The 60,948-nt window shown below is 45.9% G+C and overlaps 1 protein-coding gene across 3 annotated transcripts; it reads right to left on the bottom strand.

Annotated features, from left to right (window-relative positions):
* Window positions 1–23,703: 23,703 nt before the first annotated feature.
* XPNPEP1 (X-prolyl aminopeptidase 1) lies at window positions 23,704–57,438 on the bottom strand. 3 transcript variants are annotated; one of them, XM_034062097.1, is made up of 21 exons: window positions 57,286–57,438; window positions 55,831–55,922; window positions 52,910–53,040; window positions 44,743–44,806; window positions 42,993–43,097; window positions 42,601–42,693; window positions 41,548–41,691; window positions 41,133–41,228; window positions 38,851–38,932; window positions 37,681–37,891; window positions 35,004–35,093; window positions 33,654–33,704; window positions 32,502–32,560; window positions 31,745–31,822; window positions 31,148–31,219; window positions 29,446–29,506; window positions 28,546–28,615; window positions 27,211–27,384; window positions 26,235–26,311; window positions 25,292–25,390; window positions 23,704–24,253 (listed from the first exon to the last, which is right to left on the bottom strand). In XM_034062097.1, the coding sequence occupies exons 2-21, from the start codon at window positions 55,883–55,885 to the stop codon at window positions 24,125–24,127; spliced, it is 1,941 nt and encodes a 646-aa protein (XP_033917988.1). In that variant the 5' UTR covers window positions 55,886–55,922; window positions 57,286–57,438; the 3' UTR covers window positions 23,704–24,124. The 3 variants fall into 3 exon arrangements, with proteins under 3 accessions (XP_033917988.1, XP_033917989.1, XP_033917990.1); XM_034062098.1 differs by having other exon boundaries at window positions 55,827–55,922; window positions 57,286–57,425; XM_034062099.1 differs by lacking the exon at window positions 55,831–55,922 and having other exon boundaries at window positions 57,286–57,432.
* Window positions 57,439–60,948: the final 3,510 nt, after the last annotated feature.

Here is a 60,948-nt window from a genome sequence, read left to right on the forward strand (position 1 = left end):
AACCCAAAAATCCTCTAAGTCAATGAAGAGGCTGCCATTGACTTTATCTGACAACAAATCCAGTCCCAAAGAAGATAAGTGCTGTGTGTGTACTTTCTGTCGTTGATAAATGATGAACTGAGAAGAGCTATTTTCCAGCCTTAACCAGTTCCTTTGAATTCAGCCAAGTGCAACTCATGGCTGAATGCAACATCCTCTGAAATACAGTCTCTGCCAGGGCAGCACACAGCTCTTTTAAACAGCACAATACAGCAGCATATCCTGCTGTAGAGATGAGAGCAGCTCAAGCACTTTAATAGTTGGATTTGATGATCTTAATGGTCTTTTCCAACCTAGTTGATTCTACAATTAATGAAGAGCATGTACTGTGCTCTAGGGGATCTGGTTGATCCCCCTGGCTCGTGTTCGCCCAAAGATGTATGGATATGTTTTAACATCTGGAAATCTCAGAACAAACTAAGTGCTTTCATAGCCTCCCTCAGGCTGCCCAAGACCTGGAATTCAGTCTCAGCAGAGATTATATGGTTCCTTCAATCACCAGACCCACTCCCTTGGAAGACGCTAAAATGAAGTCAGCTTAATGCTGTTTCATTGATGAGATTTGGCATGACGATAGGCCAAGACCTCAGAACCTGAGGGAATTACATTCATATACAAAGTAAAAATCTGAACCCATTACTCGCTGCAGTAGACAGCATCTGTATGGTGTGGTCTTGATGATCTTAAGGGTATTTTTCAGCTTAAACAATTCTATGATTCTATGTCATGGTGCAATCTGTCAAAATAAGTGACTTGGAAAGATCAACACTGGTAAAAGGTACCAAGGAGAGACAGGCACTTGGCTTAGATGGGAAAAGCCAAACTTTTCATCAAGGCTCTGATTTGTGCCCATAGTACCTTGGTTATTCCTTAGACCTGACTTTTCAAAGACTTGCAGACCTGCTTACCATTGACACACTTGTCTGCAGGTGAGCTTAGAAAGCACAAAGAGATAGCCCAGACCCTGCCTGTGAGAGCTGCAATATCACTGCTCTTGTTTCCCTTGTAGAAACTAAGCTCTGCCTTTAGCTCCAGCACCAGGCTTTGACTGTGCTTGCTAAGAGTGAGCCTAGTGGCACATCACAGCAGTAAGTTTGGTCCCTCGCTTTGAACCAGACATGGCAACACCCCTAGCCTGATCTACCTGCTCTTGAACACCCATCCATGTATCCTGGGTGCTAGATCAAAACCCAGTGACTCCAGTCACTTTTCAATGGAACTGCAGAAGACTTAGTTTGGAACAGAGATGAATTACTCTCTGATTGCTAAATACTCCCTCTCTTACCTTTGAAATCTATATGCCTCTGATAGCCCAGCTATTGCATCATATTGGAAAAGAGTGGGGACTTTTTGCTCTGCCAGCTCTTGCTTTGAGCCTACCAGCTAGTGCAATGCTGCTGTGAACTTTTGCCTTCCTGCATGCAGTATTTTGCTATCCAAAGCATGAAAAGTATGAGAAAAATACCCAGCATCCTAGAAGGAAATTAGCATCCGGCAGCCTAATAACCCATTCTCTGCATCACATGCAGGGTGGTGTAATTAAAGCCATAAAATATTCAGAATTGATTTCTGCATTTGGAAGATACATGCACAACATAACTAATGATGGCTGCTGCTGTGTGCCTGGGAGAGGAAATCTTCCCCCAGAAGGCTGTTCTCCCTAGGAAGCCTGCTGGTCCCATCCTGCCTTTCCCAAAGGAGATGAAGGTCAAATGACCCAGGCAGCAAATACATTCAGCTCCTGCCCAGCCCCAGCTCAAGCAGTCACAACTCAGTGCTTCAAAACTTGAGATGGGCTGTTCTGCTGCAGAAAATCCCTTGGACATGTTTATGCTGTCACCCAGATGCACTCTCAAGCCCAGCAGCTTGTCCTGCAGCAGCACTGTGCTAATGCACAGCAGTAACCAGCCTCTGCTTCCCCACTTGGTAGTGACTGAACTCATCTGCAAAGCAAGGGGCACCAGACACCAGGACATTAGCAGGATGTACCCACACATTCACACCACTTGTGGAATTGGTCCAGCTCCCAAAAAGCTAATATACCCATGGCACAGTGAAGTCTCCTCCTAGTCTGATAATACCAGCACTGCTCACTGTCATAATATGGCATAATATGACCTCACAATTAATTTTTTATTTAAAAATAGCTTTTTTGTGATTTCCCATAGACAGAAAGACTTCCCCGACCAAGGATGTGTTTTGATGGTCCTAGTTTTGTTTGATAAGTGTGAAGGTTTCCCCAAGTCTGTCGTGATCCCTTTAAAAGCAGAACAAATTCCTCGATTTAGAAAGTTTTAAAAGAAGCATGAGAATTCAAGATGAAAAATCTTTTAAGCAGAGTCAATGGGCAAGAGTGGTTTAAGCTGTACAGTAAATAGAAAGCCTCCAACCTGCTTTAAAAGATCTTTAAAAGCTGTATTAACAATTTTCCTCCTCTGATTTCTACCCTTACTCCAGCCACTGCAGCGACAGCTTTGCTGGCTCTCACTCATCACACTGCAGGGCAGGGTTATGAAACTCCTTGCAAAGCCAAAGCAGGTACTTTCTTATGTGTACTGGTCTGCTTGAGAAAACAGGGGAGGAGAGGTAGCTGCTGCAGCCAGAAATGATACAGACATGAAAAAAATAGGATCTATCTTGGAACCTTTTGGTAGGAGACCCCGAGACTGATGCCTCCTGCCCAGTCCCCATTCACCTCAACACAAGATAGAAGATGATGGTCCCTATAGCCAAGGTCATCTTTGCTGCGCTAGACCTGCTGCAGAGCAGCAGTTATCCCAACCTATTACATGGAACAAAAACCCTGGATGCCAGAGCCAGCAACTACAAGAGTTCATTTTAAAATCCAGTAGTTTCTCACACTGTTTGATTATGAGAACCAGAAATCCTTCTACCATATGCAGCCAATAGAGCAAATGCAGCCTGAGGTCCAGCCTGCAGCCAGATCTGAGCTAGGACAAAACTGTTCCAACAATTCAGCTAAAATTTGCTGCTTGTTCGTTCAAATTGGAAAATCAGGAAAAGAATAGCTGTCTTGTAGAGCACATCAGATGATTCCCCTTGATTTACAGCTACAGTCTTTAGGAGGTGTAAGAAATAATAATGACCTGCTTCTGTAATGTCTTGCTTCTGAAAGCCAAAACCAATCTGAATGAAACATTCATTGATCAATATTCTCCTCCCATTTTCCACCAATTAAGCCTATAAGTTAACTGTACCTTAAGAAACATGCCAGAGCAAAGGCTTCATGGGCTCAGCCTTGGCTGTTCACCAGTGGAAAATAAAACCTGCTTAATTTTCTGCAATAATAATTGTGCAACTTATTTCTGGAAGTAAATAGTTGAGGAAGGATGCGATGCTCGTGCTTTGCCTACTGATAAGGGACAGTTTTGCTGTCCCTTTGCGTGCCTTCAGCACCAGCATTAACCTCTGCAAGCATCTGGAGAGAGAAGCGAAAAAGAGCCCTCCCAGCAAAGCTAAATCCCACTGCCAGCTGACATTTGTTTCTTTTTATCTGTACATTTGTCTAATTAAGAAGACAAAGTACCGCTTTAATTTTCATATAAACTCTTAACTTCAATGGGGATGCATTCTGCAAACCAAACAAGGATTTATTAAGATAATAAAGCAAGCACTTCATAAAAATTTAAATTCCTGCTACGAGCATCTTTTCCATGGAACAAAGAGGCCAAGGAAATCTTTTAAACTAGGGGAGGGATCTGCAGTAGTTAACAGCTTCAGCAGGCCCGTGCCCAACACATGGGGGATGTCCATATGCACAGTGGTGGCTTCCCATATCTGAGGCCACTCTCCCCCCATGACATTGATGCTTCAGTAGGAGTGTAGCTGTGTGCCAGCTTTGCACCTTTTCAAGCACAGGGGTGCACTAGTTCAAATTAATTGTTTCATTTACAAGGACCTCAGCTAGGGGGAAAGTATATTAGTTTCTCTGGCTTGTGCTGCATCATCTGTTTACAGCACCATAGTTAATCAAAGGAAGGGGACAAGAAGATCTTTTTTTTGCCAGTGTGAAGCTTTAATTGACCCCTTGAGAGACGAAGTGAAAAGCTTATGGAATGAGTTTAGTTTTTAACACAAGGGCACATTTTCCTTTCAGTTCTGCTCTGGAGGTGAAGGAAAGGGTCATGTCCCCAGCTCCTGGCTGTCCTGGGTGCAGAAGCTGTACCACCTCCTTACCTGAATCCTTACAGTAGCAATGCAGATATTAATACCTGTGGGAATGACTCACAATAATCCCTGAAGCCCCATAACTGAAAAATGCTGACTAATGATTTTGGAGGCTGGGGCATAATTAATTGATTTCTGCATAGCATGCCTGAGGATGTTAGAGTGATCTGCCTCACTTATCTGGGCTAAGCAAGGTGCTCCCAAAGGCAGCATGTCCTGGGTTAGACAGGCAAAATGTTATCCAGGTCCTCCCATTGGTAACCAGGACTTTGAGGGACCAAGGATGTTGTCCCATGTGCCGCATCGTCCATTCCATCCCAAAATATGGAGGCACCAAGACGTATTTAGCAGTCACAGCACTGCAGCAGGCTCCCAGCAGGGTGGGTGAGGAGGGAAGATGGCCCTTGTTACTGAAGGAAAACATTGCATTTACCTGACAGACTGTTCCAGTTATCTCTATCAAACCAGGTTTTCCATCCTCCCCTTTCATTCTGGAACAGAGACAGACCAAGAGGTTAAACATACATGGAAAGAAACAGATGAGTTTCCTACTCATTCCTCTCTACAGGAAGATTGCACAAAAGTGAGGACAGGCAGAGATCAGCTGGCTGGTCAGATGAGGAAAGCTGTGCTACAGGGTAGTTTGTGATAGCAAGACTTGATAATGTTTGCCCTACATAAAATGTGCTGTCACATCTGGAAAGATGCACAGCAGGTTCCAGTGGCAAATGGTATTGAGGACTGCTACAGTTTGATCCCAGTGATGCAGGAGAGCTCTGAATCTCTTTTCTTTCCTCTCTCTGTGTTAACCTAAAGCACAGAGGCAGCAGTTTCCTTAGCGGACCTGGTAGTCAATAAGTTGTCACAAAGTCAGGTGATAATCGATGGTTTAACATGTGGAATTTCCTGGAGAAGATGAGCCTATGGCTATATTCATGCTACAGTGAACAATTCCTCTAGGCAAAAAAGCAGAAGACCCATTTGCAATTTGCACAATCACTCCCCAGATGCAGACACCTATGTGGCAACCATGAAAAAAGTGCTTTTAGGTAGAGGCAATAACTTCTGTTACAACGAAAAGCTATTACTTCTCCTTATAAAAATCATTTTGCCCTTATACCACTGCACCTCCAACAATGCTATCATAAATAATGGACATAGCCAACTGTGTGGCAAGAATGTCTAAACAACACCGAGGCTGTTACTCACTTAGATTATTCTAGTCATGTTTCCTCTCTGCTGTAACGAACATTAAGTTTCCCCTCTTCTTCTCAAACCATTGTGACACTCATGACCACATCTGAAGAAAGTTCCCTGCAAGCCCCCAGCATTATGCAGCCTCATTAGTAGCCTTGGTTATTTATTCAGCTCATCTCCAGCTTGCCTGCATGATGTTAGATTGTCAGGCCTGTGCACTGATTCATATTGCTGGTGGTTAATACACTTCAAGCACTAAAGGCAAGCCAAAGGGCAAAGCCAAAAATAGGTGGTAGCATCAGCTGGGAAAAGTAACCGATTGACTTAATGTCAGTGACCTCATGATGATCCTGTTGAGCTGGTGTTTTAATAGAAGGCATTGAAAATGAAGACTTCATGCCTAAAGATATATTAATAACTTCATGGAAATGACCATTACCCAGCACTGCTATTCTGTGAGTTGTGTTTTTAATGATTGCTAATCTTGTTTAAGACAAGAAAACTGTAGTTTACTCCAATGTTCTGGGCCTACAGGGAAGTTTAATTTCTTTCTTCCTTTCCTTTCTCTAAAGCACCAGATGCTAGATGGAATTAGACAGCAGTTTGAACCAGAATGCAAAAATATTGCCATAAGAAACATTTGTATTGCCTTAAAAATGCTGTTGGAACCAGACATCCAGATGCTGCTCCTCATTTGAACCAGCTTTTCTTTTTTCTTCACTGCAGCAGCATTAAGGAAGTTGACTAAAGATGCTACCAAAGTTGTCTTACATATAATGCCTCTGGGACACCTGACCAGCGGCCCATTGACCATCTCCTGGTTTTAGTGAGCAGGGCAGGCACATTACCTTCAGCTTTGTGTGGAAATGACCAGTTTTGACCTCTTTATCTAAGGAAAATGCCAGCCCACTCTTCATTTTGTGGGAGTGAGTTTTCTTCGAAGTGTTTACTTTGACTTTCCAAATCAAATTGTCACCTAGAAATTCTCCATCGCTATAGCAAATTGTAAGTGATAAGCGTTGTCGCCAAAGGAAGCAATAGATGCATAAAAAACAGCTTTATTTTTAACTCATCCCCTAAAAAGCATAATGACCCCAGAGCTGTCCCACAGGAGTTATCCTTTATCACCACTGGATGAATGTAAATTTTTCTGGTTCGCAAAGCCCAGATCATCCATATTCATGGCAAACACACAAAGTTCCTGTCAAAAGGCTTTAATCAGACACAAGGCAGAACGCAGGTTACTCTTGCACCAATAGCTCCTGATATGGTGATCTACAAAGTGTCATAGCAACCAGTCCTGCAATGGGCTGAATTTTCCCTGAGTTATGCCAACAACTCAAATCACGTCTTGGGATGCAGGCCAGAGCCAGGAACCAGCCCCAGGGACTGTCAGCACCCTCCTCTTCAAGCTGCTAAGTTCCTAAGTTAACTTATATGAGGGGAAAAAAAGAAGTGAAAAAGCAAGAGGAGTTTGGGCTGAAAATGCTCTTTCCCCTGGAGATAAGCAGCACACAAAAGCTGAAGCATTATATTCAGGAGGAGACATTGAGAAGGCAGGTACTCCACTGGTTGCTGGGATGGGATCTGCCTTTAGACATAACATTCTTCCTAGCTGTCAGTCTTGACAGCACCCTTACCGATTAGCTAGCTGTGCTGTGACTTTTGAAACGTACCAGCTTCTAACAGGAGAGACAAATCTATCCTCAACTACACTGCTCCAGCCCAACAAAGCTCATGAGGGACCAGCACTAGAGAGCTCTGCACGCTGGAGGATCATGAAGGGGGGCTATAAGGATGCTGGGGAGGGACTATTCTTTAGGGACTGTGGTGATAGGACAAGAGGTAATGGGTTCAAACTTAAACGGGGAAGTTTAGATTGGATATAAGGAGGAAGTTCTTTACTGTGAGGGTGGTGAGGCACTGGAATGGGTTGCCCAAGGAAGTTGTGAATGCTCCATCCCTGGCAGTGTTCTAGGCCAGATTGGACAAAGCCTTGGGTGACATGGTTTAGTGTGAGGTGTCCCTGCCCATGCCCAGGGGGGTTGGAACTGGATGATCTTAAGGTCCTTTCCAACACTAACTGTTCTATGATTCTATGACCTGGACATTCAGGTGTAGCAGAAACAGCAGAATAGCAGTGTGGCCATGATGTGGCCTCAGATGTGGAAGCCCAGATATTCTCTAGCCACAAAGCATCTCACTGCAAGGCACAGTGTTATGGTTCCCACTATGTTTGCACAAAGCATCATGGACCTCCACTGCCTTACAGCAGGCAGCTCCAACAGTCAGGCAAGACAGCTTTTCCCACATTGTTTTTCCTGTGTTTCCTCCCAAGCCTACCCATCACACTGCAATCAGCCTTCAGACACCCCCATCTCCTTGAGACTCACATTCTCATCTCTTCACACACACACACACACCATGTGCTTCCTGTGCTCTGCTGGAGACAAGGAGAAAAGGGGTCATATCCCCCTTCAGGAAATGCTGATTGGATTATTTCAACCTGCTCCCTTCAAAATGGACCATTATAGACCAACAAATAGCACACCCAGAGGTGACATTCCCCAAATAAACGATTACTTAAGGATTAGTCACGCAGCTGTACCAAAGGCATATGGCTGCCTTTGCAAGGAGGATTATTGCAGCAAAGATGAATACAGATGACTAAAGCAGCCAGGGCAGGGATCCATCCTTCTGCTTCAGCTGGGTATAAAGCTTCTGCCTTGAGTTCTCTTTACCAGTATTTAGCATCTCGTAGGTGTTTTCGCAGCACTGCACTTGGTCATTATGAGAGGAAAGGAATCTTTCACAAAAGGAAAGGAATGATGCATGCAGAACAGTGATTTCTCAAATAATCCTTGATCAATACCCTAAAATCTTTCCCATTCAGCTGGTAGTTTCTGAAGGGCAGCAGAAAGACAAGAGCTTTCGGTGGCAGAATTCACAGGGATACCAAGGGGGCTCTCGTCCCAGCCTGAGCACACATCCTTCAATACAGACACTGCTCCAAAAGGCAGCTCCTTCCAGTGAGCTGAGGACAGGATGTTCATGTCCTCCTTCAAACCCAGGAGCTGCACTTGCTTTGAAGGAAACTGTTCTCCGCAAGGCCCTAATCCACATTTCAGCCCTGATAACAGGGTGGAAAAAGCACTACAAGCAACTTCACTATTGTTTTGGATCAACCCTTTGTCTGTTGCTTTAATAACTGCAGTGTTTGGTATAGTGGAGACCAGCAGTTCCTTAGGATGTAGCAAATACCCTTTGGTTGCTCTGCTTTTTCCTGTTGCTAATTTATTGACCTTATGACTCCGTCAAGAATAACCCATGAGCATGTCTTTCTTTTGGAGGGGGAGGATGAAGAGGGATAGGCTGAGAAAGTTGGGGCTGTTCAGCCTGGAGAAGAGAAGGCTGCATGGAGACCTCATAGCAGCCTTCCAGTATCTGAAGGGGGCCTACAGGGATGCTGGGGAGGGACTATTCATTAGGGACTGTAGTGATAGGACAAGGGGTAACGGGTTGAAACTTAAACAGCAGAGGTTTAGATTGGATATAATGAAGAAATTCTTTACTGTTAGGGTGGTGAGGCACTGGAATGGGTTGCCCAGGGAGGTTGTGAATGCTCCATCCCTGGCAGTGTTCAAGGCCAGGTTGAACAGAGCCTTTGGTGATATGGTTTAGTGTGAGGTGTCCCTGCCCATGGCAGGGGGGTTGCAACTGGATGATCTTAAGGTCCTTTCCAGCCCTAGCAGTTCTATGATTCTATGAGGCTCACCTTTAAGGCTGAGCCACCAGCAGATGTAAAGGCATATGGTGTTCCCCAAGAAGAGACCAGACTCCTGCTCTCACCTAAACCCATGCATAATCACCCACTACCTTTGTCTTAGTGCCCATAAAATCATGAGTACGACTGTTACAGAACAGGTTTGGTAGCAATGGGCCTTCATTTTATCAGAGCCCCTCCACCTTTAACAATTTCAAACGCTTGCCAGCAGCAAAAGAATCGTCAGGCAAGATGCAGGTGACCAGAAAGACTTGATTATTATTTCCCTTCTTACTTTTCCCCCATAGCTCTTTTCGACACTGACTTCCCGTGGTAGGAAGCAGGTGCAGAGCTCTCGGATCACATTGCATCGCTGTGCAATTATGATCAGGTTTTCCTAATGGACACACACCCGGAGGAGGGGAGGCGGATGCAGCACGTGCTCGACATCCCCATGCCCAGCCCGTAGTTCCTGCTTGCTCTGCCGTCCTGTGGTTATCGACACTGAGCCCGATCCTGGGGGGTTCCAGCCGGGCTCCGGGCAGGGCTGTGCTCACCGAGCCGAGCTGGGGGGATCCCATGGCTGGTCCGAGGGGTCCCTCTGGTGATAGGAAGCGGCGGCGGCCGGGAGCAGAGCAGGGGCTGCTCCGGCTCTTTCCTTGCTGAATGCTGCCCGTGGGCAGGTTTGTGTCCCGGGGAGCCGGCCCCAGCACCCTGCCCTCTGGATGCCCACCCGAGGGAGCAGCGTCCTCTGGGTGCCCCCGGAGCATCCCAGCGAGGCGGCAGAATCACAGAACCACAGAATGGTTTGGGTTGGAAGGGACCTTAAAGCTCATCCAGTTCCAACACCTGCCATGGGCAGGGACACCTTCCACTAGAGCAGGTTGCTCCAATCCCCGTTCAACCTGGCCTTGAGCACTGCCAGGGATGGGGCAGCCACAGCTTCTCTGGGCAGCCTGTGCCAGTGCCTCACTGCCCTCACAGGAAAGAACTTCTTCCTAAGATCTCATCCCAATCTCCCCTCTTTCAGTTTAAGGTCATTCCCCCTTGTTCTATCACTACATGCCCTCAGAAAAGGTCTCTCCCCAGCTGTGTGACGCCTTTAGGCACTGAATCTGCTCTAAGGTCTCTCCGGAGCAGGAGAGGCTCCTTTTGATGCAGCCCAGGATACAATTGTTTTCTGGGCTGCAAGCACACACTGCAGCTGGCTCATGTTCATTTTCTCATCAGCCAACACCCCCAAGTCCTTCTCCTCAGGGCTGCTCTGAATCTCTTCTGTGCCCAACCTGTAGCTGTGCCTGGGATTGCTCCAACCCAGGTGTAGGACCTTGCACTTGGCATGGTTGACCTTCATGAGATTGGCATTGGTCACCCCTCAAGCGTGTCAATGTTTGACATCCCTTCCCTCCAGCATGTCAATCACGCACAATCTGATCCCATGGTGGTGTGGGGCCCATGGGGTCGGGCAGCATTCATCAGGCTGATGCTAGTAAACCCCATGCCAAGGGATGTAGGATTACTTGTCCCTGTACCAGTGCAGTTCATGGTGTGGCCCCACAGCATCCTTCCCTCTCATCCACCTCAGATCATGGATGAGGCAGCAGGTCACATCCCAAAGGCAAAATGAGGCACAGTCTACACTCAAGTTTCTCAGGCTGCAGATAATCTTTTAACAGAATTTTCAAGAACAAGAAATACTATTTCTCCCTGGGCTTAAGGAAATGAATCAACAATCCCTCCACACAACATGGAAAGCAGGGACATGGTCACATATCACATATGCAGCATTTTGGGAAGAAAATATAGAATGGGGAAAGAATGGATGATCTCAGTGCAGTGGGCAAAGGGTGGACCAAAAGTGATACTGTGGTCACTGCAGCTCAGCAGCCAGTACCAAATGAACTGGCTTCAAATACCTTTCCTGCACATCACCTACAGCACACTCCCACTGATGCAGCCCAAAATAGCAAGATCTTCTTTAGAGATTGAAATAGAGCCACTATTTACATTTCCAAATCACTAGATCGGAGGTATGGCTGATTCACCATCTCTAATGACCTGTCAAACCTGTGTGAAGGAGGTCAGATCCAAGGAGGATTTTCTAGGCCCTCTCCAGGCTCAGGGGAGACTGCAGAATGCTGCTAAGTGGAAAATAATGTGATGCTGGTCCCAGTCCTCTTTTCACATTCATTTAGGCAGGTGTGATGCTCTCAACAGCGGTAGCAATGCATTACTTTAACACAGGTGTCATTTAGCAGAGGGTCATGTCTGCTTTTTTCCCTAAAGAGCCTTTAAAAAAAAAGCAATCTGTCAGACCTTCCTATTTGGATCATTCCCAAATCATGTTCTGCCATACAGTCATAGAGACAGATGTAGAGCGTTTTCACCTTAAAGTGCGGTGATAAAAGAATACCTGTGGGAAATTTCAAGGGGTGAGAGCAGTCCTTCCATCTCCCCCGGGGGTCTGACATTACACACTCCCTCAGGCAAAGGAGTTATTAACTTGTTTCATTCATGCCCTTTAGCAGGAAGCAGAACTAAGCGCAAATCCGAGTCCCGACTATTGCAGATTTCATGCCTAATTTGGCATCTTAGTTTTTCAGCCCTCATAAGTCAGTGCTTATCATCTGAGAAGCTCAGCTGTAATGGAAGAAGTGAAGTCTGCCTCTCAGGCCTCCCGTTTGCAGAGTACAGACGTTTGCAGTTGCACCTATTCAGAGGGCAGGGTGCTATCTCTCAAGGCAGCAGGAAGGTGTTTTATAAACCAGTGAGGACTGTGGCTGAGCAAACCCTGCTGAATTGTCTCTTAAACAGACCACACGGATGGAGCTGCTCATGTTCCAGCACCAATACACTGCAGAAAGGTCCCACCTGAATATACCCCAGATGGCGGCAATGCTCCCTCTGACATCTCAACTCTCAGAGCTCAGCCTGGACATCCCGTGGGTACTTTCGGTCCATGATAACTATTGTCCTTATATCCATAGCCAATGCACAGAGCTCACACCATGACCAAGCATCTCACTCTGCTGCAGAACACAGCTTTGTGCACAAGCAGTTTTCTTTGCAAAGGTGCTCACACTCTCCATATGCCATTTACAGCCTAACAGTGAAGAGCTGCAGGGGACACACAGCAAATGCTTTCCTCTTCTTATTACTTATCAGCAGCACCAGGTATGACTGCAGCCTTAGAGCTCTGCTGCCCATGGTGCACTCGTGCTTTAGTGCTTCCTCTGTCTGGAAGAAGAGCACTAGGGAGAAACTTTATGCTGCATTTTATTCTTATTTTGCTTCCTTCATATTAGAACTGCATCAGGTTCTGCTTAAAATGCTGGTCTTATTCCCCAGCGAGGCAATCCTCACCCTCAGAGATGCAATTCCCTCCACAGCTCTTGCAGTTACTAATGAAATTCTCTGCCTTCTTGGCACCATTAACTACCAAGCACTTTGGAGCAGAGAGCCAGTGCCCCATTGAAGCAAGCAGCCATACAGACTGCTCCTGACTCTAATGGGCTTAAACTGGGCTACAAGCTCAGCCTCAAACTGTGCATCTCCACCTGCAACGGACCCAGGCTCTTCACCTGATTTGCAGAGGGTAAAAGCATTCAGCTTCTTGCAAGCAGATATGAAGATCTAAGTGTGAAATCAGTACTAGGGATACTAGATTTGACCCAACAACACTTTAATTGCACATTCTGCCTTTTCCCAACCCAAGCTGGGAAAGAAGAACTGAAATTTGTCTCACAAGCCCTGCCATGCCAACGACAAAACAGCAAGGAACTTGCATTTCAGAAGCTCTCTGGAAGCTTGGTGTTATCAAGAAACGTTGAGGAATGTCAACACCTTCTCCAAGTTTAGCACATCACAATGTGTGGGACAAAGAATCCATAAGCTCCTTCCTGCATCCAGCTCTGGGACAGGAAAAACATCTGAGACTGAGACAACTTCCTAAAGAGTCACCTAGATGTTGCCAAGGTCCAGTTCATACGGAGGTATTTGTTTCTGCTTTGAAGATTGAAAATGTTCCTGTGATATGCATAACACCCCTGTCATTTCTACCTGCTGGGAGTGGGAGGACATGGCTGGAAGGGAGAAGAGTGCTGGCTCCATCCAAACGGTGGTCAAATCTCACCACCCCCTGGCCCTGACAGGCAGCGAGGGAAGCTGCTTTGTGGCACCCACGTAAAGGTCAAGCTGTTCAAAATCTTGCCCTATTATGGCTCTTGGAGGATGATTTTCCTACATACCTGAAGGAAGAAAATGTGCCCAAAACAAAATTAGGATATAAACATATGAAGTGTGAAGCTGAGGGCTTATGGCACCTTTATGATGCCTCAAAATCCATTCAGAAGTCAGTTTGTTTTCCAGAAGGATTCAGTTCTACTTAGGGAAACGGTGGAGGTGTTTCCTGCACTTCAGGCTTCCTTGAGAATCCTCTTTTTCCCTCCATGGGGAGCAAAGGCAGGCACAGACCCCACCTCTTTAGCACATCCAGATAAGTTGGTGCCTATATACCCAGAGATAGCATTTACACACAGTGTGCCAGATTTGGGACTGAAAAAGCATAATGCTTTTCCCAGCCTAATTTTGGGAAAGAGGTGGGGGAAAACTCATCCTTGTCCAGAAAAAAACTAATAGAGTCATGAACACATCAGGATGTCCCAAAATTAGTGGATGATGCACAATATTAATTCAGTTCCTAACCCATGTGCACCAGGATGCTGCCTTTAATTAAATTAGCATAAGCTAGCTCTGACATTCTGATTCAATATTAGAGACTCAAGGCTTTATCCCAGTAAATGTAGAAATTGTGAACTCATCTCAAAGTCATTTTTCCACGTTTCTCTGTACACCCACTGTTTCTATTGTTTTAATGATCCAGTTTGCCTCTGCCAGCTGGGATGTGTGTGTTACAGACCAAGCCGATGCCTGGTTCTCAAAAGGAGAGAGTAAATGACTACAGTGGTTTCTTTATTGCAGAGTTGTGAGATAGAGGAGCCTTACAGCTGTCATCTTCCCAAAAGTCATCCTGAGCCTAGGGAAGAAGTGATAATTGAGAGCAATTTGTGCTGGGCTTGAATCTGCTCCTGCCCTGTTCTCTAGGGCAGAGCTCACATAGGTCCCTTGACCGTTCTGCAGCGAACAAGGAGGGCTGCACAAAGGCTCTTCTCCCTGGGCTATTTCCTCTCTTTTAAAAGCAGTTTCACACTGTAGAGTGCTGTGAAAAATGCCATGGATAGCTGGGAGCCTTATTCAGTATGCAATGTACAGCAGGAATAGGTCACGCTGCATTCCTCATGCAAGAAGCATCCCTGCACTCTCTTTGGGTAGCAGTTGTTTCACACTTCTTGCACCTGAAGCTTCTGGACCACAGTGACCCATCAGGCCTGGATCTCATGTCCAAATCACTGCCCACAACCTCCTGAGGGCCTCCCTCCTTGCTGGCTTTCTGCCACCCAGGCAGCTGAGTGCCAACCCAAAACCCATCCTGGATCTTTCACCAGATCAGCAATTTGCTTCAGATGGTGTTCTGCTTGCTGGTTTTCTCATGTCAATAAATGCACTGAATGCAAAACAATATCATCCTTACAAGTGACTATTTCTAGCTCTACAGCAGATTAAAGCTAAATCTGCTGATGTTTCAAAACTGGCATCTGTGGCACAATTTTTCATGCTAGGCAGATTGTTATTAATGGTGGGGTGGCTCATATTAAAAATTCTAGGTTTATGAAGTGCACTTTGAAATGCTTGACCACAGCAGCATAAAGCTCACTTGCTTTGTTCTTTAAAGGTAACACGAACCTACTCTACTGCAGGGTCATTACCAGCTTAGTTGTGACTGATGCTTTTCTGGTGCCAATGCATAGAATCATAGAATCACAGAATAGTTAGGGCTGGAAAGGACCTTAAGATCACCCAGTTCCAACCCCCCTGCCATGCCTTCTTCTGACTGAGCAGCTGGATCTTTTCTGGGTTTTTACAGTCCTTCCACCTTACATTGGGAACTAACCCTCTTCTCCTGCTATAGGACTATACGAGATATTTCAGCCTACAAAGACTATCATCTGACCTGTGATCAAGCAAGCAATGTCTATTTGTACCCAGAGAACTGAATACATGGAGCCAGAACACTGCCTTCTAGAGACCCTCCTCTGTACTACTACTGCTGGTGCTTTCCTGCCCTTGCAGAAAAGCCTCCGACTGTTTCAGGAGCCATCCCATTTATCGAGATCATGCACAACAACCTGTGATTCCATTCATTGCAAGATAACTTCATATATTCAGGCTCAGGAAAAGATGGGTGTCCTAGCTCCCCTTAAGACAGCACACATGGCTCAGGAGGAAGACTATAGGCTAGGGAGGGTGGGCGAACCCAGCCTTGCAGCCCACCTTCCATCCCAGGACAGTGGTCACAATGATGTGACTGGGGTTGCTCCTGGACAAGGCTGATCCCTGTGGACAGCCCACATTTTGACAGTGCCAAAGTGCTCTTGCTAGAGTGATGGATTCACATAATCTCCATCTCTCAGCCCATATAACATTCAATGAGCCGGACCGCATTATGCCATCCTCCCCAAGACAGCAGCGAGAGTGCAGCGTGCTCAGCAGATGATTAAAGCAAGATCCATGTGATTTTACAGCGAGGCTTGGTAGGATTCAAGGTTTATTTTTACTGTGAGTTGATAGTTAAAAGCAACATTAATTTCTGGTTGTCAGCTTTTACTGGCAGTAAGCATCACTGCTCTCCCCACTGTCTCAGGGACCATGGTGGTCCTTTTTGATGCCGGCATCTCTCTGGTGCTCAGCTGGGGTCGCTTGCAGAATCCAGAGCTGATGGCAGATTATAACCAGTGCTGCAGGAGCAAAAGGCAGCACCAAAAGTCCTGTGTCTATCGATGTTTCACGATTAAAAACTGAGTCCTACTGAGCCTCCTTGTAGCTATGCTGAGCCTTTAATACAAAATAGGTTTGCAGATTTAAAACAGGCTTGCAGCTTTTGGTGGAAAGCCCCTGTGAGGGAGCTGGGTACCACTCCATCAGGCTGCTCACACTATGACTAACTATAACTAACAATGCTTTCAGGTTTGCAGATGTTACATTTCAGCCTGGCTTCATAAGGAGTTGGTTATCCCAAAATAGCAATGGTCTTACCTGTGGCTTTCTGCCCAGGAGGGACTTGTTAAGGTTGGACTTGATGATCTTAAAGGTCTTTTCCATCCTAGTTGATTCGATGATTGTGTGGCTGATTTGCTGTGGGGCAAACACCTGATGTTTGCCTCACAGTGTTATGGAAACAGTCAGCTCTGCTCCCTCAAAGCATCTTTAAACAGTGCACTTGTGAAGAGGGGTTATTTTTTAAGCAACAGCGCAGGCACCTGCCTCCTGTTGCCTCCACTCTGCAGCAGAAGCAGGGCAATGCTGTCTGACTTAACCCCAGGAGGCATCTTTATCACATCCCCTGCACTACAAGGTGTGCAGGTACTGTTACCTGTGGCCCTTAGCAAAGGAAATGCAAAAGCATCAATATCCAGAGTTATTTGCTTTGCCAAGTGGAAGTGCTTGTTCTCATTCCCCTCTGGGAAACCCAAAGACAGTAACAGCACCTGACAGCTGCCCCAGGGGGTGTGAGACCTCTTAAACTGCCCTGCCACAATATAGACAAGAGGTTAGAAGAAACACATGTAATCATAGCTCAGTTTTAAGTTGCAGAGGTTGGATGCAGTTTGCTCACTGGCATACAGTGCTGCCTGCATATGGATGCCACTGCAGGCCTCAGCATCAGCAATAATGCCCACAAGCATGGTCCATCAAGCTGCTCACTTGGCTCAGCATTTCTCACCCAACATGTGTTCAAAATGTGATGGATTCAGAGCTGCCCAGTGCTGTTGGTCTGGATTTGAAACATCTTTTGAATCTGAAGAGTTGGAGAACTTTGTAAAGGATGTGAGTGCTTCACAAGTGGTAAGGCAGCACCATGCACAGAGTGGGGCTGGTGAAGGTCCTAAGTGGGAACCATTACCTAAAGCAAAGAAGAGTTACTTCTGAGTTGCCTCACTTGAGCACAGGTTTATTTATTCCACCTAACTGTAACCGTTTGCCTGAGACAGTTGAGAGAAGCCTTGTCTGCTTGTCAAGTCAATGGAGAAGTCTGTAACTCCAAAAGGATGCTTCCACTCATAAGTATGCTACATCATTTCTGGGGTTACCTATCTCTCTCCACTGAGTATAGAGAGCAAACAGAAGGTATTCACTCTGTTTGATAGGATGAACACACTCTTTGATGCATCTTGGCTGCTATTCCTGTTTCTCAGGAGTAGTGCAATCACTGCAGCACGGATTCTTTTTCAGCAAAATGCTTGACTTCAAGGGAGTTTTTTATGGGGTTTGTGTTTCTTATCTGCAAAATCCAAGTTCTTCAAAATTCAATCTGCACAGGGTGTTCGGGGCAGGTTTCAGCAGGTTTATGTCAAAAAATAGATTTTAATACAGTTTCAGAAACGGTCAGGCTGCCTCGTTCCACAGGCTCTAACTGGAAAACTCCCAACTTCAGTTTTCTTTAACAACTAATCCAACCTTTCAAGTTTAACAGCCAGTATTTACGAAACATCTCCTAAACCAGCAAAACCTAAATGGTTTGATGGATATCATCTTTCAGCTCAATCATTTTTCCAGGTTCTCGGTTAGCAAAACTTTTCATGGTCTTATCACGACCTTATTGCCTTGCCCCAGAACAGAACAGCCCTACAAAACATTCTCAAAGGGCAGGGAAAAAGAAGATTTCCTGTTTTGACCAACTGAAGTTGCAGTGATTGTGGCCGTGTTGAGCTCCCACGGGCACTCAGTCTCCTGAAGGGAGAAATGGCAACTCCTTGGTTGATTTTACTTTATTAATTACAGGAATATTTGGTCAAATAGAAGAGGACTCTTCCCAGACCATGCCCTGATCAAGCTGTGCTCAGAAACATGCAATCTGATTATCCTCATTTGAGCAAGCTGACTGTCAGGGTTTGTGACCCAGCAGGAAGAGAGGTTAGTAACAACTCAGGTATTTATAGTGCAAATGTCAGTAATTTGGAGTATTTAATCACAGCATACTTTGATTTGTCCTTGGCAAGCTGGTTGTGCCAAGGGTCAGGGATGCATACGGAGCTGGTCTGGGACTATCCAGTATCATTTGATATTGCCTCATTCTTGTATATGAAATATACAAGAAATACTGGCTCCAACCTCTAACCAAATCATGCTGAATTAACTCATCTCTATGCAAGGCCAGATCCTCTATATCTTAGGCCCAGCTTCATGTGGTCTTAAAGAAGCTCTGGGTAGGGATGGAGATGATTTGCTTTTTCTGACTAAGGGCATATATTTTGCTTGCAAACGGTCTCAGATATGAAATTTCTCACATAAGAAGGTCTTTTCCAAGTGCCCAGAGAAGGTGCACAAGCTAATCCTGTGGCACTGAGATGATAAAAGCACACCCTGAAGGAATGAATAATTGAAACCCAGCCCTAAATATTAATAACATACAAGGGGAAGAGGACATTTCCCTCAACTTTGCGCTTACCAAGCTGCCTGCTTGCATTTGAGCAGAGATACTCTCACAACCACTCCGAGCTCCTTATCCCCCCCTTCTCCCTCCCCTGAGAAGACTGTGGAGCTCCAAACTAATGCTATCTTCATCTGAAATTCCCCAGCACATTTTGTATTCAAACCTCAAGACGAACATGGTTGTGTTTATCAGAAGATGTGCTCCAAATGCAAATGGAAACAAAGGATGCTCTCTGAGTCCCCTGTCACCACGAAGGGGAGAGCAGGATACACAAAGGGATAGGGCACAGTGAGGAGGGGCTTGCTCCAGCTCTGGAGATGCCCAGCCAGGGCTGCTTGACACGATGCTGGGGTGATAGGGGGGATATTAAGGGCTCATGATAGACCCCCTCCTCTTGGTTAATGCTCTGGTTTGGGTTATGTTTACAACATGCTGGCCCCAGACTGGCATATCAACCCTGGGGTTAAATTTATTATCCTTCTTTCAAAAGTCCAGCTCTCAAGGAATGTGATGGTTAAAGCCTTTCCTGGACATCAGAGCATCCATGCCTTCTGACCACATCACACAACGCATATTAAGGAGACCCCCCCCCCCCCATTCCTGCAGCTCATGAGAGAGTTAGGTGAGCTCCCAAAGGATGGTGTGACATGATCATGGGACAACCAGAAAACAGGTAGGATAATTCATCGCATCCCTTCCAAACACGTGCCATGAGCCCACCCCAGCTGTCCAGTCTATGTGCCAAACCAATACACCCCACTGCCAGGATGCAGCCATACTGCAGCCACCAACCCCCTGCTCCTCCTGCAGCAACACAGAGAACACATTAAACAGAGAAAACATCAGAAACAGGAGGTGGTTTATGGGGTCAGATGGCATTACCATTCCCTCTCTTTCCAGTGCTGATTTTCATCGGGCAGACATCACTGCCTCTCAGAAGCAAACATGTCCGTGGGCATCCACCATATCCCAGATTTAGAACGATTTTTAACAAGCTGCAAGGAGCAAAATAAACAGCACTTGATCTGCACACTCCCCATTCTTGACAGCATCCCCAGAGGTGGTGGAAAGCCGAGGAGATAGCTCCTTGCTTTAATTGGTACATTAAAATTCTTCCAAGCCGCTACACAACTGTTAATAGGCAACTTAATTAAGCACTAACCCAGTTCATATTTCTACCCTCCAGAGGCTCTTGTTTCAGTTTTTATTTTGTTTTTACTTATTACATCCAAAGCCATGGGGAGTTTTGTCCTAATCATGTAAAACAAGCTGAGGGCAGTGACACCAGGCAACTTATTTAACTCCTGACACCTCTGCCACATGCCCAGGCCTGCAGTTTCTTCCCTCTAAAGAAGACAGAGGGCTCTGGGAATGAGGTGTGAATTGGAACAAGAATGAATGTCAGTAATCCTTAGCACCAGCCGCCAACTCACCCCCACTGACTGCAAAAAGGAGACAGTGCTGGGCAGAGCCAGGTCTTCTCCAGGCACCAGATACCAACAGGAAGGTGGTTTTTAGACCAAATGACTGAGGAGCCTCATTCAGGCTTTCCTGAGCATCTTCCCAACTGCAGCTGTTGCTCCATGCTGTCCTCAGCTGCACACCACACAGAGGAGACAGCTCAGAGCACCACATGACAGAGAAGAAGTACCAAAGGAAAGAAGATCTCCAGGAGACCTTTAATAACCTTCCATAACCCCAGCCCCTCATCACTACTCACTGTGTGCAGCCTGAACATCAGGCTGGGTTGGTGGGTTTGCTGAGGAGGTCCTCAGCAATGATGCTCTCAGAAGTTTTCTTTTTCTTTCTAAGGCTGGGCTGGGGTAAAGCAAAACTTGCTCCAATAGCTGTCATGGAAAAGGATGGGTTTAATAGTCATGCAAACAATAGTGGGGCTTCCATTAAAGGTGAGTTATGAGCCATTTAAGTTAAAAAACAACTGGATTTTACTGCTGCCAGGCACACTTAAGGTAATACCCACACACTGAGGAAGGAGGGGTGAATGCAGAGAAGCCAAGTAGTCACCCAGCCTGTGGAGGGAAGGAGCATTTGTTGCTGGTGATGAATACACATGAATACCTCCGCTCAAGAAGAAATCGTCTATTTGCCTCAAAAGCCTTGTACACCAACAGGCACATTGACAATGCACACATCATGACTCCTGATTGAATGGTAAAGCCCATGTGGGTTTTCCTCACTGAGATATATGGTCTGTCTCCTGCTGCAATGTTTTTATTCCAAAGGGAACAAAGAATTCCAGAGCCTCCAAACACAGCAGTAGCAGAGCTGAAGACTTCTGGCACAACCATGGACAAACAACTGGGCAGGGGACAATGAGGGAAGTGCTCTGGTGACATGAGTCAGGGTGGCCACACGGACCTTGAGTATAGTTTGCATTTGCTGAAGTCCTGTCCCATGGGTAGAAACAGGATCAGGTGCTGGTGAGGTACAACTACCCACTGAGCTCCTGGGCTGGATGAAATCATCGAGCATCCCTGTAAGAGAGGCTGTGTAGGGAGCAGAAATGCGCTTTGCAGCATGATCTAAACCTATGAGACACCCACTGGGTTAAAAATATAGCAAAACTGAGTGGCTTGAAATTGCAAATCTTGTTAATGAAAATGCCCCTTCCTTCCCACAACAACAGAAAAAAGCCAATATGGAAAAAATAAATGAAATGACACTTTTCACTTCAGTGTAATTTTATGGTATTTTTTCTGTGGGTGGCACTCATACAAAAATAAAACCCAAACCTAACAGGAACTTGGTCTCCATTCATTCTTCTTGCTCCTCTCTTCATTAGCTTTTTCCTTCCACCAAGAGAGGGGAAGGGAAAGACGACCCAAGGTAAGCATGCACTGATGGCATAAATCAAAACCTGTGAGAAGGGAAATTAAAAAAGGCATCAAGGCAAGTTTAATTCTCATTGAAAACCTGAGGCTCAGAGAGGAAAGGATATAAAATGTAGTTGTGTTTTCAAGGTGTGAATAGGGAGAGGAGCAGATGCATTGGAGTGAGGAAAAGTGTGTCAACCAGCCCCGTCCATGAAACACACTGTGATCCTCTGCTGAGGTGCCAAAGCCAAGAAAGAGGTGAAGATCTCCAAGCTGTGACATGGCAGATTCCCTGTAATAAAAGCCCTCAGGGGTGATGTGGCATGGAGGGATGACCTGGGGGGTGAAAGGCAGGAGGTATCCACTGAGGCTCCCTGGGTTCGTGCCCAGAGAAGACAAGTCTGGATTACCCCACTTCTGGCTCTTGGGCACTGGAGACTTTGGGAAAGAGAAGTGAATTTCTGGGATCTGAGTGGGAATGGCCCCAAGTTGACATCTGACTGAAAAGAGGAATCCATATGGGGAAAAGGTTTAATAAGGCCACTCAAACCTAGCAGATTGCTTTTGGTGCTGTGTTCCCCTCCCCATTGAGGTGCCTGAACAAAACACAGTGGCTTTGGGTCAAGAGGACAAAAGCTTCCTTGGCTGCTGTGTCTCACCATTTGGTAGGAATCCTCCTCTTCCACCTTCCTGCAGGAAGCACTTGCCCTTGAGTTTGAGAAGAGACCTACCAGGGCTGGGTCACTGCTCTTGGGAACATCAGTGGTCAGCAGTATCTGCTTCAGCTTCCACCACTAACCTGGAGAGCAGGTTCCAGCCTGAGAGGTCTCCCACCATTCCCCATTTGTCACCACACAACCTGGTCAGACCCCTCACTCGCCCCTTGTCCCCATGGTACAGTCAGCACCTAGAGGCAACAGAAGCTGGCAGGTATGTTTTCCTCAATCTGCTCTAGTCCACAGCACAAGCTCATGAGACACTGTGGCCTGGCTGATGTGTGAGCTGGGTTTCCACAGGCACAGCTGAGATGAAAGCAAATACATCCAGGTGGTGAGGGGAAACCACTTGGATATGTAAATATATGCTTGTACCTGCAGGGGCTGCAGTGTGAAAATGACCTTTCCAAGCACTTACTGCACTTTTGGTTTACCACTTTCTTGGATAACATAGCTAGGAACCTAGGCAACTTTGTTTATCTTCCCAGGCCTTTTCTGTTTGGCTGCACGATACTGCTTCCAATTTCCAGGGCTCCTGAGGGAAATGCTGATTTCTATAAATCCCTATAGAGATTTGTTAATCTCTCAAGAGATTAGTATTTCCCTCTCAGAATTTCTTGGGAGGGAAAGGGGAAGAAAATTCTGTATGCAAACATTTTCATTTGCACTGAACATCTCTTTAAAATACCAGGAATTTGAGTTGCTGTTACCTGATTGCTCTTTCTAGATACGATATTGAACTTAGGCTTGATCAAAACACCTTCAGCATGTTAAGAATTACTTCTTTTAGTAAAAATATTCTTACCCCATCATGTAACATCATGGACGACACTCTGATGCACCTGCACAGTGATTTTCAAACCACAAAGCAGAGAATTTCTCTGGTGAGGGAGAAGCTCTCCTACCTGTTTTTAACTTGCAGCAGCTCGCTTCACCACTAGATGTCTTTGAGAGCTGCCTGGGATCCACAGCACAGTTTCTGGTGCCCAAGGCCAGGCCGCTTTCAACCCAAAGTTACAGAGCCCTTCTTTTGTCCATTGTATGCACTGAGGGCTTTTTTAACTTAATAATTGCTTTGTGTCCAGGAAGAGCTGCAATTCCATGATACTGCCCACACACCCTGCACTGCCAAGGGTTATACAAGTATAACAATAGACAGAACTGGCCTGGGTGCCCTGCACACATAAACCTCTGCTGAGTGTCACCATGTCCCTTCGCGATCTGTCACAAAGCACAAGAACAACTGACTACTCTGATCCATAGTATCTGTCCAGTGCCTGGCACTAGGCAGCCCTGCACATGTTTTGTCACTGAGCTGGATGCACACATAAAGGTGGAATTATCTGGTTCTTGCCCTTCTTCAGGCTGTCACACCCAACACGTCAGACGGCAAGAGAAGGCAGATGGAGCAAGGAGTGGGTTGCAATCTTTTATTCAGTAATCAGTCCTGCTGTGTGGTAGCATCTTAGCAACTGGAACCCAAAAATGCAAAAATACTGAGTTTTCAGCAGTGAAAAAACAAGCAGTATAAAATATTCCAGTATTGCCTCTTAGAACCATTATTTCAGTAAGAGCCCTGTTTCAAAGGCAACATGCTTATTTCATTTGCTTGCTTTCTATTCTCAATCCCTCCCCCCAGAATTGTTCAGACAGTAACCTCCTGACCCCCATCCCACCTGCACACATCATGGGGAGCCAAACACTACATGAATCTCCTCCTGATTCCCAACAGTTTACTGAAGAATGTTCTCCCAGTGGTGTCAACTGTCAAGACACAGATCATAGTGACATGGAGTGATCCTGATGTTCTGCAGCACCACTGCAGACAACCGTGGTGCTACTGAGCTCCGAGGAGAGGCTCCGTCTCCCGGATGAGCCATTGGAGAGCTTCGTGCCGGCCTTGCCTCTCCAGTTCTGCTCCAACTACTTCTCTGCACTTCTGATGGTAGTCATCCACCCAGTTACGCTAGAGAAAGGGAGAGGTACGATATGCAGCATAACCACAGAGGAGTCAGTGCCCTTACAAGTTGTGTTCAGCCAGACATCTGTAGGCCCTTGTGTTCTTTGGGACCTAGCTGTTAGGCTGGGATGGGATCCTGTCCAAAGAGACAGAGCTCTAACGTATAGAAGTGACTTGTAAACTTGATATGAGTAGGAATCGAAGCAACTGGTCCCAGGTCTTCAGAAGAGCCAAGGTTCAGCTCAGCTGACAAGCATTCAAAGTCTCTGCAAATCACTGCCTCCAGCAAGCCAGGAGAGCTACATTGTACAGTCTAGTAAATAGCTTTGCAAACTAGCAACTGAACAATGCAGCCCTGAGACACAAGTTGCCCTATTGATCAGAACATGTAACCTTACAGATCTTGATACTCTTCACAGTCCTCTTCAGAAAAAGGAAATGTAAACAGGATTGTCATTCAGAAAAGGAGGATGGGTTGAGGCAAAATAAAGGGTATTGTAGAAAAACAAGGTGAAATACTAGTGAAGGTGGTGGGAAACCTAAACAGTAAGTTTAGAGTATGAAGCTATTCAGGACATAAATGCTGATGAGACGCATCACTGATGTCTGCTCAGAGTCCATCGGTACTACAAAATGTGGTGTGGCTGAAAGGGACCGACCATAAGCAGATGCAAACAACAACCTAAGACATAGTGTAAGTCTCTGGGTGAAAGCATGATAGTCTCACTGAAGTAAATTAAGGCAGGAGTAGGAAAAGAGGAGAGATGATAGCAGCAAATAGATCAAAGGAACTACCAAAAAAATCATTGGAGGGGCCCTTGCTCCCTGTGACAACACAGAATAATTTAGACGGGAAAGACCTCTGGAGAGCTCATTGAGTCCAACCTCCCACCCAGAGCTGGATCAAGTTTAAAATCAAGTCAGACTGCTCAGGATTGCTCGCAGGATCAATCAAATTGAACAGAGGCCAGTGGTTTTTATAAAGAGAACAGAAGAAGGTGGTGCTAGTGCAAAGAGGCAATACAAACCTATTGTTTCACTTACCTCTTTTTGTGTCAGCAAATTAACATCAATCATTTTCGTCTGGATTGGAACCAGGGTTAAGGGTTCAAAAGTCAGGCTCCCTCTGTTTTTGAAATTATACTGCAGCAGAAAGACAAATGGGGTTGTAAAACTTTAGGAACAGCTCTAGCCAGATCACGCTTACCCCATGGTTCACATCATCACTACAGAAAAACACGTGTAACATTCAAATGAGAGGGCAGCAACTTACTGTTGAAAATAACATTCTTCTTACAGCTCAAGCAAAGAGTCTCAACATAAACCTTAGTTATTTCAATAGTCACTTCTTAAAGGTCATGCCCCATGTCACAACTGTACAGGACTGAGCTTGATACTGTACAGTCATTTTCAGTTTGGCGTTTCTAAAAGCATAACCCAGCCAGACTGGCAGTTATAACATCAAAATCTGTTCAAGGCCAGGTAGGATGAAGCCTTGGGTGATATGGTTTAGTGTGAGGTGTCCCTGCCCATGGCAGGGGGGTTGGAACTGGATGATCTTAAGGTCCTTTCCAACCCTAACTATTCTATGATTCTATGATTCTACTGCCACTGAGGACTCTCTATCAGAGAAGAAAATCCTGACTTCAGAAGATCAGCTAACTCTACAGCAGTAACTTCAAGGGGCTGAACAAAGATGTTTTGACATCCACACAGAAAACATTTTGAAACTCCTATCACATAATTGTTTTATACACATATATGTGTTTGAAATACAAACTTAAACCTATGGAAACTCTGCAGAAACAGAACTGTCATCTGTGTCTCTGTTAACAAGGGGAACTTAGAATCAGTCTTCACCATAGGTTTTGGAGACCTTGTGTAGGATTCAACTGTCTGCAGCATGGTCCCACCTCAAGTTCCAGTACTTTAAAGGTTTACAACCAGTGAGTCATGGAAAAAGGTGCATCTTGAGCATGTCATTCACCTTGGTTTCAGCAGGAATCACAAGGACGACATTTTCTATTCGGATCCCGAAGGACCCATCTTCATAATACCCAGGCTCTGCAGAAACAGACAGTAATTAACTAAGCCACATAGCCGCACTGTGCAAATACTTATTCCCTATGGCCAAACTTCCACTGCATGGGTTTAGTCCGCTGAAGTCACTAAGCAATCTTGACATCAAGCATCCACAGAGGCAAACAAATTTCTTACTCTACTTAATCTGCACATAAGCCCTGAGCAAGGTTAAAGCAAAAGTTCTCAAAGAGAGGAGAAACAAGACAGACAGCCCTCAAGCTCAGAAAGTCTCCTTTGAAGTCAAGAGAGAGCACAGAGTACATGTGTTCCAAATATCAGATGCTAATGGTGCCCTTACAAGCTGTGCTCAGCCAAAGACAATACTAATGCCTTTACAAAAGGCAAGTGGGTAACACCTTCCCCAAAAACACTTATTTTAGAGAGTGCTCCCACTCCCTGACAGGACTTTGCAGCCCTGAAGGAATGTGCTGTCTCTCAGCAAACAGGCTGCTCATTTACTATTGGAGGAATAAGGCATGTAAAGATTTAATAGCTGCCTCAAATAGCTCATAGTAAAGACAGGATTAGCTCCTGAAAGCTTGGTGTCCAGCTTGTATTGCAGCCAGCTCTTCCACTGCAGAATGGGAGGCAGCATGCCAGAGCCTGGCTGGTCAACAGCACAGCTCTGCTGAGGCTTGCACTGTAGAGAGCAGGCAGCAGGCTTGCAGCACCTGACTGCAAAGATGCTTTATGGAAGGTGAAAGAGCTAAAATAAGGATCTTTACCTAGAAAGTTTAAATGACAAAATAACACACTGATGAAGCAGGATCAGAGCTTATGATCCCACCTTTCCTTTACACTACTGTCAGATTTATTACTTCTGCATCTTAAAGAGCTTGGTCCTTCCCCAGTAACCAGAGAGAATCACCAGTGATAAATACCATCAGAGACGATCATTCCAGCCTCCAAGGGCTCATCTGCAAAGGTTTTGTAGCTAATGCCACAAGGACCCTCATGTACATTTAGGAAAGAGCCAACTCCATGTCCTGTCCCGTGCAGGTAATCCAAACCACAGTCCCACAAGGCAGAGCGGGCAAAGGAATCTAGAAGGTGACCTGCAGGCCAAAGAGAAGAGATGGACATGGAGAGAGAATGTGATCAAGTCAGGCTCCCACAGAGAAGATGATAATCTCTGAAGGTTCAAACCTGGAAAATATGCAAAAAAACCCCAATCAACTAACCAAAAACCCCCACCACCAACCAAAGAAAGCAAGTCATTGGATTGTTACAAGTTACAGGGCAGACTGGGCAAGTCTCATGTTCAAGCCCTTTCTAAAGAGCCCCTGTCCCTCTGATTGCATAGCTCTTCAGAAGATGGTCTGTAACAGAAACATTGCACTGCTGCTTGCTCCACTGGTGTTTTCAGAAAACAATCTAGGGGTTAAATGTTCCACTGAGAATTCAGCACCTTTCTTAAAGGTAGCTGCACTAAATGAACTCAGATGACTTGCCAATTATATTTGGTGAATTAATCAGCTAGACTTCTTGTCTGGATGGCCAGTCATTTCAGCTTGTTTCAGCCAGAATGCAGAGATTTTTATTGCCTGCCTGTGAACATCAAGCCCATATGTTCAGGTTCAGACACCACCCAGTTTTAGTTGGGGTTTCTTGTACAACTATGCAGCTGCTTTTTCTTCACCTACCCAAAAATGCAAACCGAAGAAAACTCTAAAAAGAAAAGTCTTTGTGCAAGGGTCTCATCAGGGGAAAAGAGCTCTGCAACAAATTCACCAGGGGTGAACGTATGTCACAGCTTCTCCTGCACAAAATCAAAACATCTCCTTCCTGTGTCATTTTTCCATGCTGCTCACTGACAAGAGATTCCACATTAACTGGAACAGAATTAGCCTGTCCTTTTGGAGCTAGAAAGTGACCTCTCACTTTGACAGGGCCATGAGGAAAGCATAAAGACAACTTCCAAGGACAGAAAGGCCACAGATGTATTAGACAGCCACTGAGCAATGAAAGTCACTATCACCCTACATGCATTTCAAACGCCCTTCAGACTTTCTCCCTCAAAATTTTCAGCACTGGTTGATGCCAAGAGAGGTGGCATCAGTAATCCAGATCCAAAATACTGTGATGGAAACAGACACAGAGAGTTACATCAACATCTGCCTAACACATCTGGACCTGTCAACCATAACGTTGCTCTCAGACCACCAGTTCTCCAGAGGTCACTGCTGTGGTCAGAACACTCCAACTCACCAACCCACCTTTGGTTCCATTTGGGAAGATGGCTGCACTCACAGCTATATGTCCCTTCAGGACATAGGTGAAGCATTCCTGTCAAAGAAATGTGTGCCATAAGTAAAGAGGGAGAGTCAAAACTTTGTCTTCCCCAGGAATGGAAGGAAAGACTGCATCTTGTGCAAATTGCAAAGGACCTGGGAAGGCTTGCTCATGCTTCCCAATGGCTGGCAACGCCAAAGCAAACCATGAGCAGAATGACTTTAAATTACTCTGAAGATATTTCTCTGCTAATTACGGAGGGTGTCACTAACTCAGAGTGCAGGTTTAGCAGCAGGATTCACCTGACCTACTTGACTGATTTTCTCTGTGGCTGTAGTTTTACTTCCTGAGCATACCCTACAGCATATTTTCATCACCTGGTGAACTATAATGATGAAATTAGTTTTAATTAAAGAAGCAATTTAAAATAAACAAAATTACATTGCTGAATTTCCAACACAGACTTCCTCAAGTAAGTCTGAGACTGGTTTTTTATATGGTACACTAGACACAAACCACTACTGCAGCCTTGCATTAGACACTGAGCTTTGTACTAAATTAAACCCCCACGTTGGACAAGCCAGTAACATCTATCTTCAGCCTGCGGATTTGATTATTTAGAGAAGACATGTCACTTTGCAGATGAGAGGTGTGCATTTTAAGATAGAAAGGTGTCATTCTCTAAATCACTTCGTTTATGTTTTGGAAGTATGAAGTCTGACAGCATCCTTTTCAGTCTTTATCAAGATGCTGTCACATATTATTAAATAAATGATACTTGATAGAGTATTTTGACTATATAGCAATAGGACACATTACTCATTTGTTTAAGTATCTCTCATAATAAGTGTCAGATCACAAAGCACACTGAGATGCCAAATTACCTTTTCATAGGCTGATGGTGTGCCAAAATGCATTGTCCTGGTCACATCTGTTGTACCATCTCTTCAAAGACAAACAAGATGCAGGAAGCAAAGGGAAGGGGGAGAAAGGTCAAAGTGAGAATGCACAAAAAAACTGCACTGCAGCAAAGCAACCAAGCTCATAATTGGGTAAAGTCATCTGCTGATGATGTAACAGCTCTTAATCTCCAAAATTCCTGAACATACACATCCCAGATGTAGCAATAAGGATTTAAAATTCAAAATGTTATCTTTCACCCATAAGCATCCCAAAGCTCTTCACAAATTAGAATCTAAACTGCTCATAAAAATGATGCTAATTTGGAGTTTAGCAACTGGTACCCATCCATGGAGAACAGAACAGAAAAGGCCAAATTTGTATGGAAGATGATTCATCAGCAGTTTAAAAAGATATACTTATGCACAAATGACAGCTACCAGCTCAGGGAAGAGAAATGTAAGGGGGTACAGCGTCCCTTACATCCTCAGGGAGTCTTGTTCTAAGATTTCTACAAGTTGTCAAGCATTTGGATAGGGGTTAGTCTGAGATGTCTGAAACTGGCTCTAAGTTTCTTCTAACAAATAACAATTTGAGCCTGCTGTCAAAAACACAGAGGCTCTTACATGAGTTCTCTTTGAAACACTCCTGTGCCTACACTTTTCCCCTGCACACACAAGCCATGGTCACAAAGAGCTCCCGGTTTAACTTCTTAGCAGGGCCAAGCAGAGCATCCCTGTCACAATGCTGTGGTAAGTGCCATTGATGTCCAGCTTATATTGTATTCAAAGGGCTGCTTTTCACAGTGGCACTAAGGAAATCATTAATTAGGCCATCAGAGGAAGGAAAAAAGATCTCCTTGTAAAAATCTTATCAAAGGATGTCTGTATGGTTCTTCTGCAAAGCTCTTCCTGACTGACATAACAAAAAAACATAGCTCTAAAGACAAAGCTCATCTCAAAGGAGCGGCCAGGCCTGTTCTGCACCTCAGTGAACAAGCCACTTCTCATCTATTTACACTGGTTAAAAACACCACTTCTTTCATTTTCCATGGAGTCAAGAGTTCCACAGTAAACAGCTGCAGAGACTGAGGCCACTGAATGTCACTGTCAAAACAGTACTGAGTGAGTCAACAGACGTATGATGCCCTCCCAAAAACACACCTGAGACTCAAGTGGCCTCTGCAATGAGAAACCCTGTCTCTGAGTCTCTCACTGGAAAGGCACAGAACACCACAGGCCAGTACTGTCCTGCCTTGCTCTGACCTCAGCATCAGTCAAATCTGCCCACAGGGCACCTTCACAAGGACAGGTGCCTCACTCAGCTGTGCAGGCTGCTGTGTAGGCAGCCCAACCCTAAACAGGGCAGTCAGGCCTGTGCTAGAGCTACCATTACCCTGGTAATGGGACTTAGATAAGAACTGTACTTTTAGACCTCATCTCCTGCTCCAGACAAGGCTTGTCAGCAGCCCCAGTCTGCTGCTCTGAGCCCAGTTCAAGAGCCTCCTGTCACACATCAGCCACCCACTGACTGATGCACTTGGCTTTATAAAGGGGACACAATGAGCAGGCTCTCTGTGAAATGGCACTGGGCTCAAAACTATATGTTACCATATACAGCAATAGGGAGCTGACCCTGCAGGTGGTCATGGGGATCAGAAAACATAGCACCACTCATCCCACTCACTTGTATTGTGCTCCTGAGTCTAGGAGGTAGATCTCGTTCACAGACAGCGTTCTGTTGGTCTCAGGAACTGGCCTGTTCAGTTAAACACAAAGCGTTTTGTTCCACAGTTTTAAGGTCTCCAGCCCATGTCTGCAGTCCAGAAACCATATTAAGTGCAAGTTTGGATGTGTCAGCTCTGATTTCTTGTGGCAGTGATGGAAAACACATATGCTGAGCCAGGGATCATACTGAGGAGTGTATTTGTCTACAGTAAAATAGCACTACAGTATAATATAGCTTTGTTGCTCCCAGCAAAACCCTCAACATCTGTTCCTGGACATATTTCAGAACAGTCTGCAGTTCATACTCCTCTTTCTCAGACTTCTACCCCCAAAACAGCCCTTTTCTATGGCCTCTGAACAGATCAGCATGATAATACATGCATGCTGCCAGCAGGGAGAGATTTTAATTTAGTAAGTGTGGAAGCTCTGGTGGAATAAAGCGAGATGGCAATCAACATCTCCCTAGAGTACTCTGTTGTGACACCACAACGAAGCCTGACAGCTCCTTCCAACTATGTTTGCTGAAAGATGAAAGGAGAAGCTGTGTTTCTCTTACTTGTAGTGAATGATGGCTCCATTTGGACCTGTGCTTGATATGGTAGCAAAACTCAATTCAACAAAGTCTTTCTGTTGGCTGAAAGAAAAGATTGTGATCACTACAGCACAAGTGAGAGGAGCACACAGGCACCTGAGGTACCTGGAGTAACCCCCATCATCAATTTCACATTGCCTAAGCCTTCCCCTTAGCCCTGAAAACCATCTGGGCAAGCATACTTGGGTTAGGAGAGTTGTATAGATTAAAGCCCTATCCCCCCAACCATGTGGAAACCTGCTTTCCATATCTTTCTTACTAGCAGAAAATTCATCACCCAACCCACCTATGGAAGACATGTCCTGGACAATTTCTTCTTTGTTATTTACTCAAAGGCATTTTTGGAAGTCTTGTTGATGTGAGTGAGTATCTCTCAATACAAATGGTGCTCCCTCTCCATCAGAAGAGAAGGAAATTTAACTCTCATATCAGCTCCTCTGTGCTAACAAAGCAACTGTCTTGTATTTAAGCGTCCTAACCTGTGACATTGCTCATTGCTATCTCAAAAGAAAACTGGATAGGATCCAGTGGGCTGCAACTTCTATCTCCCAAGAGACCCAATTCTTTCCCAACTCTTTCAAGTGTTTAAAGAAATCCTGTAGTAACGGTTTGTCCTCAGATAAAATTTATCTGCGAGTGAGCTGGATTTCTAAGGAATGAAATAAAAACAAAGGATAAAAACACCACCCAGAAACTATCCTCACAGAGATTTACTTTTTACCTGCGGAACTCCTCAGCTTTGTCTGCAGCAATTATTTCTGTTACTGTTCCCTTTGGAACCTAGTGGACAAAGATGCAGGTTGAATTAGCACACCAAGAAAATGCTAAATGCTTAAGCACTGACCCTCGTCTGTGCATTATGAGACCCAATCTTGAAGTGACCTCTTTCCAGGCTTTTTGTCCTCATTCCTCAGTACTGATAAGCACCAACCTAGCAATATTGTGCAGGGCATGTGAGAAGAGGAAGCAGAGACAGATATAGCAGTATTGCTGAACCCTGACTAGGAAGCAGTTAATGCAGTGTTAATTTCACTGAGATATGTGCAGAGGTAACATCTCACAAGACAACGTCTCTTCACAGACAGGTTACACCAAGCTTAAACAGCTCTCTCCAACAAACCATGGTATTAGCAGAATTTTTATGCTTTTAAGTAAGAAATGGAAGCAGTTGCAGGAAAAACAAAGGACATTAAATTTTACTTTAGGCATTTGATAAATTACTGGACTGGACAACAAGCAAAGGGAAGCAAGAGCTAGGTTTCATAATCCCTGAGGCAGACTTCTTGAGGTACTCAGACATGTAAAAAGGTACCTTTGGGAAGCCATCAAGCCATCTCCATAGGTAAAGTCAATGGACTCAGACATGCAGTAGCACAGAAGGAGCACAGCTTAGTAAGTTGTTGTGTAACACTGGGCACTCTGCACCTTCACTGAGTACTTCCAGAGAAAACATGATTAATTTGTCTTTATCCCATTTTCACTGCACATGGGCATGACTGCACCTCTCCATTCATAAACTCCAAATTTGCCCATACCGCCAGACAATACTGATCACCACGAGAATGGTTCTGAAGTATTGCACCAGACTGGGTATTCCTTCATGATTTATACTACCAAGCCAGCACAAGACAGTGTTAACACTATATGAAGCCTATTCAGGTCATTTCTCATCTGCTCTGGCTTTGGTCTATGTAAAATGAATGGGGGCCTTGGATGAAAGCATGATTGAAATCCCCACCAACAAAAACAGATAAAACCCCAACTGTTTTTCCACTTTTAGCAAAGGCACTATAAAGACTATAAAATTTTATGCTCATGAAGAATTTTACATAGTAATAAAATATCCAAGTTAAAAAAAAAATGAATACACTACCTCTTTCTCCAGCCAGTTAAAGAGCTCACACAGGGCAACAGCATCTTTAATCTGTGTTAAAACAGGCAGAAGAAAAGGCAATTGAGAAGACAAATGATTTATCAAGCCTCAGTATAAACAGGCTTTCAGGCAAAATAATTTAACCTGCAAATTTCAGAAACACTAAGAGATGATCTAAGAGGTCTTTCTGGGTTCTGCCTCCTGTAATTAATAAAAGCACTGGAAATGTATCTGGACAATTAAATAAACGTTAATAAAAGTTTACTGATGGAAAGTATCATATTGTGAAGAATTACCAAGTACACAGCAAACCCTACATGACTTTCAACCCTTGTGCTTCGACACACAACATCTTGCATTTCACCTCGTGGCAGGTAACCACGAGATACATCTGGTGATGTGACAGGGGAACATACCCTTTGGGCACATGGCACCACAGTCTGTCACACAGCTTCTGACTTCTCTCTTGCCTGATAACCCCCATTTTTGATTCCTTTTTTCTACATGCTTATAGCATGCAGAGGCAAGGAGACAAGGATATAAGAGCAAGGCACAATTTTGTCCTCAGGTGGCCGGTGACAAAGTGTTTGTTCAGTACAAGTATTTTTTTTTCCCATTACCTAACAGGCAAAGAAAAGCACTGAAATAGAAAGCAGCAGTTCCCAAGAAGCGAGCAGAAAATATGGAACAAGTCCAGAATTGCCAGCCCTGCTTTAGCTGCCACATTTCTCCTCTTGTGAAAATTGCTGCTTGAAACTTAACAGGAATTAAACAAGAGAAAATTTCAGCCCCACCATGAACCTGTTTCACAGGCAGCTTTTTCTGCTTGAAAATATGAAGCTTTCTGGGAAATCAGTCTCATTTCCATTGTGTCATGATGATGACACAAAATCAAGAGTGCTTTGAGGACACTTGACTGCTCCTGAGCATCTTGAACTGTGTTTTGCACCATGTGTTGAAGAATTTCTCTGTGTTCTCTAGGCTGTGTTTATACAAGTCATAACAATTTCAAGACTCCACTGAGAAAGACAACAGAACTAACACAGGGGAAAGAACAGCCTTTTAATGGCTCATACTCTAAACAACACTTCTCAAGTCTGCAGGGTCTTCCAACAGAGCAAGGCTGGGTCCTCACACTATCACAAATGTTGTTCTTCACTCCAAGGGAATGCTAAACAAGCAAAAAACACTGCTTCGGCATCTGATAGAAAACCACTTTTACCCTGCCATCCAAATTCTTATTTGCCTTTTAGTCTGAAACACTAAAACTGTAAGAAAAACATAATTTCTCTCCCTAAATTTAAAACAAACCTCTTGCCATGTACAAGGAGACTCTCAGAGTTCACTTACATGTGCTCTTCTCATGCCTTCTGTTTCCGATGCATTCTTCACAGCTTTTGCAATGCAGATGGGAGTATATGGGGTGAGGTATCGGTAAGCCTGCAGTAGAAGGACAGGGATTACTTATGGATTAGCCAGACTATATAATCCTACAGGTTTAATAACTCAGGCTGGCCACAATTTGTACTTTGGCAGTCTCTCTCAACCTTCAGAGCTGGGAAATACTGGTTGCCAGTAGCCAGCTAAGTGCACTGGTGAATAAAGAGGAGAAACAGTCCCTGACTGAAGGAAAAACAGCCACAAGGAAATGGAAGGAGCTTGTCATGAAGCAGGGTGAAGTTCTGGATATCCTAATTAGAATATATATATATCAATGTCTGAGCCATGGGTGTCCTACTGCTGATGTACACTAAAGTCCCAGAGACCGCCAATGAGAAACACCAATCCCAGGGACTAAGGTGGAATTTAGGCTGTGCAAACAGACCAAAAGTCACCTTGACTTGTTACCTGACTTGTCACCCAAGTAGCAGGAAGCACAGGATATCCAGCCCAAGTTACAAGCACTGGAGTTGAACCTGGTGGGCCCTTCAAGGGTCTGGTTCCTCCAGCACTGAGAATCACCACTTCCAATGGTCAGCAGCTCTAACAAATACCTCAAGGCCCTAAAAACCATGGAGGGCCTTTGCAAAGCTCAGCATTATATGCTGTCCACTTCTGAAAGAAGTTTACATCAGCAGTTTTGAGACAAAATCTTCCTGTGCCTGGAGGGGATGGCCCTACATTAAGAACTAGTAACAGATCCCTTACCACCTCCCCAAACATCAGCTGTCCTTAGATTAGCAGGAATGCTTGGCTGGTTCTGAGCATGTCTTCAGAAATTCACCAACTGAGGTGACTTGGCCAAGCCTTGTCACACTTGGCATCAGAAGAAGGATCAAAGACAAAGTCTTTTGCCCCAGAGTTCTCTGCTCTACTCATTATATATGAGGATATGGGATGAGCACCTACACAAACACAGGCTTGGTAGACCTTCAGCAAAGACCAATTTCACACAAATCCTACAGGTCTAAAAATAGCAAGACAATTACACTACATTAAAGTACACTACATGAAAGTGTACATTAAAGTACACTACATGAAAGTGTACATTAAAGTACACTACAGAATTAAAGTACTGAAGAAGCCACAAGTCGGGAAAGTTCTTTTATCAGCTTCAGGACAATACTTCTCAACTGTCAGATTCTTAGACTGGTTTGCCTTTCACAGATACTAGTAGGTTGTACTGATCTTCTGTGAAAAGCATATTTACATGCACCTGTAGGTAAATTTATAAAGGGTTTGAAGATCTGTGTTTAACAATGGACTGGATTTTTGCCAGTGTCAATATTTGGCTTTGATGGAGACAGTAGATGGACTTCCAGCACAAGGGTTCTTCAAAGCACCACAGACCAGCTGCTCAGCTGGTGTCAAGCTGAAGAAAAAAGCCCAGCATAAGGAACCAGGAAACCTCTGGCTCTTCCAGTGACTCTCTCAGTGGTTTTTAATCAAGACATTTCAGTCCTCCCTCTCATACTTTCTATTGCACAGACCTCCTTGAACCAGGGATTCTCCCATTGCAAAGAGAGGGCATGTAGCACTGTAATGACTCAGTATCAGCTGAAACTGCTAACAGGGTAAATAATGTCACTACAACTCATTACATTTCTTAATCTAGGCCAGATCTGCTGTACTTCTCCATATGGATGTTCTAAGTAAATCATCTACAGCAACTTCACCAAACTAGGGTTGGTCAATTAACTGCAACTACAGCAATTCTACTCTGAAGTCAAAAGAGCAACAACAATTTATCCTGAATGCTCCCCAAACCCTTTGCTTTCTGCTACCCTAAACAAGAGGCCATTTGCATCTAGAAATGGATTAAGGTGTCAGAAGATTTAACCCTGAGCAGGGGCAAAAAAGGGTCTCTCTTTCTCACGTACATGGTAGGAAATATCCTTCCCAAGTATCTTCTTTCATGACTATGGAATATCAGGTGAACTACAGGACTCCCAGACTGTCAAGTTCAAGGGTAAGATATAGCAAGTACAGCTGTACTGAAATTATTCTGATGTCCCTCAGCAGATGCACTCACTGTATGGAACCACTGCCTGCAAGGTTATGTGTGTCCTCGCAAGGTTCCCTCGTGCAACAACTCTGTCTCCCTGTACTTTCTGTCTTCCTTACAGGATGTCACATACTGCCTGATATCCTCATGCCACTGAAATAAATATCTTCAGACCCTCAGATCAAGCCAAACACCTGCTCCCAAATGTCCTGCTCAACTTTATTGCTTTAGTTGCTGCAAGTTTCCAGCTCTTACTGCTGGTCTGCATAAGGCTGATGCTCCATCCCCGGCCAGCATGACCCGAGTTCACCCTGTTTCCTCTCTCCCTGTACTGGCCTTATCTTAAGCTGACAATTCTTTGGGTAAATCAGCTTAGCGAGTTGTGAGGGCAGCTCCATCGAGAGCAACTCCAGGATTAACAACCCCTCAATACCTCAGCATGGCTGGATCCCTTCCGCACAAGCTCCAGATTGAATCATCCTTTGCAGACAGGAAGCTGAGTCCAGCTGCCCTCATTAACACCATTCTTGACCATGCTGAGCAGAAAAGAGGAAAGCATTTTCCTTTTCAAGGGCCACTAACCTTGGGAATGGCCTCAGTCAGAGCAAAGCTTGCTTTGTCACTGAGCCACACTTTGTCCTTGGGTGAGAGGCCTGCACCAACAGCCTGCAGCTCCGACAGGACAGATCCATAAGGCATCACCTGGATTTTAAACTCAGGCTCCAGGGTGGAATCAAGCTGTAAATGTTCCCTCACAGCTGGGTCTGTCATCCGGTCACCATCAATGAAGAGTCTGAGAAACAAATCAGACAGAAATTATAGATGGGACCATATCTGACAGTGATTGGAGTGAAGGAGAGAAGGATAAACCACTCTGGTAACATTTCAGGGAGAAAGGAGTTTGTTAATTTATGTGCTACACTTTAATTTATATTGTTTTAACCACTGGCCATCACACTGCTTAAATCCTGCTTTGAAATTAAGAGGTACCACCCTGCTGAGAGGAAATGAGCTGACAGCATTTTTGTTTGTATGACACATTCAAACTGGCTGCATCCCATCACTGCACTTCAAGCAGGAGAGAATGAGAGCCACATAATGGCCATTCTCTAATTTTTAAGGGCAATACATGGAAAGGAAAAGCTAATGTTGTTCTATATATCACAGAGTTCTCACTTTCACTAAATTGGAAAGTTCAGCTCAGCCTTCACATACAGCCTGTACTCATCCAGCCAGGTTTTACACCTCAGACGCATCTAGCTAGCAGCTTGGAGATGCCTCCAAAAGACTTGTGCTTGCTGAGGTTCAATATACAGGGCAGTCACAGGAAAGAAGCCTTCTGTCATAAGCCAGTCCTGAAACTTTTCTACACAGTCCCTACAGTTTTGAAGTGACTCATCAATACCAGTAAAGTTTTCCAACATGCAGCCCAGCATTGGCTCTTACGCACATTTTGCCCAGGGCTTCAAGGGCCCTTTCTGTTATCTCAAGGTGATAGACAGAGGGATCAGCCATCACAGCCAAGGTCACCCAGCAAGTCATTTGAGGTGCTGAGGAGTGCAGCAGAGCCCTTGGCTGCCTCTCTAGCTCTGATCAGGTGAGGAGAGTAATTAGGGTTGAAGACAAAAGTGCTCAGAAAGGACATTAGAGTGCCCAAGCATGGGCATTTTGAAAAGACAAATGGTTCACTAGAACAGTTATCCCACAGTAAAAAATGCATCTTGGGGGGACAGAAGAGGGGAATACAAGCACCTGATTGTGTTCATTCCTATGACGGCGTATGCAAAAAACACAGGATTGTACTCAACATCAGAGCCTCGGAGGTTGAAAAGCCCTGGAAAATAAGAACGTCAAGAATCACAGTCCTGGTTCATCTGTTACAACATTAGAAAAAGCCAAAAATAATCTCAGCAAAACACAGTCAAGCAATGAGTCGTCATGGATGCAGGCCGTGGGTCCAGCTCCCACCCAGCTGTCCCAAGCCCTGCTGCTTTGCCAGCAATCCTAAGTTTTTGCCAGGAGATGGCACCAGAACTGCAGTTTAAACACTCCCATCGGGCAAGGAAACGGGGTTGACTTTTAAAGGAGGGCTGGCTTGGAAGGAAGGTAGAGGCAAAAAAGACAAGGGGAAAAAAAAAGTAGTGTTTGCCCTTTCTGGTCTGTGCAATGCAATTAAAGTTCCCTTCTCAACAGCCAGAAGACTTCCAAGGTACAAGTTATCTCATCCCAATCCTTCTCTTGATCATTGAGGGAAGGAGATGCAATAGGCAAGACTAAAATACTCCCAAAAGGCCTCTCTCTCATCTGGGTACCTACAACACCTCAGATTCTGACTGCACAGTCTCACTTAACTCCAGGCAAAGTCAAGAGGGGAAGTAGATGTTCAGCATCTCCAAACTCCTGATTTTAGGGTCAAATAAAAACCCCAGGGTATCCAATTAGCTGAAATGAGTTACTCAAGGCAATAAGGCCAGCCAGCAGGACAGCTGGGAAAAGAACCAACATGTCCTAAATCACAGCCCAGCACTGTACTCACCGAACCATGCAAATTCTGCCTCAAAAGTAAAAATAGAGTTTGATTCTCCCCAGGGAAGGAGGAGGTCATTTGGAAGCAGGAAAGAGCCACAAAGAACTCTTCACTGCATGGGTACAAACTTCCTCGCTCAGCTGACTCCCAATGCAGTAAGGAGGCAACAGCCTGCTCTGTGGCTCTCCTTCTGTCCCTAGAAACTTGTCTGGAGTTTAATAGAGTGAATTGAATTAGATACAATTAAAGACAACTTCTCCCCCTTTCCCCTTTAGGGTAGGAAATCAACCAGGCACCTGGCAATAAGCTTCTCTCATAACCTCTGGTCCATCTTAAAACCTCTGATTCATAACCAAGCTTGGCTTTGCTGGAGACATTTAATCTGAAACCACCTCAGGGCACCAATTTATCATTAATTTAATTGGAGATGTGCCTGAAAAGGTGAGACACACAATCTCTGCTCATGCAGGCCTCCCTGGAGAGGAGTCATATTCACCACGCTCCGAAGTACTTCTTTCATGAAACAAGCTCTTTGCTCAGTGTCCCAGATCCAGGAGAGCCCACAGACCACAGCAAGCTAACTCCACCCAGCACCACAGACTCTTGAGCTAGCAGTGCTGTTGCTAGGAACACATGACCTTCAATTCTACCTTTTCAAATCATACGTGGGGCACAGGCATTAGCAGCACCCAGAACCTACCCATGCCGTGCTCCCACTGCACCAGTCTGTGCACTGGTGATTTCTGCACAAAGGATACACAGCACTAGCAACAACAGTCCTGGGGAAACCACTGCTGGTTTTGGCCATCCTCCCTTCCTAGACACTGGGCTGGGAGCCAAGGTGTGCAGACCTAGTCATCCTGGGGCCCCAAACACAGAGGGGACCCTCCAGCAGCACCCCGCGACCCCAAGTTAAAGTGATCTGGAAATACAAGTTGAGCCCCAACTTATTTGTTTAATCAAAGCATTTGCCAAACACTGGAGAGGGAGAGACTGACTTAAAAAGTAGTGACAATTAGGAAGATTGCTGTGAATACTGTGTACTCCACCCTTGCCTTATGTATACAAAGCTGCATGTTGCATTGCTTTGTTTATAGCCCAGACTCCACAGCAGAAAACAGTCTCCATCTCCCCATAGGGTAAGGCAGCATCAGGATATTTTACAGCCAGAAGATCTCATAGGCCTTTTTTTTCCTTCAGACTGCCTCAGGCTTTATATATAACTCCTCTCCCTTTGCCTGGGCTGTTTTTTAAAGGTGGTGATTTGCAGTTTCCTGGGCCAAAAATGTACTCAGGAGCTGCCCTGGTGTAATAAGGCATGGTGTAGAAATACTGGCTTGCTATTTATGACCTGTTATCACCACTGCACATAATACAAGTTAACTGGTCTCTAACAAACACATTGGCTGTCATAAGTCCCTCTCACCCTGGCAGAGTTCTTCCTTTTCAAGGCAGGAAGGACATATATTTTGTAGGAAGAACTGAGAAAGGAGATGCAAAGACTTACACGCTACTTCATCCAAGGCCGTTACCACAAACCACAAGACTTTTCTCTCAGCCATTTTTGAACGGAGGGCTGCAATTTTGTCTTTCCAGCTGACCCCTGCAAAACACAGTATGAACAGCTACAGTTACCAGCTTTACTGGGCATGATGATGCAAACACAGACCAACACATTAGATTTTGGAGATACCCAAAACACATTGTGCTTGTGATAACTGACATGAGGCATCTCAAACAAGCTGCCCTCCAGACATACATGGATTTGTTTTGAGATTATCTAGCCTCTAACAAATGAGTATTTTAAGTTTTAAGGACAGAGGTGCTGCAGTGGTGTTCTTCTCCCTACATTGTAAGAGGAAAGTAAAATGGGGATAGGGCAGTAGAAACAGCCCTTGTCTATTGGGAGTTAAGCTTCTCACCTGTGTAACTCAGGTCAAGTGTGATGAGAGGCTTGCAGGGGCGCTGAGGACAGTCTGTCCAGATTGTATCTATCAGGTTTTCTTTGACAGGCACAAGGTCATGGCCAGCACTTCTCAAGACTTTGGACATCCTCTTCCACTGGTCTGCCAAAGGGAAAGGAGTCAAGAGTGACGGCTTTGAAGAACACACACTGGTTCAACCACAGCCCCATTCACAGGGGGCAGACTCAAGAATATGAGTCTCCTCCTTTCCTTGCAGCTTCTCCTTCTTCCCATTCCCTTAAAAGCTACTGCAATTAGAGCTCCACAAACACGATCATTGCAACCAGCAGCAGGTACAGAACCTCACAACCCTGGAGCCTCGTGCTTGAGGTGAAGAACTGCTCCAGCTGGAAGACAGATGTTGCCCCCCAGAGGGTGCTGTAAGGGTGTCCTCTACCCCAGTGCAGAACCATGCTAGATCGAAGCTAGACAAGAGACTAGATGAGCTTCCACAAAGCCACAAGACTGATCCTTAGTCAATCTGAATCAAGCATATGTCTCCCCTTGCCTCCAGTGACCTTTGAATTGGGCTTAGGGAGGAGATGGATACTCGTTCATCTGATAAAAATGGTACTTCTCCAGGAATGTGCTTCTTACAGGGAAAGCTGCAGCTATACCAAGACCACAAAGCAGAAGTAGCAGCATGAGTTTTGCCTGAGTGTTCTGGCTCCCAAGCTGGCCAAAGCACTCAGCAACTTCATACTGAAATGCCTGTGCCAAGCCAAAGAACAGACAAAAAGAGATAGACCAGGACTCTACTTTCTAGGCATAGTCACTGCAAGTCCAGAGACTAGCTCTCATCCCTTATGTTTTAGAGTCAATGCACTGCTATGGAGCTCTGGTGATACATGCCTAAAACCAAAATCCAACCTGTTTTGCATAACAGTCTATCTAACCCACCATCCCACCTGGGCTGAAATACGGTTATCTACATACCATCATACAACAGCTTAGCTAGAGAAGCAAGATCTAGTTGCCCAACCCAGAGTTATAAAATAAAGTAAAACCAACCAGCTGGAATAATGAAAGGGTCCACTCCCACCTTCGAGCCTTCTGGAAGGACACTTACTAGCCAGTCCTCCTGAGTTGGTGTATCTTTCAGACCTCCAAGGATTTAAGGGAACAAAAAGAAAAATAGGTTCAAATCATCAGTCATACTGAAGCACTCCCACACAACCCACAAAGTCCATGTTAATGCATCAAATACGTCTACTAATGAATGTCTAGACCAATGGGCAAGAAGAGCCACAGGACACTAAAGCAGGAGCAGTGTATCCAAGATGTTCCTAAGTCCCTGCATGATGGGAAATCCCTACAGGCCAAGCCATAACCTGTCTGAAGTGACCAAATGGTCTGTGATTGTCCCATTTATCAGTGGAGCAGTATCCCAGTCTCCTGCATACCCATTTTCATGAGTGTCCAGTTGTTATCCATTTGATGTGCAGCTTGCAGGAAGTAACGTCCATCTGTCCACATGGCTGCATGCTGGTCAGTTACTATGGCAGTACCTAGGCAGGAAGACAGAAAGATGCAGTGATGTAGAGGTGAGCAGCCACCATGCAGAGACACAGAGAGCAGGGAGAGCATTTGAAATGCACCCCAGTTCTCAGAAAGGCAGCTTTTCTCACCTCTTCAAAGGTTAGTCCAGTTTCAGTGGAGATACTGTTCACCCTGCACTACAACTTTCCAAATCCTCTCAGGGACAGTATGCACTAAGATGCAGCTTAATGAATTGCTTAAGCAACTTAAGCAATCTCCACCAGTCAGTGGAACTGGATAAATGGGACTTTCCAAACCTTCTGTAACAGACTGTGGTCTCCATTTGGTTGTTGTCACAGTAACACATACTGTACATCCCTGGATTCCATCCCCTCTTTTTGAGGTGAGGAAGCCTGGGCTCTGGCCATCCACAAGAAACAGCTGTTAAAGGCCAGCAGACATGGGTATCACTCCAGCTGTCAGCTGCATCCCTTTCCCAATGTTCCAGCCCTAACAGAGATGGCTGAACAGGAAATACAAACATAAACTTCTGCTGGTTTCAATGTCTGTCCCATTCCCCTGACTCCAGATGGAGGGATGCAAGCACACAGCTGAGGGGCAGTGACATCTCAGCAAGACACTGTAGCTGCCTTGCCCTTGGCAATACAGAAACAAAATGTCTTTTGAATCTCTGCATCTTGGCCATGCTTTCTGTCACCATACACTGAAGTCCATATTAGCAGAGCAGTTTCCAAACAGGAATTAACTGTCTTCTACCAAACTTCCCCAAGACAAACTCCATTTTAAGCTGCTTCATTCTGCAAAGATGAAGCAAGAAACACAAGGGGAGCCCCTGGTGAAACTTCACTGCTAGGCTGGGAACACAGACCTTCCAAGAACATAACAAGGACCCAAAATAGAGAAGAAGGTTATGAAGAGGCCATGCAGAAGATGCAAAATTAATACAGGATTCATGTTATCCATCAACAGCAGCTCAGAGCCCTGGATTTACAACCTTTCACATGAGGTCCCAGAGCAGTTCATAGGAAGTGGTGAATGGACTCTCCAAATACATAGGTAGCAGTATTTATTAAACCAATTTGCAATTAGAAAGGAAAAGACCTCAAAAGACTAAAGTGACTTTCCAACAATCACACAGCAGAGTCAGCTGCAGAGCTTAGGGCACAGCTAGAGTAAAAACTAGGTCTTTTGAAACAGACCTATCCTAGAGCCAAGAAAACATCCTGTCTCAGCAAGATAAGCAAACTTTTCCACAGTGTTGTTTCCAAATGCAGTTTCTGGCTGTGTTTAAACACAGAGGCTAGCTGAAGTCCATCTACTATTCACCCAGCCCAAATGGTCAGTGTAAAAACCTGCACATCAAAAGGAATGACTGTAGGTTACAAACACCACATGAAAGAGTTAAACTGGATTTTACTTTCTGAGAGGTTCATTCAGGGGTCAACCATTTTCTGAAAGCTTGTTATTGAGCTGATATTACATAATTCCAGTGGGCAGCCAAGACATAACTCTGCAGATGCTGAAATGGGAAGAAAACAGTTCACACAAGCTGGATAGGCTTCCTTTTCTATACTGCCTCTGTGTTATGAATGAGAATATTTCTTTATAGGGGCATTATGTACTTAAGAAAGAACCCAAGTTCTGGAAAGGTACCTGCAGAGCCATCAAATCCAGAGATGAATGCCCGTCTGCAATCACAGGGTGCAATGTACTCGCTCTAGGAAACAAAAGAGGCAGCAATTATTTATAGCAGCGGTGGGGGGGGGGGAGAGGGAATCAGCTGACGACAGAAACTTTGATAAGCCTTTTCTCCTAAAGGACACCACAGAGAGAACAAAATGAGTTAAAAATCCTGGGCTCTACTCTACTGGAACATTTAATCATCTGTGATTAAATTGCATTTATGTCCAACTGCTTTTGGGGTTTTTCTTAAGCTGCAGCACTTTTCTCCCACAAACATCTGTAAACACTGAAGTGCTTGAGTTTGCAGATGTTTATTTCACACTCAGCCTCCCCTTTGGGCAACAAACAAATGCTGCCTTTGAAGCTGCAATGTGAAAGGAAGGGAAACCAGAAGCACCCCTTGATCTGGGAGACCAGGGTAATCAGCGCATAAAATCTGTGAGATTCACTATCTCCAGTGAAGTCCTCTCACTGGCATTTATAGGAATTGCTTGAAGACTTTTTTTTTCCACTACAATGACATTGAAAGAAAATCATCAAGGTAATAAAACTGGAAAACCTTTAACCCTTAGGACATTTCATAATTAGGTGCTGATCCTCTCACTTTTTCCTTGCCTACTCAAAACCCAACTCCACCATAAACCACCAGACCATGGTTTATACACTATGCACGACGTGCTATGCTACGGAATACCCCTTTGGCTAGTTTGGGTCAGGTGTCCTGTCTCTGCTTTCTCCTAGCTTCCCCTCCTCCCCAGCAAAGCATGAGACTGAGAAAGTCAGAGCAAGCATTACTTAGCAGCAACTAAAAACATCAGTGTTATCACCACTGTTCTCAGGCTAAAGTCGAAAAAACAGCACTGCACCAGCTACTAAGAAGGAGAAAAATGACTGCTACTCCTGAACCCAGGAGAGTGGGCAAGAGAGAATCAAGGATTACCAGTTCATCCTCATCCCAAGCACCATCACAACCTGTGTTTGTGGAAACATCTGTTGGCAGCACTACAGACGAGTCTGAGAATGCACAGATATCCAACATCCACAGGACATTAAAATTAAAGGAACTGTACCTTGAAATGGCCCACACACCATTTTTATGGGATACCATTCTGGCAAGCTGGGAGGTCAGAACTGCTGAATACAGTTGGTAATTAACTGGTACAAGTCAGCACATCAGCTTAATCCAAGCTGACAGCACTGATGTTTGAGCTGCAAAACCCCTGCATTTGTATCTTACAAATGGTCTGAAGCCAAAGCCTGTTCCTCTGCCCATAAAGCTTCCCTGCATTCAGCTATGCTATGGGAAAAAAAACATTTTAGGGAAATCACAGCCCAATTCTCAGGTGGTTTTAGTTCCTGCTGTGATAGATACTGCATCTGCCTGTCTCTGGCCAGGTCTGTTTTAAAAGCACCTGACTGTTAGAAAATACTCCCTTCAAACCTGTTACTCTTTACTGCTCTAAGGAAGGCAGAGGGTTCAAAGCACAGGAGGGAGTACGAAGCACAATTCAAAGCACCTAGAGCCAACTCTTTATTTCTCCTTCACATCACTCCATGGTCAAAACCCCTCCAGAACAGCTATGCTCCTCCCCTCATGGGAGACACCACAGGCAGCAGCTATCAACCATTCACCACTAGTTTTGAAACTGAGCCTTGGAATAAAACCTATTGTCCAAAAGAGGATCTGGCTGAACAGTATTTGCTCCTGGTTGCCAGGGAAGACTCCTGGGAGTATCCTGAGATATGTTCCCAAGAAATCCTCTATTTTAACCAACCACTAATGAAAGTTGGCAGAAATGGGACGGGTATTGAGACCAAGGGCACCCTCTTCTCTGAGCCAGTCCAGTTCCCTGTGCCTTGTCCTGTCCAGCCCCACAGGGCTGTGACATACACTCAGCAGGCGTGGGGATGAGAGTGGTCAGGATACCCTCCTCAGGAAGGGATGACTGCCCTCTGCACACCTCTAGCTGGATCCACCTCACCCCACCACAGCACCACCAACACCCTTTAATGTAACAACACCAGCAGATCAAGAGGATAAAGTCAACCAGGAAAAGAATCAAGTGCTCATTTCCCCAGCTGTCTGTCTCACAGCAGCAGGACAGGATATGAAGGCAGAGCCATATAGATCTGAGAAGGATTCCCCATTTCAGCTTTTCCTAATGACTATTCAGCCTGCGAACTGCTACAACTCCCCCTTCTATACATCTCAACTCAAAGCTGGGATACAGTCTCTCAGGGTCAGAAGCCTAAAGGGGATGCTCAGAATTCCCCATTGTGGATCAGACCACTAAGTACAGCTCAAATCAGACCAGCGATTTCTCTTCCCTTTCTCTTGACCAACACAGCAGAGACTACAAGCTAGTTTGCTTGTGCAGACAAGGGATCTCACATTCATACGAAGGGTTAACACTGAGCTGGCTGCATTAACAGCACAGAACAGTGAAATTAATTAAAATAATTAAAAAGAAAAATCTTGAAGGGAAAAAAAAGAATCACATCAGTTTTAGACCCAGCAAAAGGTGACCTAAGCTAATGAAGACCTTGGCTGTGTGGGAAATACCTCATGCTGTCCCACTTACAGACAAATCCAGGGAATGTTTTGAGTTTACAATGAGGCAGATGGGCTTTAAAAAGGAGTATGAGGGATGTGGAGGGGAAGATGGTTCATTCATCTGTCAGTCTGAATTCTTGCACACCCACCTGTTCTGTTCCATGCAGCAACCCTCTACTGCACAAAGATGAGCCCATGTTTTGCATAAGCTAAAATTACAAGGGGAACACCTGCGTATGCCATACAAAGTACAGGCCACAGCACAGTATTTCGCTGGGGCTTGTCTTGCAGATCTGATGGCCCTCAACCTAGCTCTCCTTGGGCCTTTCATGTCTGCTTTGCACCACACCTGTCAGTCTCTGACACACAGACAAAACTGGGGCTGTACCACAGAAACCCTCAGCTAAGCCAGGAAGAAGCCCAAAGAAAATCAGTGGTGCTGATCACCAGAGCCTGCCTGGTTGGGCCATTAACATGTTGAAGCGTATTCTATCCTAGTGTCAACCAAAGATCAGCAATGAAAAATGAAGCTCACGGCCCTTACAGCTACAACACCGATGCATTTAAAGAACAAACACTGCTGTGTATTTGGAGGGAGGTCAGTATTCACCGCCAAAAACCTAACTGCATTGGCAATATCCAGAACAGGTCAGTACAACCTGCACACAAGCCGTCTCTTGCTTTATAACTTCGTTGATTCCTTGGCTCTGAACAAGTGCGTCTCAGAGGAGCCAGCCCTGAGCAGAAGACAGCATCTCTGCCAACCCAAACACAGGCCCTGAGCTGGGCAGGTGCTTCTTTGATGTGGAAGACCAGCCAGATCTGACCAAATTTGTTTTCACCAAGTCAAGGCCTAGGGTGGAAGCCAGCCCCAGTTAAGCTGTGACTGGCTCCAAACCCAAGCTGTAATCCAAACATCACTCCCTCCCATTAAGAAGAAAGCTCCTCCAATCTCTGAATATTCTCGTAAGGCCAAACTCCAAATTCAATGTAAATTGAGTGACACAACATAAATTGGATCCTGCATTTACCACTGCAACATCCCAAAGCTCAGAGAGGCTTTTAGCCAAACCACAAAGGATTTAGGTGCCTCATTCCCAAAAGCATAGCATTTCACCTCCTCCTGATCCTTTGAGTCTTCCAGTCACAAGATCCACACAGAACTCCTGAAAGGAAGCTCTTTCTAAGGACTTCAGCCCACTTTTGCCTGGGACTGCCCTCCTTGTTCATCAGCCTTTAGACCACCAACATTCCTAAGGAATCAGCCTGCTTCTTCTAACTTCTTATCAAAAGTCAAAGCAAGCCAACATTCAGGGCTGGCTGGAGGAGCCACCAATCCAAGGTATTATCAGCCTTGGTTAAATCAGAGTCAGAGACAGATGTGTTTGAGAAGTTCTGCAAGTCCTTCAGCTCCTTACACAACTACACATGGAAAGCAAAGGACACAGCTGGTGGCAAGCCTCCTGGCAGTATTACAACCTAAGCCTTCTAGACTTTGCAGGAAAACCAATACTAAAGTACCACAGAGCTCAGAACTCAAACATTCCCAATGTTACAAAGAGAAATCAGTAAGTTGCAGCATTGGGCTGTATCAGCACCAGTGCAATCCAGGAGTTCCTTTGCAACTAGAAAGGAATAAGGTTTCCCCTAATCATAACCCCATGTTAAAACCAGAGGAGGGAAAGTCCTCTTTGTTGACAAGGTCTCTGATCCCAGGGCAGCCTCAGGAACAGCTGAGTGAGGCAAGGACAGCAGTAAGTATCTTGAGCTGTGCGGATGAAATGGCTCAAGCCACCAAAACTTGGCTATCATTAAACCGCAGCCTTCTGACTCACAGAAGAAGCTGCTTGAGAGCAAACGCTGACTGCAGGGCTGTAAAGTTCCTATCTGTGTACAGGAAACAAACCTTTGCTTGGAACTTGGAGAAGCTGCAAATCTCAGCTCATCATGATTTACCTGGAATCAGTAAGTCTGTTGTGGGATCAAGAGGTTCCTGCCAATGCCTAAAACTGCACTAATTCCCAAAGCTCACAGACAAAATCCTGCACTAGCTATTCAGGAGGCTCCAGAATCAGCAGCTTTTAGTAATCGTTTCAATTCAGATAGATTCGCTCTGCAGAGAAACCTGACCAACTCGCCTGGCAGGAAATAGCAACATGGGGTTCTCTGCTTAACTGCACTCTGTCAAGGAAAAGCAAGCAACAGAAAACCCCAGAAGTCCTGGGGGTCACATTCTTCAACTCACATGACAGCATTTAACGTCTAGTGAAATGAAACCAGAGTTATATATGGACAGAGGCAGCTTGAGGCAGGAATGCAGCAGACAATAGCAGCTGCAGAAAAAGCCTTCCCTCTACCTGCCTAAGTTTGGATCTCCCCAGGAGGAAACACGATGCTGCACACACAGTCCCAAGGCACAGGCAAGTCTGGACTCAGCTCACCCCAGTGCCAAGTCAAGGGCAAAGGTTCCGATTCAGTTGCATTTTGCTCTCACACACCCTGGGGTAAAAGGGAGCTTTGGGTGTGAGCCAGGAAAGCTTCAGGTCTTTTGTTTCCTGAAAATGGCTGAGGAGGGAAAAACCCTTGGCAGTTCTTGGGTCTCCTAACAGAGTGAGCAGAAGAGCATGTGAGGAGGCAGGGGAGGCAAAAGGCAGTTCAGCCATTTAAAATTCATGTCATGGACTATAAAACTCTTACCAGTGGAAGCGGCACACAACAATTACTGCCATGAGTTACCACCCAGAGCCCTCACTTCCCTCCTGGCTTTAGTGCTCAAAACAAGTTGATGAAAAGTAGCACTGAAGGGGAAATGTCAGCATGGCCTGCTCCTTCCCTGCCCCTCCAAATGTCCCTCTGCATGGGATTTGAAGGGCTTTTGTATAAGACAGCAAATCCAACCAAGAACTGGATCTAGCAAAGGGAGGGTTTTGCAGCTAACCCTTTGTCACCTCACATAAGAACATCTGTTGATCAGGAGGTGTTAATGGGGAAACTAAAGGCTAGATAATGTCTTTTCCTTCCCCACTAAATCCATTCTTCCCAATAGCCAGGAAAGGGACAGCAAGTGCTCTGCAAGCCCCGTTCTTTTGCAGCATGAGCTCCCTGGAGACAACCTGATGAGAAGTTGCTGGTGGAACATCCACGCTGACTTGTTACAAGAACATAAAACCTCAGCCTCCTGAACAGACTCCAGAAACCTTTTCCAACATGATGTTTCTCAGGTTACCCAGGCTCTTATGCTAGAAAAATTAAAACTGCAATCATGAGATGCTCAAGTTTGAGATCCTCAGGACAGTGAGAAGAGTGTGCAGCAAGCTCACTGCCCTGGACTTCAAGAGAGCAGACTCTGGCCTCTTCAGGAGCCTGCTTAGCAAGGTTTCATGGGATATAGCCCTAGAAGGCAGAGGGGCCCAAGACTGTTGTTTGATATTCAGGGATCACCTGCTACAAGTTCAGGAGTGTTGCATCCTGAATAGAAGGAAGTGCAGCAGGAGGGCCAGGAGACCTCCTTGGATGGATAAGGAGCTGCTGAGAAAAATTCAAAGGAAAAAGAGGCTTATAAAAGGTGGAAGCAAGGACAGGTGGCCTGGGATGAATACAGGGATGTTGCCCAAGAAGCTAGGGACCAGGTTAGGAAAGCTAAGGCCCAGTTACAATTAAACTTTCCTAGGGATGTTAAGAATAACATGAAGGGATTCTGTAGGTACGTAATGAATAAAAGACAGACTAGGGACAACATAGGCCCCCTCTGGAAGCTATCAGGAGAACTGGCTACACAGGATCTGGAGAAGGCTGAGATTCTTAATTAATTCTTTGCCTCAGTCTTCACTGACAAATGCTCTGACCGCACCACCCAAGACTTGGAAGACAGACACAGGGACTGCAAGAATGAAGACCCTGGGCCCACTGTATGAGAGGATCTGGTTCGAGAGCATCTTAAGGACCTGAACATGCACAAGTCCATGGGCCCTGATGAAATCCATCCACGGGTCCTGAAGGAGCTGGCAAATGAAGTTGCTAAACCACTGGCCATCATATTTGAAAAATCGTGGCAGTCAGGTGAAGTCCCTGACAACGGGAAAAAGGGAAATACAACCCCCATTTTCAAGAAGGGGAAAATGGATAACCCGGGGAATTACAGACCAGTCAGTCTCACCTCTGTGCCTGGCAAAATCTTGGAGCATATTCTCCTGGAAGGCATGCTAGGGCACATGAAAAACAACAAGGTGCTTGGTGACAGCCAGCATGGCTTTACTAAGGGAAATCCTGCCTGACCAATTTGGTGGCCTTCTATGACAGGGTTACGGAAATGATGGACAGGGGTGGAACAGTCGATGTCATCTACCTGGACTTGTGGAAAGCATTCGACACTGTCCCACACAACATCCTTGTCTCTAAATTAGAGAGACATCAATTTGATAGGTGGACCACTCAGTGGATAAAGAACTGGCTGGATAGCCGCATGCAAAGAGTTGTGGTCAATGGCTCAACGTCCAGCTGGAGACCAGTAACAAGTGGTGTCCCTCAGGGATCGGTGTTGGGACCTGTCTTGTTCAACATCTTTGTCAGTGACATAGACAGTGGGATTGAGTGCACCCTCAGCAAGTTTGCTGATAACACCAAGCTGTGTGGTTCAGTTGATACGCTAGAGGGAAGGAATGCCATCCAGAGGGACCTTGGCACACTTGTGAGGTGGGCTGATGTCAACCTCATGAAGTTTAACCATGACAAGTGCAAGGTCCTACACCTGGGTCGGAGCAATCCCAGGCACAGCTACAGGTTGGGCAAAGAAGAGATTCAGAGCAGCCCTGCGGAGAAGGACTTGGGGGTGTTGGCTGATGAGAAACTTAACGAGCCAGCAGTGTGCGCTCGCAGCCCAGAAAGCCAACCGTATCCTGAGCTGCATCAAAGGGAGCGTGACCAGCTGGTCAAAGGAGGTGATCCTGCCCCTCTAACTCTGCTCTCATGAGACCTCACTTGGAGTATTGTGTGCAGTTCTGGTGTCCTCAACATAAAAAGGACATGGAACTGTTGGAACAAGTCCAGAGGAGGCCACAAGGATGATCAGGGGACTGGAGCACCTCCCATATGAAGACAGGCTGAGAAAGTTGGGGCTGTTCAGACCTGGAGAAGAGAAAGCTGCTTGCAGACCTCATAGCAGCCTTCCAGTATCTGAAGGGTGTCCATAAGGATGCTGGTGAGTGACTATTCATAAGGGATTGTAGTGACAGGACAAGGGGTAACAGGTTCAAACTTAAACAGTGGAAGTTTAGATTGGATATAAGGAGGAAGTTCTTTACTGTTAGGGTGGTGAGGCACTGGAATGGGTTGCCCAAGGAAGTTGTGAATGCTCCATTCCTGGCAGTATTCAAGGCCAGGCTGGACAAAGCTTTGGGTGACATGGTTTAGTGTGAGGTGTCCCTGCCCATGGCAGGGGGGGTGGAACTAGATGATCTTAAGGTCCTTTCCAACCCAAACCATTCTGTGATTCTAAATGAATGAACAAAGGAAGACTTTAGTTACCCCTGGCTTTTATTTTTTGCAGGGAAGGAAAGTGCTATCACTCCCTTGATACATCCATACCTGGTGGGCATCTCCAGAGGGCACTATGTAGGCTTGGACAGGCTCCTGGACATACTTGGGACTCTTCATCACTTGCCGCAGTTGCTTCAGCAGCTCTGTTGTAATTTTTGGACTCATCTTCCTACCTGTAACTAAAACAAAACACAAAACTTCAGAGCTTCTCCAGCCATCCCAGGCTACTCACACGTACAGGCTAGAGGCAGTCACCACTGGAATCTTCTATTGAGGACAACTGTGACAACATCATCCCTCTCAGCCCAGAATTTCTGCTGTCTTGTCTCTTCACTCATGTTCCTTGAGCATGAGAGATCAAGTTGAGGCCAGAGAGTCAAAGCTGATTTATCCTGTAAAGGACCTCTCCCATCCATAGAAGGACTGGCACCCCTGTGGTGATACATGAAAGCTCAGCATGCTTGCTGACCCTTCTTACATGTGGACAGCAGCAGGAAGCAGAGCACCTCAGACATGCCCTGTGACAGCCAGGAAAGGTCTTGGCATGTGATGTTGATGGTCCCAAGTACCCACAGATCACAAGTAGCCCCACGCATCATGTGCACAAAGAGAAACTTTCAGTCTTTTCACTCTCAGGGCAGAGATGCTGTAGCTTACATGTCACAGGAGCACAGGCTGCTGGGAGAGGAAGCCACAGATGTCAGGAACTCAGAAATGGAAGAGTTAAGAATGAAACTGTCACTATAGCCCAGGGTTTCAGAAAAAAGAAATCTGCCAAGGACATTCACAGGGATGTGTTAACTGGCCATATTTACCTCAGGGCTGCATGTTAGTTCATGTAGCAAGAACACAATGATAACAGGAGGAACTGCCCACTGAGTTCTCGAAAGTGACTGCCAGAGGACAACTACAGAGGCTTAAAGGAACCTTCTCTAAAGACCTCTGGCAAATGCGCTGCAGATCATGGCTGGCAGCAGGCAGGGGTGGGGCACAGGCTGGATGGAAGGCAGCAGATCAGAGGGGAAAACAAGGGCATGGGCCAATCCCTCTCCCTTGCTGTGGTTTTGCAATCGATGTACCTTTGGCACTGCAGTGAACACCAGCCTCTCCATTTGCTACCCAGAAACCACCAGCAGCTGAGGCCTGCTGTGAGCACCACACACTGTGACACAGCAGAGCACAATGCCATGCTGGCACAAGTGAAGGCTGCAGTGGGAGGCACCAGCTGACTGCAGAGGATGTTCAAGATGGGGAGAGGCCTAGCCTGAAAATCTATGAAAAATCAAGAAACCTGAACCTCTTCATAGGTTCTCTCCAGCTCTTCTTCAGTCACATCTCTAAAGGGTGCCCAAAGTGGGATAATCCCCTTTCTGGTTCTCCACCCATTCCTCTCAAGTTTTTAAGAACATGCTGGGATGTTGCAAGTTTAATGCTGTCACTGTCCAGGGCAAGGTGGATAGGCTCTGGGCTGCCTTAATGCCATGCTATGCAGTATTTAACTCTGATCAGCTCATTTCACAATTCATTTCACAGCCACATCCACAAACAGATCATACATGGGAGAAGCAAATAGCATGCACGTCTCAAACATTTTTTGCTTATCCAAGTATTTATCCTATTTAAGCCTCAGTAACTGCTAGGAGTCCCAAGTGATATTACAGTCTTATGCCAAAACCCAGTGAAGCACAGACCCTCTCTGTGATATCTGCTATCTAAACAGGAAGGCAGAAAGCTGCGTCCATTTCACAAACCAGAGGAAGACGTGATTTGACCAAGGTCACCAAGCAGTGCTGTGACCAAGTCACAAACTGAACCAAGACCTGATACATTTCAGGAGTAAAAATCCCAGCCCAACACCACCACAGGTCTCATCACAGGAAGTTTGGAGTACACTGGACTTGTGTGTGACTGATTGTCTGCCCACAGGTACACTGTGCTCAAAAGGCACCATACACTAAATCCTCAAAGTGGTATCTTGACTCCAGTGGGATAATACCTCAGATTTATTTCCAGGACAAATCTCATAGTTTATACAGTGTTTGCAAGATACACTGGACTTTATTATAATATGATTGTTTCTGGCTGTCCTCTGTAACAAGCTGCTGTACCATTCTATAACTTTGCTGCTGATTTATGTCCAAAGGAAAAGCACAAAGGAGAAAAAGCAACAACACAGCAACCAGCCAATAAGAAAGAATCTCTTTCTACAGACTCATAAGGACACAGCTTCCTTTCTTGACCTGTGCTTTGTTTCCAGGAGCCTGAAAGTCTCATTTAAACAAGCAAGGAATGACAAGGCTTTCCCTTTTAATAAAGCTCCTTGCTGACAAGCCATGGTTTTCTTAGCAAGCAAAAGATTCTCTCAAGGACAAAACAAAGTACTCTCACTGTTGAAAGATTTGCTTTCAATATTAAAACACAACTAAAACAGATTACCAACAAAACCCATATTGAGGAGGACGTCTATTTTAGATGCCTTACAGTATAAGAAATGGATTTAAAAAAATCCTTCACAATCTTTCCAATAGAATTGTCTTCAGCTTCCAGAAGTGAAGCTCTTTTCTCCCACATCTTTAGTAGTCATTTACTCTGGTCTCCCCATAATTTTTAACAGGTGACCTTTCTTTTTTGGGTCATAATTATAAGCCTCTACAAAGTTAAAACAGGTTCTCTATCATTATTTAATCACCCCAGTGATTAACACCAAACACAGCTAAAAGAAGTTCTTTACTGTGAGGGTGGTGAGGCACTGGAACAGGTTGCCCAAAGAAGTGGTAAATGCTCCATCCCCGGCAGCGTTCAAGGCCAGGTTGGACATGGCCTTGGGCAACATGGTCTAGTGTGAGCCACCCCTGCCCATGGCAGGGCACTGGAACTGGATGACCTTAAGAATCCTATGGTTTAGCAGTGCAAGAAACAGTTCTATTCCCTGCCCTTTCCCCAAGGTGTCACACTCCTGTGTTACCTGCCTCTGTAGTTCCCCACGTCTGGATGCCTCTTGCCTCTGCTCACACAAAATACCATTCAGCTTTTTGCTCGGTCTTCATAAGCTTCACTGTGCCTGAGAAAGCAAAGGGTGAAACTGAAGTAGCTGACAAACTTTGCCCTCCATAAAACATTCTAATTCTCAAAGAGATGGAAGTCCATTAACACTGTGTTCCCCTGGCTAGATTGGAAATGCATGGAGGGTGAATCATGGGGGAGCCAGGGATGTCAAGGGCCAGCCATTTGCTAGTCAAGATTTACAATTAAATCTTACAAGCATGTGCTAGTTTATGCCAATTCATTTTCACAACCATTATGTCAGAGGCGAGTCCCCACTTTAGAGATGGGGAAACTAAGGCAGAGCAGAAGTAACATGCAAAGTACTTCTGAAGCATGATGACAGAGTTGGATCCCAAAATCTGTCACTGTCTAGACATAAATTACCTACAACTCACTAGACCACAGGAGCCAGCTCTCCAAGGGCCCTGGCCGGATCCTGCCTGGAGAACACCTCTATCAGACACACAGGTCAAAGAGCAACCATTAAAGTGCTGCTGGAGGAACCAGACGTCTCCTCCTACTTCCCACATGCACGCAGAGCAATGGGCTGCTGCAACCCCGGGTGCAGGCCATGGCTGGGGACATGAGGCCCATGGTGTGTCAGAGCCATGATGGGGAAGGGAGGCAAGAACAGGTGACAGGCATCTGGGGCTGCCTGTGTCTGCCGCACTAGACCACCCCGAGTGGTTATGTCCTGTTTGCTTCACATACGCTTCTTCTTCTCATAATTTCCTCTTCATTTTCTCTCATTTATGAATATGCTTGTTCATACAGAATAGTTGGGGCTGGAATGGACGTTAAAGTTCATCCAGTTCCAACCCCCTGCTACGGTCAGGGACACCTTCCCCTAGACCTTGTTGCTCCAAGCACCATCGAACCTGGCCTTGAACACTGCCAGAGATGGGGCAACCACAGCTCCTCTGGGCACCCTGCGCCAGTGCTCAAAATCAGTATGTCAGCTTGCACCATGAGGAACCAGCAGCACTGCCCCAAAGCCAGGCCTTCCTGCCCAGGCTGGCCGCATGCAGGGCACCCCAGGCACTCACAGTCCTGCACTGAGGCACAGACCCCAAAGCTAGCCCCCCAGTACCCTGCACACCAAACTCACCGACACCCCCAGCCCGGCCTGCACCTCCCTAACCCCACACAGGCTGACAGGGCCCCTTCGGCCTGGACACCCTGACCGGGCCTGCCTGAGAGGGCCCGGGTACCCCGGCAGGACTCGGATAACCGCAGGGGGCTTGGCTGGCGGTGCCGGTTGTGAGGCCAGGCCCAGGCGGTGCCGAACGCCCTGCACACCCGCTCGCCGTGCTCCGCCATTGCCCCGCAGCACCCACCGGCCTCAGGCCTTCCCCTGCCCCCGCCCCGCCGCTCCTCACCTGCCGCCGGCCCGCCCGCCGCCGCGCCGCGACGTCAGCGATCACGTGGGCAGCGGCGGCCACGCCGGTGACGTGAGGGCGGGTGTCACGGATGGGACCGGGATCCGGACCGGGAGCGGGGCCGGCGGTCGCAGGCCGGTGTTCGGGGAGCCTCGGCAGCGAGCTGCGGACGCAGGGCTCCGTGTTCCGGTCCAGGCGGAGGATCCGAGGGTGCCGCAAGCTGCGGGAAGTGTCGGTGTTTGGCGGTTGCCGGTGCCTCCCCGCGGTGTAAAACCGGAGTGGAGAGAGCCGCCTCGGGGCTGCCTCCACAGAACCTCGGCCCTTGCATCCGCTTCGCTCTGCGACTCCCAAACACACCGTCCGTAGCGGGGATTTGAGGCTTGGCTCCTCTCCCTCCCGCCCGGCCTGGCTCCGAAGCCGATAGTGCTGCGGAGCGGCCGAGGCGGGGGAAAGGAGGCAGGGCAGGGCCCGGTGTGCCGGAGGAGCGGGTGAGTGGGCTCTGGCAGTGCTCGCTCTCTGGGGCTGAGCACAGCTGCAGGAGAACGGCAGCGTCCCGCATCCCATCACTGTTCAAGGCCTCAGCACAAGGCTCCACCATCTGCTTTCGAGATAGATGACCATCAGTTTTGTGCTTGGAAGGGGGGAGTGACAACAGTGTTTGTAACAACAGTGTTGAGTGGAACTGTTGTAAAATACAGTTGGTTGTTATGCATGCTCCTAATGAAAACACCTTCCACCACTCTCCTCTGCCCCGGCAGTGTTTTACAGTGGGGCTATAAGTCACCCCTGTTGACAAAGCCAGGAGGTGATTACAGAAATGCAGGAATGAGAAGATCACCACCAAGAAAGGCTATAACAAAGTAAAAAAGCTGCTTTGCAGCTGCATCTGGGCCAGAGGGGTTTGCTTGCAGCAGTCGGTGCCCTGGGGACTCTGTCCCCCATGCTGGGACAGTGCCGCAGCCACCCCTCTTTGTATGAGGAAGAAGAGAGAGGGAAAATATGGAGCTCAGTGAAACCCATCTTAGTTCAGGGTCTCCCGTGCATTCTGGAGACTCATTAGGAGAGCAGATGCTGGGCTGGGCCCTTAGGACTAGGAGATGCTCAGTACCAGCCCCTCAGAGATACACAGGCTGGGCACTACATTCAGCATCCTGCTGGCAGGAGAGAACATTTTGGATACAAGATCAACTGATGAAACTGGTCCTTGGGCCTCAGTCTGTTGGCATTTTTCCGGAGGAGAAAAGGTGCAGCCAGCAGCTACTTTGCCCTTCATCCTTCTTCTCCCTCAGTCCACACCAGTGGCATAGCCTGCACATCTTCACCCACAAACTGACAAATGTTTGCCACTGCATTTAGTGAGCCAACACAATCCAGGCTTTTACTGAGCCACCTGGTCTCCCAGACTGCTAATGTGTTTCCAGGGGAAGCATGAAGCAAAAACATGATGAGAGACATGTAGAATAATTCATGGGGGGAAGAGGGTTTTGGAGGTCTCTAACCCAATCCCCTGCTAAAAGCAAGGCCAGCTTCAAAGCTAGAGCAGGTTGTTTAGGGACTCTCCTGCTGGGTTTTGTGTATCTCCAAGAACAGAGAAGCACAGCCTCCCGTGGTAGTGCTGACCACCCTGGAGTGAAACGCTTTATTCCTGAGAGCCAAGCAGAATTTGGGGGTTGGAACCTGATGATCTTAAGGTCCTTTCCAACCATAACTATTCTGTGATTCTAATTTCCTCATTGCAGCTTGCCCCTTGCCCTTTTGCTATGTACATCTGGAAAGGGTCTTGCTCCCTCTTCTCTCTGTTCTCTAAGCTGAGCCATTCTAGCCCCCCTGCAGCCTTGCTGCTGCCCTCTGCAGCTCTCCACATTGTGGAGCTCTGTCTCACACATCTCAGGTAAAATCTAGGGCACAACACAGCAATACCTGTGATCTGACAGAAGAGAATAAAAGGTCTGGCTTGCAACCATCATCCCAGCATTGGGAAAGGCTGTTGGATGGGACCAAGGCTGCAGGCTGTCCTTGAGGAGGGACAGGAGAGAAGGGGGAAAGCCGGTGACCATGACTGTTATAGTAGGAAGAGTTTTCTTCCCTTGTTAATCTGCTTGGGTGAAGCTAATTGCTGTTTCCCGATTATTATCCCCATCTTCCAACCTTGTCCACAAGGGACTTACACAATCCAGGCAGCCTGGGCCGGAAAGACCCATTTAGATCATCACATCAGTGTCCCCCTCAGGGTAAATACATCCGTGTTTTGCATTTGTATTACAGATCACGCTATGCTCAGCCTGCAGAATGCTTGCTGAGAAGATTCATTACCTGGACAACAGCCAGAACCCAGCAGTGGTCATGCTAAAGCACATGTCAGGACATTTTAAAAGCACTGCAGCGCTGGCACAATGATCATGGAGATCCTTTGCCCATGGTGAACTCTACAGCTGGATGCAGTCAGGGTTGTGAAACGGTCCCTTCAGCCTCCTCTGACTCATGGTAATAATTTGGGGTTAGATTTTGCATTTGCCTGCAGCTCTTAATAGAGGGTTATGGAGAGCTCTGCACCTGCTGAGCTCTGTGCCAGCCCAGGGAAAGGGAATGGGGCAGTCCAAAGCATTCCTAATGTCCATCATGTGCCTTTCTAGTTGTACCACAGGGATGCCTTTTCCTCACCTATTCTTCTGGCTTGTGCACATTTTACCCAAGGGAACGGGAGACTCCAGCCCTTCCTTGGCATAGCCCACATGCTCCACACTCTCTTTTCAGGGGCAGAGCTAATAGTGTGTAGCCTCTTCCTGGCCTCCAGAGCTTTCTGTTTGGCTGAATTTAGGGCAGTGACTAAATGCAAGGTGATCTTAACACCTGTGCCAGTGGAATTGTTTGGTTGGTTATTTTTTTGCCAGTGAATCATTATTAAATCAGTTTGGGTTAGCTAACAGGCCGTGGGAGCAGCAGCAATCAAATAGAGAAGGAAAGAAAATAAACTCCCTATGTGTGAGTGCAACTTGGGGCCTGTCCAGAGCATGAAATAACCAGGCTGCTCACAGCGCTCAGTGTACAAGGGGAAGAACAGGGCTCAGCGTTTACATTGAACTTGACTCATTAATTCCTGCAGGTCTGGAGGTGACATCCTGCCTGTCGACAGCCAGTCCAAGGAGAGCAGCTACAGTGTGAGAAGAGATCTGTTCTGCCTCCTGCAGCTACCCTACAGCCCCAGAGTGAGAAGGGAGCACACCAGGAGGATTGAATTTGATTACCTTTCTCTGCTTTGGTCCCAGCTCAGGGCAGGAATAACAAGCACTACTATGGGCAGGCTATCAATGTGATATTGATGTCTCTCTGTAATTTAAAACAAATTAAGCCACCACTGAGAGCACCTTTCTGTATTGTTTGGTGACCAAAATGTGTCCTCATTCTGTCTTCCTGATCAAGATCTTGATTTAATAAATGGTTGAAATAGAAAAAAGTCTGCATTCTCATCTCCTAAAAATGTGCCAAAGGAAGCAGAAAATAGAAGGGAATATATTGATGTCTGCAAGAGCTTCTTAGTTGCTATTGAGCACCAGGTACTGCAGAGCCATGTTGTGAAGGCTTCTGTACCCGGAGGTTACTTCTAACTGGTTCTGACTCATTGAGCACTAAAATTTAGACTAATTTTCTTCCCTTCCTTGCAGA

The sequence above is a fragment of the Melopsittacus undulatus genome, chromosome 4 (genome assembly GCF_012275295.1).
Source record: "Melopsittacus undulatus isolate bMelUnd1 chromosome 4, bMelUnd1.mat.Z, whole genome shotgun sequence".
NCBI lineage: Eukaryota > Metazoa > Chordata > Aves > Psittaciformes > Psittaculidae > Melopsittacus > Melopsittacus undulatus.

Excerpts from the sequence above, each read along its gene's own strand:
- XPNPEP1 (XM_034062097.1), bottom strand. The coding sequence starts at position 55,885 with ATGGTATTTTGTGTGAGCAGAGGCAAGAGGCATCCAGACGTGGGGAAC. Across the intron at positions 44,807-52,909 it reads CCTCTGGAGATGCCCACCAG|AGCGAGTACATTGCACCCTG; the intron begins GTATGGATGTAT and ends TTTGTTTCCTAG. Across the intron at positions 28,616-29,445 it reads CACCATCAGCCTATGAAAAG|GAATGCTTCACCTATGTCCT; the intron begins GTAATTTGGCAT and ends TTTCTTTGACAG.